Below are 72,089 nucleotides of genomic sequence, written 5' to 3' on the forward strand. Positions count from 1 at the left end.
AGGAGAACATCAGTACATTGCACACAATCAATGGGGGCACCAGCAATGGGACCAGTAGGCAGGAGAACATCAGTACATTGCACACAATCAATGGGGGCACCAGCAGTGGGACCACTAGGCACGAGGAGTTCAGTACAATACACACAATCCAGTGTGGCAATGGGATCGCTGGCGGTGAGTACAGTGGGGCGGAGGGGCGGAGGTTGAGATACAAAGTTGATGCTATTTAAGGGGTAGTGTTTGCTGGGACGGCCCTTGAAGACCTTTCGTGTTGTGGCAGTGGACTGCGGGGCAGCCCTGGGGCCCGAGGCGCATTTGGTGGCAGTGCACCAGAGTATTGGCGGCAGGCTTCTTGTGGCCAGCCTGGCGTTGCGGTAGCCAACGTTAGGGATAAGGCTGATGGGGTTGGTGGGCAGGGTGCAGGACCGTAGTCGCGCATTCCTGCTGTTGTGCAGCGGAGGGCGTGCAGATTCTAGCAGGATAGGCGCACATGAGGGATAGGTTAAGGGGGCATTGAGGCTGTTAGCCTTACCTTGAGTAGGTTTGGTAGAAAGTTGGAGCGCCATCTGCGCCCTCGAGCAGCGGAGAGCTGCAGAAAGTGAGCTTGGCCTTTCCTCCTGGCCTTCGCTCCTCTGCGGCTTTGCCTGGCGGTGAGCCCCCCCTCCATTAGAGACAGGAGGGGAGGGGCAAGCAGGAGCAGGGGACCAATTGCGGGCCTCGGCAGAGGCTTGGTGATTCCTTGTTGCTACGGCAGCCACGGCAGCGGCCATCTTAGCCTCTCCGTGCATCTCGTGGCCTGCAATGGCCGTGTGGGGCATATTTAAGCACTCCGGTGCTACGGCGGCATGATAAACAGCTGATGCTGTTGTTGGACGTTGCTGTATGTCTAGTGGCATTTCTGGGCACTCCTGTGCTATGGTGGCGAACGACACGGGATTCCTCATGGGAGCAGCTGATGGAGGAGGGATCAGCTGATGGTTCACTCGCAGCGGAGCTGCAGAGAGTGAGCTTGGCCTTTCCTCCTGGCCTTCGCTCCTCTGTGGCTTCGCCTGGCGGTGAGCCCCCCCTCCATTAGAGGCAGGAGGGGAGGGGCGAGCAGGAGCAGGGGACCAATTGCGGGCCTCAACAGAGGCTTGGTGATTCCTTGTTGCTACGGCAGCCACGGCGGAGGCCATCTTAGCCTCACCGTGCGTCTCGTGGCCTGCAATGGCCGTGTGGGGCATATTTATGCACTCCGGTGCTACAGCGGCATGATAAACAGCTGATGCTGTTGTTGGACGTTGCTGTATGTCTAGTGGCATTTCTGGGCACTCCTGTGCTACGGCGGCGAGCGACACGGGATTCCTCATGGAAGCAGCTGATGGAGGAGGGATCAGCTGATGGTTCACTCGCAGCGGAGCTGCAGAGAGTGAGCTTGGCCTTTCCTCCTGGCCTTCGCTCCTCTGCGGCTTCACCTGGCGGTGAGCCCCCCCTCCATTAGAGGCAGGAGGGGAGGGGGGAGCATGAGCAGGGGACCAATTGCGGGCCTCGGCAGAGGCTTGGTGATTCCTTGTTGCTACGGCAGCCACGGCGGCCGCCATCTTAGCTTCTGCGTGCATGTCGTGGCCTGCAATGGCCGTGTGGGGCATATTTATGCACTCCGGTGCTACGGTGGCATGATAAACAGCTGATGCTGTTGTTGGACGTTGCTGTATTTCTAGTGGCATTTCTGGGCACTCCTGTGCTACGGCGGCGAGCGACACAGGATTCCTCATGGAAGCAGCTGATGGAGGAGGGATCAGCTGATGGTTCACTCGCAGCGGAGCTGCAGAGAGTGAGCTTGGCCTTTCCTCCTGGCCTTCGCTCCTCTGCGGCTTCGCCTGGCGGTGAGCCCCCGCTCCATTAGAGGCAGGAGGGGAGGGGCGAGCATGAGCAGGGGACCAATTGCGGGCCTCGGCAGAGGCTTGGTGATTCCTTGTTGCTACGGCAGCCACGGCGGTGGCCATCTTAGCCTCTCCGTGCATCTCGTGGCCTGCAATGGCCGTGTGGGGCATATTTATGCACTCCGGTGCTACGGCGGCATGATAAACAGCTGATGCTGTTGTTGGACGTTGCTGTATGTCTAGTGGCATTTCTGGGCACTCCTGTGCTACGGCGGCGAGCGACACGGGATTCCTCATGGAAGCAGCTGATGGAGGAGGGATCAGCTGATGCATAGTAGGGAGACGCAGGAACCTTGTGGGACCCCGCAGGTTATTTTGATAGGGTTGGCAGAGGCTGAAGTAGAAAAGACTCTCATGGCCCGGTTAGCTAAGAAGGATTGGACCCAAGCTATAGCATCTTTGCTGAGGTTGGTGGCAGATTGGAGGTGGTTGCATAACACTGCATGGTCCACCAAATCGAACGCTGCCGACAAGTCCAGTAGGAGTAGCAAAGCTATTTTTCCATTATCCTTTAATTCTTCAGTTTGTGTCTTGAGGTCTAGTAGCGCTGTTCCAGTGCCATGGAGAGGGCGGAAGCCCGATTGTCGTGAGCCAAGTAGGTGGTTGGCTTCCAGATAGTCCTGGATTTGTATGTAAGCATCTCTATCTAAAATACTAAGTAGAAATGGCACAGTGGTAATGGGTCTGTAGTTGGTGGGGATAGTGGGGTCCAGAGTTTGTTTTTTAAGTAATGGTAGGACCCAAGATTCTTTAAGCCTGGCCGGTACTGTATTAGTTTTAAATGAGGAGTTTATCAACTTGGAGATAAAAGGGGCTAGATCTCTAGCTGCATCCTTTATTATCTGTGCTGGGCACGTGTCACCTTTACAGTTAGAAGGTTTGAGGGAAAGTATTATTTTTTGTGTTTCAGTTGTGGAGATAGTCTTGAATCTAAAGGGTGTGGTTGTCCTAGTCACCGAAGGTTGACTAGTTTGTTGGTCAATGAGTGGTAGTAAGGCCTTTTTTTTTAGCAATTTTGCATTGTAAGGACGAGATTTTATTCGATAGAGCATTTTGTATGTTAGTACACCATGCTTTATCCTTTGGGGCATTGTCTACCGGTGGGATTGGGGATTCTAGTTCGCAGAGGATGGAGAATAATTCTTTAGTGTTGGATTTAGCTTTCTCAATCCTGTCATTGAAGGTGTTCTTTTTGGCTTTGGTTATTTCTTTTTTGTACATTTTTGCGAATTCCGTTATTTTTGTTATTTTCAGAGGGGGAGTGACGCCAAGTGGACTGGAGTTTCCTTTTTTTGTGATCTTAGGGATTTAAGTTGGGGGGTGAACCAGGCATTCAGGTGCGCTACTTGCCTAGCTTTGCGCAGTTTGACAGGAGCAATCATGTCCAGTGCCTTAGTCATAGCATTGTTGAAGGTATTTACCAATGCGTCAGGGTTGCTACTTTCCATTCCAGAGATGACAGGGAGGAGAAGAGGGATACGTTTTTCAGCAGTAATATCCTTCTTACTTCTGGTAGGGAGAGGCGGTGCCATGTTATTAGGCTTGGGGCTGACGAGGTCTAATGCGGCAGAGAAATTTATTAAGTGATGATCTGTCCAGCATTGTGGGACAGTATCGGTAATGTTGATGTTACAGTTTAGTTCGGATACCCAGTCAAGGGTCCTTCCTTTGATATGCGTTGGTGAGAGGACTTTTTGCGTAAAACCTTGGTCATTTAGTAAGGCTGCAATAGATTCAGCATGTTTGTTGTCAGTATCATTAAAGCCTAGATTGAAATCTCCCAACAGTAGTGTTTGAGAGTGATCTTTAGTGTTGTCAGCTAGAAGACTGGTTAGGTTGTCTTCGAAGGTGCCTAGAGGCCCAGGGGGTCTATATATCAAATGGATAGTTAGAGTACGGTTGTTGGAGAGGGGCAATTTGGCAGTGAGTACTTCACAGGATGTGAGGGGAGCTGAGGTGGCAAGTCTAATAGGGTGGGTTGTTTTAAAGATGATGGCTAGGCCACCACCTCTGGCATTAGGCCGCTCCACTCTAATGATTTGGTAATTGTCAGGTACTGCTAACATGAGAGTTGGTCCTGCGGCCTCATGTAGCTAAGTCTCAGTCATGGCCAGTAAATCGAGATTGTCATTGTTTAAGATGTCTGCGATTTCAGTAGCATGGGCTACCATTGATCTAGAGTTAATGAGGGACCCTGTTAGCATTAGGGTACTGTCAGGGTTGGCAGTTAGCAAGGTTTTGTGAGAAAGGGTATCTCGGGAAGTGTGATTTTTGGGGGGAGTTTGGTCAGTGGATTTGGTAGTTTGCGTTAGTGTGGAAGATGGGTTCTTAAACCGGGTTATAGTTCGATTATTAGCTTTGTTGAGGAAGTTTCTATAAGGTTCATAGATAGGAGACAATCTAGACCTAAGACTCAGGTTTCTATCCTTAGGAGGGTTTGTTTTAATGGCAGTGGCCATAATGGTTATGATGGCACAGGTAAGTAGTACCATCTGGGCTAGATTAGTCAAGCAGGCAGAGGTCATTGTCAAGCTATGCTGGGGTCATACTAACATCTAGGTGTTGGTTCAGTGTAGATGAAGGGGGGGCAGGACTACTGTGCTATGCCTATCAGATGCTAGTTGTAGTTAGATGCTATGTGCTTAAAGCTAATTACAGTCATGGTATGGGATGCAGCAAATGTTTTTAAGTACTGCCACTGTCTGCACCTGCAAGCTCATTAGGTCTGGCAAACCTTTCTTGTCAAATGATAATTGCCTGATCCTGGCTAGATCTCTAATACTTTCCAGGTTAGATTATTGTAATGCCTTCTACACAGGCGCGAATAAAGCTATTATTCAGAGGATACAAATCCTCCAAAATAACGCATTAAGAGCCCCATTAGGGGTGACTAGGAGATCACATATCTAAGCAACTAGGTGTCAAAACAACTGGCTCTCGACTCAGAAATTGCCAGTTCTCATGGGTCTGGCAGAGATTCTTCTATGGAACCGGTCCATTATGTAGCTAGGGGCTGCACTGTTTAGTGCTGTGTGGGTGAGTGATGCAGTTTTTAGGTAGATTTTGTTCTGAGTCGAGAGCCAGTTGTTTTGATGCCTAGTTGCTGAGATATGTGATCTCCTAGTCACATTTCCTCTTTAGGAGTCGTAGATCCCTTATGTTGGGGGGTAAACCACTTGTTTAGGTGGGAGTTGGGTTTACTAGGTCTAAGTTTGAGTGGGGCAATTTTGTTAAGTGCAGTTAGCATGTTTTTTTTATATTCATTGACCAGAGTGCTTGGATCCAAGTTATCAGCCAATGAGTTGAGGGTCGGGAGACTGGCAGGGATCACTTTGTCCACTGTGATATTTTTTTTTTCCTCGTTAAACAAGGTGGGGCAATGGGTGTGGCTAGCGGGAGTGGTCTGGCAGTAGACAGTTGAGGTGTAATGGAGGTGATATTGGCAGTACAGTTACAGTCAGCTACCCAATCTAGGGTTCTTCCTTTATTATGGGTATGCTTGTTCATTTTATGGGATAAGCCAACATCAGATATGATGTTGGCTATGTTTAAGGCGTGCTTATCTGAGGGGTCATTAAATTCTAGATTAAGGTCGCCAAGTAGTAATAGTTGGGTGGTGGTTTTGAGGTTATTGGACAGTAAGCTGTGGATGTCCTCCTCGAACGTTCCAAGTGGGCCCGGAGGCCTATAAATTAAGTGGATAATGAGGGTATGTGAGTTGATTAGGGGAGTTTAACGGTGAGGACTTCGCAGGATTGCATGGTTTGCGGGGGGACTGGTCTCAGAGCAAGGCTTGTTTTGGATATTATGGCAATGCCTCCTCCTCATGTAATATCTCTATCCTGTCTGAGTATAGTGTAGCCATCTGGGACAGCTAGCGAGAGAAGTGGTCCTGCCGCATCATGTAGCCATGATTCAGATATGGCCAGGAAGTCCAGGTTGTCGACTGTTATAAGGTCAGAAATGTCTGTTGCGTGGGCTACCAAGGACCTGGCATTTAAGTGGGTGAGCCTCTGTGGTAGCAGTCGGCTGAGTGGGTTTAGTTAGTATAGGGTTAGCTAACTTAGATTTGTCCATGTTATGCTGCTTAGTAGTGACGTACGTGTGAGGCTGTGTAGTGCCTAGGTTGGTATTGTTATGCTTCTCGCGGGGTTTGGAAGTTTGTTTTCTTATTTGATGAAGGCAGTGATCTCGTGAGAGGTTCATAAAGTTTAGGTAGTCTTGCGCGAAGTCTGGAGTTCCTGATTTGTAAGGTGCAAGGGTTACTCGCGAGAGTACTTGATGTGATGGGGTAGCTATGTAGGCAGTTCATGGGAGGGCCAATTGCTGTCATTCTAGGCATGTTAGATGGGGCGTGTATATCAAAGGGAGAGAGCCAGTCGCTGTGTATTAGGAAATAAAATGGTGATGTACTGGTTGTCGGTGTTGGTGAACATGTTATAGCTGTGGATTTTAAAGGTGGTACTAGCACTTCAGGCGGTACGCAGTGGATGGTATACTTGTTCAAGGGTATACAATAAACAGTTGCTAACTTAAGGCACAGTGAGCAGTAAGCCAGGCAGGATCAGGTCATACAGTAATCAGTAGGCTAATAGCAGGCAGGTAATACAGTGGGCAGTAGGCCAGGCAGTATCAGGTAATACAATGAGCATTAGGCCAGGCAGTACCAGGTAATACAATGAGCAGTAGGCCAGGCAGTATCAGGTAATACAATGGTCATTAGGCCAGGCAGTATCAGGTAATACAATGAGCAGTAGGCCAGGCAGTATCAGGTAATACAATGAGCAGTAGGCCAGGCAGTATCAAGTCATTCAGTAATTAATCATTAGGCTGATAGCAGGTAATACAGCGAGCATTAGGCCAGGCAGGTAATACAGTGGGCAGTAGGCCAAGCAGTATCAGGTAATACAATGAGCAGCAGGCTAATAGAAGGTAATACAGTAAGCAGTAGGTTTGTACAAGGTCCCCAGGTCAAAGAAGCAATAAATCAGGCAGATGGGGCAGCTCGACATGGGCCTGAAGATGGTACGGTAGTCGGGGCAGTGCTAGTGCTCTATGATGGTGGCGAAATGGCCGGAGTAGGGGCCTAGTAATGGCGAGAAAGTATCATGTATTTTGCCATTAGGCTAATAGTAATAGTCAGTTTGTGATAGACTAGCACAAAGGTACACCCAGCACGGGGTAGTACAAAGGTGCCCAATGTTCTTGCGGCGGAGGATGTGTGTTATCAAAGTGAGCACACGCGGATGTTTACAGCCGAGGACTCTAGTGGACAGAGTGATTGATCGGGTAGCGGTATATGCAGGGAGTAGGCGTACCTTGCATGAGTAGATCGAGGAATGCGGCATCCGGCGGCGAACAGGCGGCAAACAGGAAGCAAGCCTTATTCCTAAAGGCCTTCTTCCGTGAGGCCGGCTTCCGCCTGACGGAGGCGGGGATTACTGGATAAGGCACGCCGTATGTAGCCCCATACTTCTCTGTGAACCCCAGCCACTGCATTTTGATGTCTGCAGCCTTTCCATGCAGTGCTGCTGTGAGCCTCTCCATCAGATACACCTCTGTGGCTTTCCTACCCCACTCGTCACCATTGGAAATTGAGCTCTTTTCTAGGAGGCCGCTAAACAAGCCCAGGCTGCCAACAGCAAAAAAGGGGCCATATGAGGAAGGGACCTCCACTCCCCCCCAACCTCCTCCACTCCGAACAATACCAACATGGGATCCTGATTCCACCCCAGCCCCTCTGCCTCCTTGATCCACCCGAGCACCTCAGACCAATAGACCTGAACTTCCTTACAGGACCATCAAATATGCCGGTACATGGCGTGCTCCCTTCACCCCTGCCAACAAAGCGGGCTCATCCCGGCAAAACATTTTAGACAGCTCATCCGGGTCGTGCTGCCAACAGTGTAGCAGCTTAATTCCGTGCAGCTTATATTGGTATGCCACCGATGTCCGGTGGGCTCTTAACACACATTGCATCCCATAAACAGGGGTCTAACTCCCTCCCCAGATCCCTCTCCTATCTAACCTTTAGGTCTTCAATGGACCCCCTACTCGCCTCCACTAACGCTGCATACAGCAACGAAATAAGACCCTTCGTCCCACTCCGGGAGTCCAAACTCTTCTCAGTTCTCGTGAGCTCCTGCTGCAACATGTCCCTCCACTTGTCAGCTGTCAGTACCTCCTTTAATTGTAAGTATGAAAATACTGAAAGAGGACCAATCTGCAATGCAGCTTCTAGTTCCTGCAGGGAAATAAATGCACCATTCACCCACAGCTGCCCCACTCTGGCTAACCCTGCCTCAAACCAGGCCTGGAACCGTCATAGTCACAGGATATCGTCCCGTATAACCGGGGCCCATAGATGACTAAGCGTAGACAGTCACGTGGTAACACCCCACATTCCCGGGCCCGCCGCCAAATGCTCCACAGAACACCCAATATGGGGTGGTCCCTAATACGTCTCGGCAAACGCTCCAGAGGAACCCACAACCAATTCCCCACCGTTACGGGTCACAGGTAGAAATTCTCCAGGTAAACCCATTGTTTATTTGCCTCTTCCCTCAAATGTGGCACCAGAACCCTGAGCTGCACCACCTTATAGGAGAGGCCAAGATCCAGGAAACCCACTCCCCCCCTTTCATTTGGCAAGAACAGAACTCTTCTAGCTATGTGCTGCCTCCTCCCTTGCAAGAGAAAGCACAACATCCTCCCCCACACCTCAACAAAAAAGACTCCGGCTTCTAAATAGGAAGCCTCTGAAACAGGTAGAGTAGTTGTGGAAGGAGGTTTATCTTGAGAGGGTTAAGCCTCCCCGTCCCTGAAATTGTTTGTGCCCCCCATCCCACCGTTTCCCCATACAATTTCTCTAGCAGCGGCGGTAAATTAACACCATATCCATCCTTGAAATTCCTGGGAATCGTAACCCCCAAGTACCTCATACTATCCTCTTCTAACACCATTCCCAGAACAGCACAGATTTCTGTTTGTTGACTTTGAAGCCTGAGAAAACCCTGTATTCCTCTATTACTTCCAATGCTGCCAGGACTGAGACCTGCGGACAAACCAGGTGGAGCAGGACGTCATCCGCGTACAACCCTAATTTGAACACCCTCTCCCCAACCTTTATCCCCATGACCCGTGGCCCACCCTGCAACCGCTCTACCAATGGATCCAGAGACAGTGCGAACAAGAGAGGCGAAAGAGGACATCCCCGTCATGTCCCCCTCCTCAGGGCCAGCCCTCTCGAAATCTTACCATTTCCGGCACCCGGCTCATCGTACATTGCCCTCACCCTATTGAGAATGGCCTGCTCAAACCCATATTTGTCAAAGCACTTCATACAGAAAGACCCAATCACCTCTATCAAACGCCTTCTCGATATCTAACGATAGAAGCGTCAGATTCTCACCCCTCCCTCGTGCTACGACTATGAGCAGCAGCGTCTTTCTCACTGTGTCTGGCCCTTGCCTCCCCACTATAAAGCCTACGTGGTCCGAGGAAACCAGTCTGGGCATCAGGCCCTCCAGGCGGGTTGCTAACACACTCGCATAAACCTTAGCATCCATGTTGAGAAGGGATATCAGCCTGCACTACCTGCATGACCTCGGGCCTTCCCCTCCTTTGGTATCACCACTATCAGGGCCTGACAAAACAAGCGAGGTGCCTTGCCCGTCCCTGCAATGGAATTAAACAATTTGACCATATGCAGCACTAACACACCTGCAAACTGCTTATAAAACCCCACCGTAAACCCATCCTCCCCCGGTGTCCTGCATCTGCCGAATGGGCGCAATACCTCTTTCGGAGTAAACCGGATGTCCATCGCCTCCGCCTCCTCCCCCATAAGTCTCAAAGAGGGGTCCCTGCCAGGTATCCCTCCAAGTCTGCTTCCGTCGGGACCCGCTACTCCCCATAAAGTTTCTCATAAAACACTGCAAACGTATTGACAATGACCCCGGGGCTGTGAAACCCTTCCCTTCGTCATCCACAATCTCCTCCACAAACCTCTCTGCTCTCTGTGCCCTCAGCCTTGCTGCCAACAAAGCATCAGCCTTATCCCCCTTGCTCATAATATTTCTGACGTAGAAATTGCAGTTTGTACACCACCTTATCCATTGCCAGGGCCCTCAACTCCTCCCGTTTCTCCCTCACCCGGCCTCTCTCCTCACTAGTCCGTGGGCCACCCCTCTGCACCTCTACCTCCAGCGCCACTATCTCAGATCTGAGCTTATGTTCCAGGAGACCCTTTACCCTCTTCTTCTTGGCACCCTCCCTAAGCAGTATCCCCCTCCATGTGGCTTTCGTCGCCATCCAGACTGTACAGATGCCCACCTCGCCTGTGCTATTCACCTCAAAGTACTCAGAGATTGCAGCTGACATCTCCCCCAGGAACCCTACGTCCCTCCATAGGGAATCATTGCACTTCCACAAAGAGTCCTGCACCTGCAGCCCTGCCATGGAAAACCCCATATATACTAAATCATGGTCTGACCAACTGACAGGGACCATGTGACTGACCACATTTCCCTTTGAATGCATAAATAACACATTCTCGTGTAGGTACCATGCAGCTGCGAAAAGAAGGAAAAGCCACTTCACCCGGAGTTGCTGCTACACGTCAGAGACTCCCAGCAAATCTAGATATTCTTGCAACTTCCACCCTCATGATGGCATGTCAAACTGCCCCTCTTCCTCCAATTCCCATCGATCCATGACGGGATCCGCCTAGATATTGAAATCCCCCTTCATCAGCAACACTCCCCTTGCCTCCCACAAAATAAAGGAAAAGCCCTGGTTGGGGCAATATAGCAAGGCAATCGACATCACCACCCCCCTACCTCCCCAGATACCAACAGTGCCCTCCCTCGGGATCCCCTCCAGAAATGTGGGTCTTTCAACCGCAATCTTTTATGGAACAGAATCCCCACTCCTCCCTTCATCACTGTACCAGAAGCCCAGAAGGGAACCTGACGCTGCTCCCCCGGTCTCATCCTCGTCTCTTGAATTAACATCACATCCAGGTTCAACTTCGGTATTTCCGTGCAACAAGCAAACGGTTAATGGGCGCGTTCATTCCATTTACATTTAACATCCCTACCATCAACCACACACCCCCCTACCCCCTGGCCGTGTTGCATTCACCCCAACCGTGGTCCCAAGTCCATCTCGCTCTGCCCGGCCCCAAAACCACCACCTCCTTCCCCATGCCTCTTCCACCATGCCAGTAACCGTACATACCTCCAAACTGTCCCTGTACCACCCCTACCCCCCAACCTACACACACCCTCAACCCTGAGAAGGCCATCTAGCAATGGGCCACCAAAGGAAACTCCCTCTGTCCCCCACTCATTACATTTCCCTCTACATTAGAAACTGTACCCAACCCTACAACCATCTTGAAAAATCCCCCCTCAGTCCAACAAGAATCCACATTTCAAAGCCACTGCTCCTTCAGGACCCCTTCATTTCGCTGGCAACGGCGTATTGAGCCTCCTAAATGTCTTTTCTTTAGAAACTTTCCAGCGCTGCTCCAGGCCATTGTATGATGGCTGGTGTAGGGGAGGATTGCTATTGTCAGACAGAGCGCTCTCGGAATTTGCAGAGTTCTTTGCATGCCCTATTCTGATTGATAAACTCCCATTTACGCTCACCCGCACTTAGTCTTGGCCTTATTCCCATTCTGGGAGAGTGCATCATTGTCTCTCATTGCGGGGAGGATCGTGCTGGTTGGGGACGCATGCCTTCACTGGGAACCCAGACGTTAGTTGCCCAGGGCCTGAGGGACTGCAGCCCTGTCCTTCTCGCTCCTGCTGAGGTGACACAGTACCTGCTGGGCCTCTCACCCCATAGTCACTATATAATCTGCGTTCCCCAGCTCAGACACCAAGCCAAAAGAATATGTCTACCTATATCTGATCTCTCTCTCCGACAACCATGTGGTCAGGGGCTGGCAATACCTCTTCCTGGACAGAGTCAGAAAGGACAAATATTGATACACTTGAACTGAGTCACCCTCAAACTGAATAAACTGCTGCCGTTTTGCTCTCTTCAACACCAACGCCTTATCCACATAACACAGGAATTTCACCATCACAGATCTCAGGCCCTTCCCATGCATTAAACCACCTCTGTGTGCTCTCGCCATCGGTCCTGGAACAACAAGTTAATGAGGGCCTTCACCTTCCTCTGCACCTCACTCAAGGACTCTGCCTTTTCCTCCCTGGGTACAAAAATCCAGAGGTTATTCCTGCGCTCCCTGTTCTCCAGGTCATCCAGTTTCAACTGCACTTCCTCCTCTTTGGAATCCAAATCCGTCATTCGCGCCTCATAATTCATTTCAAACAGATCCGCATTCAGGTAGTTATTCTCTATCCCCTCAACCTTATTTTCCAACACTTCCACACTATACAGCAGATCTGTGATCGACGCCTGTATTTCTGCCCTCAGCACCTTGATTTCCTGCAGGATATCTCTAACATCATTCTTCATTGAGGGTATGTGTTCCCCCTCCCGAGCCTGGGGTATGGGCCCCTCCATCTCCTGCCATTCTGCCATATTGTCAACCCTCCTGTACTGCTGTAGGGATCCTGTCCCCACTGACTGAGTCAACTTCAGGGCATCCAATACTCCACTACCGGCTCCTTGACACCACCAAACTCTCACCTCCACCCCAGCCCACCACTTGCCAAATTCTCTCAGCCCCCTTCACACAGTGCCTAGCTGGGCTGCACCTCCAAGCCGGAGACACCATCTGATTTTCTGAGGGAACACTCCAGTCTCTTCCGCTGCCTGCACACTGCCACCACCAGAGTGGAGTCTTCCCGGCCCCCACCATGCACCCCCTGCAGCAGGGCGCCCCTCGTTGGGAAGGTGAACACCCGGCTGTAGACAAAAGGCCCCAGCAGGTCTCCTGCCTCTCTCTCGCTGGGAAGGGATCCCTCCTCCTCTGTACTGGTACCATCACACTGTCCCAGACCCAAAAAGGTTTCCCTCCTCCTCTGTACTGGTACCTTCACAGTGTCCCAGACCCAGAAGGTGTTGCCGTCCTCAGCTCTCTTCCATCAAGACAGACAACAGGATACCATACTGACAGTCACTTAAGTGCCACATTCCCTCCAGTGATTCCTCCAGTTGGAATTGTACCAACAGCAAGGTTGCAAATGTCCCCACAAAGCCTCAAGGAGTCTCTTTTCCCTTCAGACGTAACAGCAAAGGTCTGCCAACCAAACAAGGGCAGGGGGGACTTCCTGCAAACCATTATACCCTGTATCATAGGGGACTGCCACTGCAGTACCAAGCAAGCTGTCAGGCACCACCCCTCAGCGAGGTACAATCCACCACTGCAGCGTGACCATCAGGGTCCCCAGCCAGGCAGCACGTACTTTCACTTGGCCTGATCTAGGTAGAGGGTAGTGCCCTTGAGAGCCCCCCATCGCATGTGGTACCACCTCATCAGGGGTTTGTCACCTCCACTGCTTCACCGCAGTTGCCTACGGCACCACTAGGCCCGCACGCAGCCACTGTGCCCATCCACCACTGCGCTTGCAGGGGCCCACTCAGCTCTGTCACTGGAGTGTGGCCTGCCCAGTCACCCACCTCTACAAACACCTCTGGGGGATGACCCCACTCAGTGTCCCCACAGGGCTCTATGGCTGCGCGGTACCCCGACTAGGTGGGTTTTGCTCACCCTCCTCCTACCATGTCTGTGCCACCAAAGGGTACTCCGCCTGGTCTTTCGCCAGACACTGGCTATGAAGTGCTCAACGCCACGGGCCGCCGCTCCAGGGCTGGACTCCGTGGGTCACGGCCCACTATGCACATCAACTCGCCGCCAAATTTGGAGAGGGCCCACCCGGATCCCCCATGGCCTTGGATACTGCTCCTCAGGAGGGGGGTGCAAATGCTCCACTGCCACCCTCGAAGTTCTGCAAATTCGGGCCGGGGGACACCTCCACCTCCACCTACCCACCTCCAAGGCACAGCCGGGTCTTTCACCACTAGTCCGTGGCCTACTCCTGAGCAAGCCCCCACACTCCAGCTCCTCTCATGGTCACACACGGGAATCCGCTCTCACCCTGCAGCCCCACTGTATACTAAGGGTCACTGCAGCAGCCAGGGAATGTATTGTAGGTTGGGCACAGTTCCTCTATACCACTTCAGAGCAGGAGAAAACAGAGAACGTTCTTTTTAAAAAAAAATGTATTTTGTGTTATGGTTTACAAGTAAAACCTTTCACAATTCTTGCATCACATTAAAAAAATACAAAATAAAACAATAATATCAATCAAACACTCTCAGTCCACATGGTACAATTATACATTAAAAATTCCATCATTATCATACATATTGATCTTAGATTTTTAGTCAATGATAATCACAATTGGTTTCAAAGCATTTGTTAACGTTATCTATTACGAGTCTAATCCTTATAGTCTAATCTATTGTCATATAGTTAAAATGCTTAATTTCAAATGGATCTCATCATATCGTGCCTTTGCTGATTTCTGCTTTATAACTCAGTATCATAAACCCTGTAATTTGAAGGATATCATTCTGAATCTTTCAGCTGTAATCTCTCCAGGAATTTAATAGTGGCTATGTTTAATGATACAAATTCAGCACTGATAATCATGTTCCACATTTTAGAGTGATCAAAATTAAATTTCGATAATGGCTAAAAAATGTATAGAAATATTCCCTACGAAGACCACTTAACTCCTTACACAATGTTATTATATGCTCTAATGTTTCAACTTGGCTCACATCCTTACAGTATCTACACTCGGCTTTAATTTCCCTATTTTTAGAACAGCTATCAGTCAAGGCTCTGGTAGGCCATAAATTGAACCGCAATCTCATGACTTGGTCTCGGTAGTGCTGATAACGAAAATTCATTAGATATTTCGGGATTTGATTAGCATGAAGTTTGAGCCTTTGCATATTTTGTAGGATCTGCATTTTGGTCATTGTGATGTCCAATCATAGCACTAGAGCTTGCGCTTGGCCCGATCAGAATTTGATATTAGGGTTATGATATCGATGTCTACTTTCTCCATAGTTAGAAGACAGGATTTTTTCCATGAGTTCAATATGTTGGAACTATGATTAGCCATAGTCGTTGCATTTACAGGTATTATTGTCATTTCATAGTTGTCTTTCATTATACATTTTCTATATAAAGATAGCAAATCCCATTTGACTATAGCTTTCAACAAAATTAATCCAAGTTTGAATTGGATTATTGTTATAGGAAACCTTTTCAGCACTGGTAATAGTGGTTTCCAAAAGAGGCCTTCGGCATAATCCCAGTCAAATTGTTTATCTAAGAGCTTGGATTGAGCTCCATATGTAATAGTTGGAATTACCTTTTGCTTATAGTAAATGATTAACGGTTTGCAAGAAAATCTGCTATATTTCTGTAATATGGCTTTAGCTTGGGAGCATAGCGAGTTTATTTTACGTTTCACCTCCAGTTTATATGGTGTTTCCACGCTATTATCATTGATATTAACCCCTAAATATTTGTATTCATGTATGATTTCCAAGATATCCGGGCCAATCGACCATTTGAACTTTCCTGAGATATTCTGATTTTTCTTACATTGAACTCTTAGGATGTTAGTTTTATGGGTGTTAATTGTTAATTTGTTCTCTACTGCATATATTTGTAATGCTAACAGTCTTTGTAACCCAATGGGGGTTTGATCAACCAGTACTAAATCATCAGCATAAAGGAGAGAGCCTATCGAATAGGAGCCTATTTTGGGGGGAAATGTTCTTACACTTTCCAGATGTTTGCTAATGTCGCTAATGTAAAAGCTGAACAGGGTTGAAGCAAGTATGCAACCCTGTTTCAGGCCACGATAGGTCTTTATTGAGCATGATAACAATCCTTCTTGATTCAATTGAACTCTTATAGAAGTGTTAGAATAGAACTGTTGAATAGAATTTAATATGTAATCAGGGCATCCCGCTTTTGTTTATTTCTGCCATAATATTGGTTGAGAAATAGAATCAAACGCTAGTTTGAAGTCAACAAATGCGATAAAAAGTGGCTGTTTAGACATAATGGCTTGTTTATTTAAGTGATTCAATAACCAATAAATTGGTTGCAGTACCGCACCCCGCAATGAAGCCTGATTGATGTGGCTCAGTCAATTTAAATTGCTTTAACCACTGCATCATTTCTTTAAGTAATATTCTAGTGTACATTTTTCCAGGAGCATCAAGTAAAGCTAGGGGTCTATAATTATTTGGGTGGTTTCTGACTCCTTTTTTAAAGATCGGGATGAGCACTGGCTGCTGCCAGGATGAAGGAATTAAGCCAGTTTGTTTAATTGTCTGGAATATAGTATATAAGATATCCGTTCAGGCTTCAGGATTAGCTTTTAAAGTGGCATTTGTAAGCCCAAACGGACCTGGAGCCCGAGAAGTACTCAACTTCTTAACCTGATAAAGAATATCTGTTTGATCTATTTTTAGCTTCCCGAAATTTTATTTGTTCTTGCTTCATTGGGAAAATTGGAGGAATCGGTAAACGGAATAGTACAATGATCAACCCACGCTTTCTCACTGACAGCGTTTAATAGTAGCGGTTGGGTGCCGTTTTTCTCAGCTGATTTCAACAACAGCCATACTTGTACACTAGATTTAGCAGTTAGTGCTCGCAACATGATTTCATTGTCATTTTGTTTTTTGATATGCTTCAGTTGTTTTATGGTCTTTTTATAATTTGTTTTTAATTTAGTAGCCTTTATTTTATAATCTTTTAACGATAATGAAATTATATTCTTTAGGTCTCTCTCCATTTTTGCTTTAAGATTTCTGATATCAGGATTGCATAATTTTATTCCGAAGTCCTGGTATAATTTGCTCTTGGAATATTGTTAGGAAATGGGTATATGAACAAATCTCCTGCTTGCTAGATTCCAAAATCATTACCTCACATAGTTCTAATTTACGGCTAGTCCATTTGATTTTATTCCTTCCATTTGTTAAATAAATACTATTTTTATAGTATTGTTTTTTTGAAGATGGATTGGGGTTCCATGTTATTTCTAATCCATTGTGATCACTATCAATAGTTGGAATTACAGTAAAGCTCATTACATGGTTTAGATATTGGGTTGGTATAAATACATAATCTAAGATGGCAAAGGAGTTATTTCTCTTCCACGTAGGTGGAGGAAGATCTCCCGCTATGGTATCATTGAGCATAGTAAGATTTCTTTCCTTCATCAATGCAAGCTATCTGAAACTTTTTAATGAAGGCTGTTTCTTATTCAAATTTAGACATTTTCTATTCAAGTCTCCCACAATTAGAGTAGTATGGTAAGTCGCTGCACCATCAATTGTGTCCAGTATCTGGACAGTATATTTAAGGAAATCCTTGTCTGAAATAAGAGCAGGATTCCAATATACATCCAGTATAGCTGTTTGGGTAGCCAAAGGGTGAGACTGGTTTGGAAATTCCATTTTTGGTAACTGGATACAATGGTGAGGTGATAGCCAAGGAGAAATGTGCCCACCAGTATCTAATCTAAGAGCAGTTAGTAATCCAACCAAATGTCAATCTATTGTATTCGTAATAGCAGGGATCCGACATGTCTCATAATTGGGGATAGTCAGTTGCAATGTTATCCACGTTTCTTGGAGAGCTATATTGTCGTACTTATCCAATCGATGATTTATATTTCTTTTAATTAGGTGTTTAAAGCCCCTAGTATTCCATACAACCATTTTAATAGAGCTTTGAGGCAATATAGGTTGACTCTATTGCTTTATTCTATGGTTAGTGCTATTTATTGCAGTTTTAAGCCACAACCATTTAGTTGAGCAAGGTGTTGGGTGGTTACCTTCATAGTAAACTTTGCGTCTTAACCTACCTGGCAATCCTTCACAATTAATAACCAATTGTCTTTCTTCATTTCGTCTTTCTTGGTAGTCGTTTTCTGAATTAATTCTATCTCAATGGCTTTTATAAGATCTTGAATAGCTCTTAATGGTCAGGTGTATCCCCTTCTGCAATAGGGATTCTTTAGTTTGCCATATAGTTTCTTTCACTACTTGAGAAGGGACTTTTAAAGTAGCTGTATCCATTTTACGTGTGTCACTGATATGAATTGTGTCAATATCACTCAACTCAATCAGACTTAGTCAAGGGATTGTTTTGAATATAGACAAAATCATAGTTCTATTGGGATAGGGATCTTTTCTAGCTCTATCTAGCATGCTCAGCACAAAAGTATCTGATCGCTCCAGATTCTCTTCTCTCCTCGCTTTCTCCAAGCGATCGTTGTCATACTGTTTATCCTCCAATACATCACTACATGGTTCGTGATCACCATTTAGCATCCAGTTGTCAATCAGGTATTCACATAATTCAGATGTTCTGTCACGGTTATTGTTCATATTTCTTTTTTGATCTAAGGTCAAGAATTCTTCATGATCAGATTCATCTACCAAGCCACTAGTTATAGCATTTGGTGTGGGCAAGCATTTATGTTTTACTTTATCTTTAGATGAATGGTCAGTACAGATATCACCTTCAACATTGTGGTAAGAGCTAACAACTGAGTAGGTTGATACATTCTTAAGTGTGTTATGTATCTGTTCATCATCCTCTAAAGGAATCGCTCCCATCAATAAGTTATGTTTATCTGATTGTTGATTTCTATCTTCAGCAGATGTTAATGTGGCAGCAGTTACGTTTCTAACAGAGGAGCCATTGGGAGGGATAGTCAAGGCATTAATACATTTCTTAGTTTTAGATTTAGTTATATTTTTACCAATCCCTTGTTTTTTGGTTTTCTTCACATGACATGAAGTGGCGCGTTTATTAGGTTTTTTTCTGCGCTTTTGTCGATGGAAAACATCAAACACAGGTACCTCCATTGAAACGGAGTCTATCAAGTCTGTTACCATTACAACATCATTTGAGGCACTCACCAAATTGTCAGCCAACCCAACAGATAAATCCTCTGAGATTAAGCACACTCCCACAGTTGTAGAGCGTTGATTTTGCATTGAAGTGACGGTCTCAGCAATTAAATCAACAAGTTCATTATGGGGGAGCTTTTTATGTTCAATTGCCTTTGTGCGCTCCCTTCCACTATTAGGAGATCAAGTTTAAGCAATATATCAGTTGTTGCTAATGCTTGTACATCTATTTGTTTTCTCCATCATTTTGAATACTTTTGTAAGGCTATAAAGCACAGTTTTCATCACTGCCAGGGTAATTTCATAGGCAGGAATAGGATTTTGTTTTGAACCAAATGACGGTCTTGGAGTGGGCTTTACAAAGGAAGTATTCGAAGAGGCTGACTAGTCTGCACTAGAATTGTGAATATTACTGTATAAATTAGGAGATTGTGATAAATGAGTAGTATTCATGATTAGTGAGCCCAATTGAGATTCAGGTACCAGCAGCTGCCCATTTTGACCGCTCAGCGGCTTTCCATTACTGGCATTAATTATTGGGACAGGTGAAACAAATTTCATAATATTATCCACACTTTGGGTATCAACATTAGTTTGTGTGATGTTAACAGCACTGGATTAATTAGTTAAGCAACATTTGTTGTTGTTCAATGGGACAGCTATTGTTCCAAAAAACGCATTTAGTAGTGGTCTTTTTATAATTTGCGGGTATAGTACTGACCTGTTAGAATTAGAGTCTTCATGCACCATCGCTTTGGTCAGTGGTACGAATTCAAACACTTTTAACACTGATGGGTACAAGGTTTGGAGTAAGTCTGGTTACTTTGATGCTCTAGCTGCATCGGAAGATCCAAAAAATCTTCATCAGAAATATGTTCTCCGGGCACTAGGACCAACATTTGTTCCAAATGGACTTGTTTAGCATTAAGCAACACTGTCGCATCAGCGCAATTACTTACAGGACCACCTGGTGGAGCAGTGGCGGCACTAGTTAATAATTTGGTAGTTGGCTGCCAAAACTGCCTAATATCAGATGACTGTGATTTCGAACATTGCTTTCCCTTACGTTTACTTGAAAGATGTTGGTTAGAGGGATTCATCTCCATCAATACTCGACTGGTGTGCTGGTTTACACATTGTATCGGCATGTCAGATTTCAAATTATATGTTGCCATTCCAACAGCGAGTTCGGCTGTTTTGAGTAAGTGAAGATATTAAGCAATCCGACTCCAAAGCTAAATACAAGAGCGGAAAGGAATGCGAGCAGTTTTGTGAAAATATAGGTATGCATATTGGCCTTAGCAGATTCGCATCACGCTACAAACCTACTGCTAGAATAATGATGGCCACGTTGCCATTTTGTTTTATTCGCCATCTTGAATGCATTGTTCAGTTCAGTTCCCTGCTCATTTTGCCTTTCTCACTCTGAACGTGGTAGAAGACTGTGGCATGAACTTTTTGTTATTTACGAGACAGGAATGCATATTCTGCTGAGCGTGTTGTTTGTCTTACACTGTAGAACCTTGAAGTCCTTGCAGAAGCATAACTAATCTATAAGTTAGATGCCCGCCTTGCTCGACCATGTTTCTCCATTGAACCATTCATTGTAATAATGTGCAGCTGTAATGCTCCGCTGGTGAAAATCCTGTTTTCTAAGCTTTAGAGCAGACTGACCTCAGGCTGCAAGAGCAACATAGATAAACTGTACAGCATATGTTAACTTGTACCAGGGAACACGATATGCCCCTACACACTGCTTTGCCCCCGTCCCAGAAAGTAAATTGTCAATAGGAGGACGGGGAAGAATGCACAAACATTGTGTCATTAATATCACCTATGTGGAAAGGTCATAAACCCTATGACCCTATTACACGAGGGGGGCTGGACAAGTGTATCGTATGTTATTCCTGAATGTATATGTGCAAGACGGGGCTCTCTCTGTACGCATGCATCGTGGGGCGCTGAGACCCCAGTCCGGACTGAAATAAATGCTATTGTTTGACCTTGTGAATGGCTATTTCCATTTCTTTGTAGTAAGCCTCATTTTGTGGTCTTTCAGATGGCGCCCAAACAGGGACCATCCCGTTGATGTTCCATTCTTGTTGGACGAAGGCCAGGCTGTTGGATCGAGATCAGTGAGTAAAAGAGGCCCCTGCGCAAGAGACGTGTTTCCTCGCAGACTGCTACGCCTGATCTCTGGCCGATCGCAGCGTCTAGAGGACATTGCAGCAAGGGTTCCGGAATCGAGGCTTGTTCTGCCTGTTTGGAGGAATTGCCAGCCACGACGATTGTCCGTCGGACTTGATTTGAAATCAGGTGAGCATGTTTCAGGAAGGAAACGCCCTGATAATTTGAATTGTAGTAATATTTACGCGTAAATATTTTGGCCAGGTAAGACTGTGACTTTAGTATGACTGGTAAGTTGTCATCCTGTTTTGCAATGTTTTGTTGCAGAGGAAGACAATCTAAGAATTTGAAACATAGTCAACCCGCACCACCCGAGGGGTCGGCGGTGTATGACATGTATGTCTCGCATGGCCTAGGCGCAATTGTATTTAATGATATTTGGCAAACCAGACATGCTCCAGACCTTCAGTAGCCAGTACTGGGAAGTTTTGAGTTAGCGAGAATAGAATATTTGGAATCTGTACTGTTGCGTAAGAAAGCTAGACCAGCTGCGTTTGACACACTAGAGATTGGAAGAAGGAAGAGAACAAGCGACTTAAAAGTAGAGAGAAGCATGCACGTAGACATATAACAAATGTAGAGAAGGCTTGAGTACATGATCAACAGAAACAGAGCAAGGCTATTAGGAGCATGGATAGGGCCTTTCAATTAGATGTGCAGAAAATATATCCGTCACAAGATTTGCATGTATCAGATGAGCTGTTGAATACTCAATGAGCGGAGATCTGATTCAGGAGCCCATTCAACTGCACCGCTTCCTTATGTACTTCCCCCCGCATCTGCGCCCGGTCCGATTGTAACAGCTGCCGCAACACTGGTTGTTACAACTGCACCAACATTTCCTCCACCGCAGAGCGTGCATGATTTATTTTTGCTTTCTTTGCTGGCTGCCTCCACTTCCACTCCCCTTCCAGTACATGATGTGCTAAACACTGATTTGAGAAGAGTGGCACGTAGTACGAGATCCGCAGAGAGAAAGAAGGAATTGCTTGAATTGGCTGAAACATATATGGAATGGAGTGATGAAATTGCTGCCATGAGTGTAATGTCTGACCACGGGGGTATTCCAGAACAAAAGGTGTTGATAGAACAAATGGGAGTGTATCTTGCTGAAGTATGGAGTGATTTGACTGGTTCAGCTATTTTGCAAGAATTGCAGGATTTGAATTTTCTGTCCTGCTCAAGGGATACTGTAATGAAAATACGCAAACATGTCACACAACTGTTTGTATATAAGAGAGAACTTGATCGCTTGCACAAAGATGAATTAAATAGGGATAAGCAACACACAGCAGTCTATTCCAGACATTAGGAAAAATCCTACCGGGTTCTACAAAGAGATAGAATCAGTTTTGAATTTGTCAGTCTTCACCTTAGGGGATGTTGACTTATTGTTTCCTGTGATCCTACTTGCAGATTTGTGGAAGCAAATTAGAACTGTAGATGATCAAGCAAGTATGGGCGATACTTGGGATGCCTTAACACATGCTGATGGGGGTAGAAAAGCAGCTGAGAAACCGCCTCAGTCTATATTGATGTTGCTGAATAATATAGTGACCAAATTAAAAACGTTAGTGCCCGAGATGAGAATTATATGGGAAAGGTAAGACCGAGGGTGCAACTGAATTTTTTAACAGGTTTGAACAGGTGTTTTCAGACTTTAGTGGGCAAGATTTGAGTATGGAACTGGAAAAGAGATTATTTGTTGACAAATTTGTACAAGGATTGTTGCCTGACATTCAAACTCAGATCATGACATCTGAAAGTGCGTGGCAAGCAAAGTCACAATCCGAAGTGCTGCACATGGCCCAGTATTATGAGAACAGGGTAAATACGGAGAAGTAGAAAGTGGAAAAGCAGAAAGGTGATTTGAAGACTAGAGTACTTTAAAGCAAATCGCACAGGGATCGAGGGGCGCATAGCCAACCAGGGGGTCAGTTTGCGCCACAAATGGCAGCGCCATTGGGTCCGCCGCACATGAATCAATGTGCGTATTGGAGACAGGAAGGCCATTGGAGGGCACAGTGTCAGTCCCTCCAATAGCGAGCTAATAACCCATACAGCACAATTGGCAGGCAATCAAGGCGTCGCTCTTGAATTGTGAGTCCTGGTAGATACAAATTCGCACAGAATTAGCAGAGCCAACCACAAGATATGAACGTGGGTGTGGGTAGTCAGGGAGGGGGAAAGCCACAAAATATGAGTAGTGGGAATGTTTTTGATAATCCTACTCACACATATTTCACTGAAGATTTCACATCTGACGATGTATTGTTTCACTAGGACAGCCCGAAGCAGAGTCTGGAACCGATACCTATTCCTGTTGATCAAAAGGGGCCCTACGTTGAAATGAATATGGGGAATAGGGAGCATATCTTTCTAGTGGACACCGGAGCGTAGAAGTGTTCCCATGACCATATGCGGGTTCCAGATATCCCACTGTCAGGGCAGAGCAATGTTTCTGTAGGGTTCTCTGGTACGTCAGTGGTTAGTCCAGTCTCTCGGCCGGTACCGATTGCATTGGGACCGTTTACTGATTCATGTCCATTTTTGTTGACAACTAATTGCGGCGAAAACTTGTTGAGATTAAATCTGTTGTAGAAATTAAATGCTGTCCTTTATTGTTCTTCAGAGGGAGTGTATTTGATGATTTCTCCCCAACAAAATTCCGCTTCACAATTCTTGTCAATGCCTTTGCCAAGCAAGTTCAGTAAGGTGCCAACACACTTATGGGCAGTGAATGATAATGATGTTGAGATTTTGAACGTTGAGCCAGTACGAATAATTTTGAAATCAGGTATTACGCTGCCTCGTACTCCACAGTACAAAATATCAGTGGAAGGTGAGTGTGCGCTCAAGAGCATTGTTTCAGACTTTATACACCGAGGTGAGATTGAAGAGATTTCTGGGAGTGTGTGTAATAGCCCGATTATTCCTGTATATAAGGGGATAATGTCTTACCCTACAGTTTTATAATTGATTTGCGTAGAATTAATAAGATTGTCGCGCACAGTTTCCGATTGTTCTTGATATTACGACTATTCTAACTATGATTCTGGCTACAGCCACATATTTTAGTGCTATTGATTTGAAGAATGCGTTCTTTAGTATTCCTGTACACGCAGATAGGTATTTGTTTGCATTCACTTTAGGAGGATGCTCTTTCACATTCACACACATTCCTCAGGGTTATACTGAAAGTCCAAGCATATACAGTAGGGCATTGAAAGAACAGCTTGATATGCTTGACCTGCCGTCAACCTGCATGTTGCTGCAATACAATGACAACCTGCTTATTGCAGCAGATTCTGAGGACTCTTGCGAGGAGGGTACTGTTTTATTGCTTATTCATTTGGCTGCACATGGACATAAAGCTTCGCTGAAGATGTTTCAGTATTGTCGGCAGTAGGTCGCCTATTTAGGCTATCTCCTATCAAAGGAGGGAAGACGTCTGACACCTGAACGTATACAAAGCATCTTTGACATGGCTGTTCCAAATACACAGAAGGAAGTCAGAGCCCTGATTGGCATGGCTTCTTACTGTAGACAGTGGATCCCACATTTTTCCCTTTTGATTAAACCTATGTTGGCATTGACAAAGAAGGATGTTCCTTTGCCTTTGCCATGGGACATAGAGTGCCAGAATGGTTTTGATCTACTTAAAGTTGTGTTATGTTCCGCACCAGTTTTGGGCACACCTAATGATGAAAAGAACTTTGTTTGTATGTGCATGAGTGATAGGGTTGCGCTTTGGCTTTATTGACACAGGAACATGGGAAAAGAGCAGACCATGTGGCTATTTTTCCTCCACATTAGACCCTGTTGCATGCGCTTTGCCGAAATGTTTGCAAGCTGCGGCTGCTGCTGCATCAGTTACACAAAGTGAGGGTATGGTTTTAGGTCACTCTTTAACCGTGATGGTACCTCACTCTGTTGATGTTCTACTAAACAGAACACAAACTCAGCATCTCACGTCTGCTCGGTTAATGAGATATGAGTTGATTCTATTTGCACCGCTCATCCAAATTAAGAGATGCTGTACTTTAAATCCGGCTGAACTTCTGCCGTCTCCACTAGAGGGAGACCGGGCTAATGACACGCCCTATGATTGCCTATATGTTACAGAAGAAGAAACAAAACGCAGAATTGATTTGAGTCATACACCTTTGAAATCTCCAGATGGGGAACTGTTTTGTGATGGTTCCTGTTTTAAGCTACCTGATGCTACTTCCACTGCCGCCTATGCAATAACCACACTAGACACTATTGTTGAGAGAAGAAAGAACCCACATAATTCCATTCAGGCTGCAGAGATCATTTCATTGACCAGAGCATGCAAACTTTCATAGAGGATTTATTGAAAACATCTGTACCGATAGCCAGTACGCCTTTGGAAAAGTTCACAATTTTAGGCAATTATGGGCCGAGAGGGGATTTCTGACATCACATGGCACCAAACTTCAACATGGTACTTTGATACTACAATTGTTATCAGCACTAGCGCTTCCTGCACGGTGATCAATAATGAAATACGCCGCACATCAAAAAATGAGAAACTATGTAGGAAAAGGAAACGTTATTGCCGATAGAATTGCCAAACAGACTGCTACCGATCCTCACTCGGGAATGTATGTGTTGGATTCGGGAAAATGGGTTACTAACACTAATTCGATGGAAGAAGGAGTCAATAGTGTAAGAGAAATTCAGGCTGAAGCAACAGCAGAGGAGATTAAACAATTGAGTAATAATATGGCGGGATTGGATGTTGAGGGGTGTTGGGTAGACAATGAGAAGCAAAGATGGATGCTGCCCAATGCATATGTCACTGCTGTAGTCACTATGTTCGTGGTCCAGCACAATTTTTTTTTTAAACAATTTTTATTAATTTTACAACACAACCAAAAACACAAACCAAACAAGCAGTGCACTATACAATAGTTACATTAGCATCAATTAGTCCTTGAGCACCGCCCCCCTAATCCCACGAGCCTGTTTGTCTTTCACACACAGTATCTGTTACTCGTGGCAGGGCATCACCTTCCTCGGATTCCGGCGAGTCCAATACTGTTCCGAACAATCCAGCTATAAGTGATTTCCACGCCATCAGGTTACCCACTTCTTCCTCCCCACTCAAGCTACTTGCCTCCTGCCATACCACCGTTTCAGCCTCTGCCCATTTCTGCAATTCCCTCCACCACACCTCCACCCTTGGCCTGTGACACTTTTTCCATCCCATAGCAAACCTCAGTTTTGCAAGCACATATGCCAGGTCTTTCAGTTTCCCAACATGTTTAAGCTTCCGTGGCCTGGGAAACCCTCCCAGCAGACAGGCCCAGGCCGTGTCTACGATGAGCGTGACCCCCTTCTCTGCCAATTTTTGTGCCACTTCTCTCCAGAAACGCTCAATTACTGGGCATGACCAAAACATATGTGTCATATCTGCATTTTCCTCATCACACTTAGGGCACGCCTGTCGCCCAGCGTTCCTAAACTTAGATATCCTCAAAGGGGTCATGTACGCTCTATGCGTTACATACAGCTGTATTTGCTTCAATCTAGCATTCCTAGATACCTTCTTGTGGTATCCCAGGGCACGCTCCCATACCCGATCCTCCATCTGGGCCCCCACCTCCGCTTCCCAATCCAATCTCAAGTGCGTCAATTCTTTCCCAACCTTAGTCATCACCATCTCATACAGTCTAGAGATCTCGTGCCCCCCCTTCCGTTATGTCATATATTGTCCCTATAACGGCGTCTGGTTCCTCCGCCAATACTGTCTCAGGCCACTTCTTCCGAATTTTCTGCACCAGCCTATGATATGTAACGTATTGGCCCCCATGGAATCCTGCCTCTCCCCCCAGTTCCTAAAAATCCCTGATGGTCCCTTCTTGCCAGATGTCCCCTACTGTTACCAGCCCAACCGACTCCCAGTAGGTTCTGATTATCATCCTCAGTTGTCTGTCTCCATCCGCCAAAGCAACCAGCGGTACCTGCGGGGACCACGGGTGCGGGTCTCCCATCATCCGGCATGCTCGACGCCACATTTTCCACCCCAGCAACAACATCCCCGGCCGCTCTTTCATTTCTGACTCAGGCAGCCAGATAATTTCCTTCAGGTAAAACAGGGTACAGTCTCGCCCAAACAACCTAAATTCAGGGGTCTATTCATCAGAAAGCCATTTGGCAACATATTGTAATTGACCCGCTACATAATAAGCCTCAAAATTAGGTATCTTGATAACCCCTTTCTCGTGAAAATTTTGCAACTTCCATAGCGCCACTCTATTCCGGGTACCATGCCACAGGAAGCTTCTACACATACCATTCAGTTGAACAAAAAACCTCTTGGGAATCATATGTGGGATGTTACTAAAGTAATGCAAGAGCCGAGGCAGAACTACCATCTTAAGCATCGCCCCTCGTCCCATCATAGATAAGGGCAACTCCTCCCAAAACCCCATACACTTGCAGATTTTACCAATGGCTACCTCAGTGTTGTGTTTATGTTCCTCTTCCACTGTGTGATACACATCTATTCCAAGGTAGCGAAAGGAACCGACGGTCCATGGCACTGGCACCACTGGTAATCTTTCTACGGGGATTCCATTATAACTACCCAACGGGAATATGCTGGATTTTTGAGGGTTCACAGCTATACCGGACAGCCTCGCATACCTTTCCATTACCTCCAAAATATACTGAAGATTTTCTTCCGGGTATCTTAAATATAACAACAAATCGTCCGCATATAAGGATATCAGGTGCCTCTCCCCTCCTACTTCGATACCTATCGTGCTGTATTGTTGTCTGAGGTATACAGCCAGGGGCTCCAGAGCCAGAATGTACAACATTGGAGACCAGGGGCACCCCTGTCTAGTGCCCCTACTAAGTTGCCACCTCTCAGATATCATCGCCCCTGTTCGAACCCTCGCTAGCGGCTCACTATACAGCATTGTCGCCCACCTGAGGTACCCCGGCCCCACCCCATACTCTCCCAGGGCCGCCAGCAGCCACGGCCACCTAACCGAGTCGAAAGCCTTTACTGCGTCTAGAGACACAACTGCCATTTCACCTTCATTGTCACCCCCCCCTTCAACTATCCTATGGAGTCGCCTGTGATTGTGGGTTATATTCCTGTTCGGGACATAGCCTGTCTGGTCTGGATGTATTAATTTGCTAATCACTTTCCGCAATCTGTTTGCCAGGACTGTCGTTAGTATCTTGCTGTCCTGGTTCAGCATTGACAGCGGTCTGTATGAGCCACAGCTATGCCCTGGTTTATTAGGTTTTGGGAGCGGTATTATTATCGCTTTCCTAAGCGACTCCGGCAACCGTCCCATTTCAAATGCCTCGTTTAGCATGTCTAGCATTGGGGGGAGTACCTCCTCCCTATATGCCTTATAAAATTCACTAGGGAACCCATCCGCTCCTGGGGTCTTACAAGTAGGCAGCTGCCTAACCACCTCCTCCAACTCCTCTAAAGTAATTGGTTCATCCAGTTCTTCTCTTTCTTCTGCACTGATTTTGGGTAATTCTATATCTTCCAGAGTTTCAAGTATCTCCTCCTGGCTGCCCTCCCCTTTATCCTCGTACAATAGCCTGTAGTAATCCGCAAATTTCCTATTGACTTCCTCCTGGGTGTCCGCTATCTCACCATCTTCACTGGTTACTGTCCTAATCGGGGGCCTAAGGGTTTCACTCTTGTACAGCCACGCTAAGAGGCGGCCAGTTTTATCCCCACCCGCATGCTGTCTCTCAACATATTTTGTATAATTAAGGTTACCGAGCCTTTCCCAGTGTTCCGCACACTGCTGCTGTAGGTTAAGTACCCGTTCTGTGTCTATACTTCCTTTTTTTAATTCAGTTTCTAGTACATCTTCCGCTTTTTGTAGGTCTGCCAGAACGCCGCCCTGCAGGCCTTTCGATTTAGCTATGGCCACACCCCGCATCACCATTTTAAAGGCTTCCCATAGCGTGCCCGCCGAGTCAACACTGCCAGTGTTCACCTCAAAATAGTTGATAATCTCGTCTCTGATAACCTCTTTAAAAACTGGATCTTTAAGCGCCTCTGCGCGGAGGCGCCACGTCGGAATCCGTGCCGTAGGGCGGCAGTACTGCCACCCCAGGACCAGGGGCGAGTGATCCGACAGGACCCTCGCTTTATATTCTACTTGAGTAATCTCTATCATTAAATCCGACGTGACAAACACATAGGGCCTCATTCCGACCCTGGCGTTAACCAAGGCGCTATTAGCGCCTTGGTTGACGCCGTTATTTTTCCGACTCCGCCATGGTGAATGGCGGAATTACCGCCCCATTCCAAGGTTGGCGGGGTCAGTAATTCCCCATTCACCATGGGCCCTTCCCCATTCCCATTTTTGCCCCATAGGGCTCAATGGGAATGGGGAAGGCGCTAATTAATTAGCTCCTAGGTCCCTTTGGGGGTTGGTTTTTTAACGCCTGCAAAAAGCAGGCGTTAAGTACCAACCCGCAAAGGGAACTCGGAATAGGGCGGTAAGGGTTTAACGGCACCGGTCTCGTTACCGGTGACCGTTAACCCTTACCGCCCTTCTCGGAATGACCCCCATAGTCTAGTCTAGTGTGCAATTGCTGAGGGGCTGAGTAATGCGAATATTGCCTTTCATTAGGGTGCTTCGTTCTCCACGCGTCTACTAACCCAAAATCGTCCAGCAACGTCTGCAATGTTCTAGCTGCTGGGGCAGGCCTGTCTATTTTGTTATCAGACCTGTCTACTTTGGGGTTTAGCACACAGTTGAAATCCCCGCCCCAGATAACCGTCCCACCCACACACATACTTAGGTTGGTGCACAGGCTCCTAAAGTATGCCGCCGTATTATGATTGGGGGCGTACGTGTTTGCAATGCACACCTCTCTATTTTCGACCAACCCTCTCACTATGACCATCCTCCCCTCAGTGTCCTTTACTTCCTGGATGAGCTGGAACGGGACGTGCGGTGCCACCCAAACCAATACTCCCCTGGCATAAGCAGAGTAAGAGGAACCCACCACAGTGCCTTTCCACTTCTTCCCAACCAGCTCCATCTTTTCCCGTTTCATATGCGTCTCCTGTAACAGTGCAATATCTATTTTTTGTCTTTTCAAATACAGCATGACCTTGTTCCTCTTTAAATAACTGTTAAGTCCCCTGACATTCCACGTCACTATCTTAAGATCTCCCATTGTTCATTAATATTCATCTCCCTGCCTCCCATCCACGCCCACCCGCCCACGCAATACAGACACAACTTTGTAGCTCTTCCAAATAGGCTTAAATTTAGGCTCAAACACCCCAAAACTATATACACACCCAACTCCCCTCCTCCCTCCTCTCCCGCTACCCACCCCTTCCCAACTCCCAACAACACCCCACTCAACTTTTGCCCAGCTCCATTCCTGGATCTCAGGCTCTCCCACATCTAGCCCCGACTAACACACACCTACGTCCAGGGCTCAGTGGGGCAAAGCCGCCCTAGTGGCCACTTAACTAACAATGTTTGGGGGAGGATTGCTCCAGCTCTGTTACTCCTGTTCCTACAAATGTTATGCTTTGTCTTAATGCTTAGACAACCATAAATACATTTACACTATATTCTAGTCCATAACGAGCCAAGGCCTGCATATTAATCAATGTTCAATCAGTCTCATTTCCCAGTGTAAGCAGGATCGCCCACCCACTTACCCCCCTGTGCAAATGGCTCAAGTCCTTCAAGAATCTCCACCTCGCCGGTCACGGTCCGCCTCTTTCTCAGGGCAACCCTGCAAATCCAACCATGTCGTCGCATCTTCCGGAGTTTCAAAGAAGAGAGCCTTGTTCTTATGCAACACTTTAAGTTTCGCCGGGTACAAGAGCATGTATTTAATGCCTGCATCGCGGAGCCTCCTTTTGACAGTCACATAGTTGTATCTCTGCCTCTGTGCTAGCATTGTATAATCTGGGTATGTAGTGACGGTAGCAGATGCTCTCCCGATTGTTCCGCCTTTATGAAAAAATTCTAGGATCTTCTCCCTGTCCCTATAATTCAAAATCCTAGCAATGATCGGTCTCGGTGGAGCCCCAGGTCGTGGTTTCCTCATCAATGCATGATGCGCCCGTTCCACCGTAAACCCCTGTGATAGTTTGTCTGCTCCAATCTCTTGAATGATCATGTTCGCAACGTAGTTCGTAGGGTCTTGGCCTTCTTCTCCCTCAGGCAGGCCAACCACGCGTATGTTGTTTCTTCTCGCCCTCCCTTCCGCTTCTTCCGCTCTATTTTCAAGGTTGGCAACCTGTTGTTTCAGCACGTGGACCTCTTTGGCATTGCCAGTGCTAACCTCCGTGTTGGTCTTTACTGCGCTTTCCAAGCCACTGGTTCTGTCAGCGAGCGCTCTTACATCTTGCCTTAACAGAGTGAGTTCAGTCCCCACAGCATCAATCTTAGCTTCCAGGGCTACCCGTACGTCTGTCATTGCCAGGCCCCATTTCGTGCTCAGCTCTGTTATAGCCTCAAGGATCTGTTGTTTGTCTCCCTCCGGGGCTTCCTCTGTGCAAGCCGCATCCTTGCTCTGCGCTACCATAGTAGGGGTCTTTTGCGTCTTTGTGAAGACTTCCATTGTAGATTGTTTGATCTTAGATTTAGCAGTTTTCACCGACATGTTGTCACCATCTGTACATGGGTAGTACCAGGTCAGGGTTGTTGTAAGCTTCACAGGTTTTGCCCGATGTTAGGGTCCATATCCACTGATGTTGTCTGCATGCGCATCATGCAACCGCCATGCAAATGGGTTGCGGCCTCCCACCTATTCCCTTACAGTGACCTAGGCCTCCATGGTCGAGTTACCTGGGCCCATGTGCCATGTGAGTTGGGTATCTTCAGTGAATGATGTCGCTTGCATTTAGCTATCAGCACCCAGCTTAATTCGGTGCTCCACTGTGATTTTATTAGTGGTGCGCCCACGTGCACTGCACCGACCTCTTATATCGCACAGGTCTTTCCGTATAAGGTTATTCCGCATACGTGTCCCGCCTTAGCAGCAACTTCTGCAACTAATATTACGCTTTTGATCGTCACCACCTTCGGTGATACGCAAATACGGGCTTATTGGCGCATATCCGGCAGCACTTTGTCACAGTTATCTCATGAACTATGCAGCGGGGCCCGACCTCTGCAGTCTGCAGTGCCTTCTTCGCCACTCGTCTTCCCTCCGTGATCGTTGCAGTGCTTTCCGATTTTGCACGTCTCGGGGTCCGGCCGCACCGTGTGTGCCTCCTAGCCGCCCCGGGGTTGCTTGTTGCAGCAAAAGCCATATAACTTCACCAGAACATAAAATGTCCATGAGGCACACGAACCGAAATGAAATAAAATGAAGCACTCCGTCTCCGGGTGCAGGAGGCCGCCTGCAAACGCTCGATACAATGAAACGAGTCAGTTTCATTTCACCTCAGCATTTCCTTTGTGCGCCGCCATTTTGGCGACAAAGTATCTTCCGGGAGCGATCGAAAAGTTAATTTTTCTCTTGATCCGCAAGCCCGGCTCCCTTCTCCTTCAGGATTCCTGTAGCCCATGCATTCCAAAGCACATTCCTATAAATTCAAAGCAAAATTATTGCCTCTAGGATGTTCAGTGTTTGCAAACAAAAGTACCCTCAATATTGCCACTGTCAAACATTCTGACACAGATTCCAGACCCTATCAATCGATGGTTTCCTTTAAAATGACTCCTGTAGGAAACAAGGAGGTCACTCCTCCATCATACACTATCAACCATGACCCTGATTCTGTCCCATTCTGTTTGCGAAAAGAAGGTTCTAGACCTATGGGCTCGTATGATAAGTGCACGAACACAGCTGTTTTGGTGAAAGAGGACATGCCTCTGTATATCGGGGGTTCCACCTATTTTGTCTGTGGAAGTGAAGCTTATCCTTGGTTACAAAAGATTGGCAGGGTACATGTTATTTGGGAATACTTCTACGTGGGGTATATATCACTTCCACCACTGACATCTTGAAAACTCGTCCTAGAAGTGAAATAGAAGGTGACACTCCCCTGCAAGTATTGGGGGATATTGCTAAATCCATGATTCCATTCTGGGGACAGATAATTAACTCCCAAGATATTAGGAAATTGGCTAGGATTTTGGAGAAAACTATCAATGAAATTATTGATATCATGTACAATATTACACTGGAACAAAAGGCCATTAGACTAGTGGCTCTTCAGAACAGGATGGTGTTAGACATCATCCTGGCTGAGCATGGTGGTCTATGCAAAATGGTCGGGCCCGCGTGTTGCGTTTACGTACCTGACTCCGCCCCCACCGTTTTCCAAGCAATTAAAAGGCTGCACATTCTGGGTTCAGAAGTACATATTCCCTAAGGGGAGGGATCTTAGTACATGGTTTGGGAGGCTACTACGAACTTGGGGTTGGAAGATATTCTCTGTTCTGGCTATAATCCTTAGTATAGTACTATTTTGTTGCTGCTGCAGCCAATGTCTACCTGTCCTGGGTTCCATGATAGGGGATTGTTGTGCACGTTCATTAGTCAAATTGAAACCAAACCCACACTTGCCTGTACACGTCACCAATTCACTGATCATGCAGGATGTTGCTATAAAAGAGTTTATGGCCATCAATGTCTATGATGGTGATGATTCAGGGTGTTCTGATGACGACTCTGCAACCTGGTCCTCTGAGGATGCCATGTTTGGATGATGCAATTAGCTTAGGCCAAGAGGAGGGTTTGTGAACATATATTTATTTTAGTGTCCTACAGGTATGCATATTGGCCTAAGTACATTCGCATCATGCTACAAACCTACTGCTACAATAATGGTGGCCAAGTTGCCATTTTGTTTTATTCGCCATCTTGAATGCATTGTTCAGTTCAGTTCCTTGCTCATTTTGCCTTTCTCACTCTGAACGCGGTAGAAGACTGCGGCATTAACTTTCTGTTATTTACGAGACAGGAATACACATTCTGCTGAGCGTGTTGTTTGTCTTACACTGTAGAACCTTGAAGTCCTTGCAGAAGCATAGCTAATCTATAAGTTAGGTGCCCGCCTGTCTCGACCATGTTTCTCCATGGAACCATTCATTGTAATAAAGTGCAGCTGTAATGTGCTCCTCTGGTGAAAATCCTGTTTTCTAAGCTTTAGAGCAGACTGACCTAGGGCTGCAAGAGCAACATAGATAAACTTTACAGCAAATGTACCAGGGAACACGATATGCCCCCATGCACTGCTTTGCCCCGCTCCCAGACAGTAAATTGTCAATAGGAGGACAGGGAAGAATGCACAAACATTGGGCCTCATTAGGACCCTGGTGGTCCCGTAATGAGCGGTGCCGGTACGGGATCGGCACCGTTCATTACAGGCTGCCCTTTTTTCCCGAGGTCTGCAACTGGACCCGCTAAGGACCTCTGGTCTGACCAGACGTTCTTAGCGGGGCTCGCTAGCAGTAGAGGTGCTAACAACGAGCCTGTTATCAACAAGCCCGTTGTTAGCACCCTCCCCATTCCCATTGAGCCCTATGGGGGCTGAAATGGGAATGGGGAAGTACCGGGTCCGAGTCCCACGAAAGGGATTTACCGGGCCCTCCAAGGTCAGAATGGCCCGTTAAGTCCCCTTTCACGGGACCCAGACCTGGAACCTAGTATGGAGGCAGCCATGCCCTTATTAAGGGCATGCCTTCCTCATACTCATAATGAGGCCCATTGTCTCACAAATATCACCTATGTGGAAAGGTCATGAACCCTATGGACCATATTACATGAGAGGGCTGGACAAGTGTATTGTATGTTATTCCTGAATGTATATATGCAAGACACTCTGGCTGTTCGGGGCTCTCTCCCACCACGGTTCTTGAATGCATGCATCGTGGGACGCTGAGAACCCAGTCCGGACTGAAATAAATGCTATTGTTTGACCTTGTGACTGGCTATTTCCATTTCTTTGTAGTAAGCCTAATTTTGTGGTCTTTCTGACAGCTGAATAGCCGAACAGCACTCGCAATGCACTCACACAATGCGCTTGCGCAATGCGTGCACGCAATGTGCACATGCACGTGTATATATAGTGTTTCTGGGAGTTGTAGACAGAGCTAGTTTTGCTCTAAGTACAGAAACAAAAGGATTGTTTAATAAATATACAGATAGCCGTTAGCATAAATTCCAAGTGTGGTTTAGTGTGGTTGATGAATAAAGAGGGTACCAGCAGTTCACAATCCAGGAAGGCAAATGTCAGAATTCAAATGGTGACAAGATCAGTAGGTTGTAAGCAGCAGGCGCATCGAGGCACAGCCGAACAGCAGGAGCAATGCACTTACACAATGTGTGCCCTGAGCACATTCTTCACAAGGCCAACTTGGGCCGCGCCCCCTGGTGGTCTCCATTGGCAGGTTTTAAAGCTCATACGGTGACATACTCAATAATCGTGAAAAAATTGCGTGACTAGAGTACTTAAAGTAATGTTCCTGAGCATTGCTTGCAAAGACAAAGAAACTGAGGGAAAATGGTGCCAGCGAACCCTATGTATAGATGGAGATGACATACCTCCAGCGACAAGTCAGCATCAAGCAAAATTTAGGAGCCAACCTCAGAGTCACACAGCACTATCAGGTGACTATATAAATAATATTTTGAAAGAGTATGTATTTTCAGAGGAATGTGTCCAGTAGAATAAGTTGGTTATTCTTAAAGAATAGCATCAAGCTATTTTTCCATGTTAAATGATAATGTTAAACGTCAAGTGGTCCGCGGCTTGTGAGGTGGGACTTTTCAAAAGTTTGTGAATCAGTAAAAGAAGAAAGTACTTACAGTAATGTTCTTTCTATGGATTCTTCTCAAGCAGATTCCTCATCTGATAGATAATCCCCCAGCTTTGCTGTTTCAGAAATTGTTTGACAGGGGGTGTATGGGACATCGACCCGGCCGTCGACCATCGATCCGTCTTGCACGGTGTCTGGTCGTCGGCTCCGGACGTGACATCAGGTGTCGTTTAAATACCATGTTACTAAGCGCCAGTCTCAGTTCCCGCCTTTATCCACAGCACCACACACTGCATATGAAAACAGAGAGAAAAAACGGGCCAATGAGCCCTTAAAAAGAAAGTCATTATAGACCTCCCAAGGAGGAACAGTTGAACAAACACTACAAGTAGCGTTAGAAAAAATCTTTCTTTTAGAAATTGTGGCTGGAAGATAGAAAACAGACACAGAGGATCATCACCAAGTCCATGTGAAAGAGATGATGCGCACCAACCCCTGTCTTTCTGAGCGGGGATAGATGGGAGGGGAGATGAGGAATCTGCGGGAGAAGAATCCATAGAAAGAACATTACGGTAAGTAATTTCTCCTTCAATGGAATGGCTTTCCCCCACAGATTCCTCATCTGATAGACTCCCAAAGCAGTAAATAAAGGAGGCGGGCAGAAAGTTATACCAAGAAATTTTGCAGCACTGTCCTGCCAAAATGCGAATCAGAAGTACGAGCCACATCCAGACTGTAGTGTTTTGCAAAGGTATGCAGGGATGACCATCTCACAGTGCGACAAATCTCCCGAACAGGGAATCCCTTCTGCAATGCTGTGGATGCTGAGACTCCTCTTGTGGAATGGGCCTTGATTGTCATGATGCCTACCCCCAGGCATCCGGACCAAGCCCATCAGCCCTGGGAGCAGGCATCTAGACATTTAGTAAAAACTCAGCAGCCCCGGCTAGGGGCTATCTGGGTTCAGTCCTGGCGCCTAAGGCGCCAGGCTCATAGTCATTACTTACCTCAGGCAGACCATGCTGCAAATGACTCCAATCCAACATGAAGCCTGAAAGGGACTATTTTTCTACAGGGACTATTTTTTACTCGGGTGTGGTTCTAGGGACTTCTTACCTGGGACTACTTTTGAGGCTATTTAAACCACACCTGACCAGCAACATACGCTTTGCGTTATTCTGCATCCAGCAGCGTAACGCTCACCGGTCCTGCAGCCTGCATCCAGTCTTCTGCCATGCCCGCCTCGAATCCGGAGCTCCTAAAACAAAGAGGAAAGAAAGGGACAAGGTTAGAAAACAAACTTATTTCTATTCCACACCTGATTCTGGATCCATCTCGTCTCCGGACCTGTAAAGAACATCACTTTGCACGCGCCCCACCTCCAGCTACAGCGCCGTGCCATACTCACCAGACTTCACAGCATCCTTTGGGTCAGCGCTGCCTCCATCATTTCTTCGCCGAACTTCGGCACCTAGGAGACAAAAGAAAACCACAAGGTGAGCCGAGGGAACCAACAAATATAATTCTTACCACCATAGACTTACCTGATTTACCCCCGGAGGCATCCTTTTGTGACTCTCCATATTTCCACGTGCCGCATCTGTAAAGAGAGACAAAACAACACGTTTTCCATGTGCAACATTTACCGGACAGCGCTGGGTAATACAGACTCTTACCTGAGCGCCACCAGCTGCCACAAGAGCATTTTTTCACCTCTTACCTGAGCGCCACCAGCTGCAAGACAAGAAAGGAAGGGGGGAACAAGAGTGAACATCGGACATATTGAACTCTATGAACTTAATACTTACTGGTCCTCACCAGGAACCTCAGAGTCAATACTCTCCGGAACTCTCCCGAGCCTTCAAACCAGTGAAGTAACTGAAATCGACGCACCCCTGCAAATCCACGCAGGATGGAGAGCTCATCTTTCAAGAATATAAGGTGAGATTGCTGTGTGGGCATTTTGGAGGTGATTAGTTGGGGAGGACTGTGGGGGTGCCATCACTTGAATCCACAAGTGGCTAAATCCATCTCTCCACTTGCAGGAGAATATTTCTACGGGTTAAGCAGACAAGATTAGGAGGGCAGATCCAGTCAGTCATCACTGCACTACGCATCACGTGGGTGGAGACCGCAGCTGTCCGGGTCCGACCGACGCCCCTGTGGGATCCAGGTGAGCATAACAGAACGCAAAGCCTATCTACAAATCCCCACCCGGGCGTTATGGAAACCTCAGAAACCGACCAACTCGCCCTATTGTTAGGGGAACATAGGGCAGAGGTGCACTCAGCGCGCCAAGAGACTAATGCCCTCAGGAGAGGGCATTAGGATCTTGCTAGACAATTACTGCAAAACCAAGCTGGGCAAACACCATTAACTGGATTCGGGGGGAATCCAACTCCTGTTTCATTGAGCAATCCTGTGCAAGTGGTTCTACCAGGGAGCATTCCTTTAGCTCCACCCGAACGTTTTGCTGGGGACCCAAAAAAGTTTGCCGTGTTTATGAACCAATGCCGCTTGCACTTTTTATTCAGACCTGGAGCTTTTCCGAACGACCAAACCAAAGTAGCCTTTGTACTATCATATCTTAGTGGCAGCGCAGCGGATTGGTCAATTCCATTAGTTAACCAGGATGACCCTCTTCTTCGGGATTTTCAAGGTTTTCAATTGAGCATGGAAAGACTATTTGCCAGACATTCACAGGGACAGGCCCTGGATAACAAACTTTTATCATTACGACAAGGTAACCAGGATCTACTAACCTATATCACCACTTTCAATAGGTTAGTGGTGGAAACCGGATGGCCAGAGGTAAAACGAATTACATTATTTCATCGTGGACTTCGGGGTGAACTCAAAGACGTTTTGGCCCAAGTTGTGAACCCACCTCAGGATTGTGCAGAATATATAGACTTAGTGGTCCAGTTAGACCACCAACTTCAGAATAGAAAGGCTGATCGAGCTAAGTTCGAGAATCAGGTATTGGTTAAACCAACAGATGTATCAGAACCGATGCAGATCGGGGGGGTCAAGGGACCCTTAACTCAAAAGGAAAGAGAAAGAAGACGGCAGATGCAATTGTGTCTGTACTGTGGGGCCTCAGGACATTTTCTACGGGATTGCCCTATAAAAACATCTAAAAGAGTAGTCGGAGTTGCTGATAAAAATCAAACAGAGCCTGATTCGGGAAACGACCACGCCCGACAAGCGTAGAGGTCCGGTTGCCGAGCTTGAAGAAGGATACTCAGACCTCGCACTTCATCATACCATTGGTCCTTATAGATCCAAGGCAGCCATCACATATGCACGCAGTGAGGGCATACACTGATAGCGGGGCCATAGGAAACTATGTGGACCACGAGTTGGCTTCTAGGATGAATCTATCTCTCTGCAAAAAGACCACTTCGGATGTCATCACCACAGTCGATGGAACTGAAATTGCCTCTGGGCCTGTAACTCATTCCACCGCAGAGACGACACTATTGGGTCAGGATGGGCATCGAGAGACTATTGTGTTTGATTTAATCAAAGTCCCGCAGTTCCAAATAATACTGGGGATACCTTGGTTGGAAACACATAATCCTTGTATTGATTGGCGAGAGAAGAGAATAACCTTCCCGGATTGTGCACATACTTGTTACCCGAAAAAACCCTTGAACCAAGGCCTGGCCACAGTCGCTACTCCAGTCGTGCAGTTACCTCAGGAATATCAAGAATTCCAGGATGTTTTCCAAAAGGAACAGGCAAACACCCTACCACCTCACAGATCATACGATTGTCAAATCAATCTCATACCCGGTGCACAACCTCCATGTAGTAGGATCTACGCCCTTACGGAACCTGAAAACCTTCCCCTCGACAATACTTGGACCAATACCTTGCTAATGGCTTCATTCGTCCATCCAAGTCCCCTGCATCTTCAGCTTTGTTCTTCGTGCCTAAAAAGGAAGGTGACCTCAGAACGTGCATAGACTACCGCGCATTAAATCAGATCATGGTTAAGAACCGATACCCATTGCCTCTGATCCCCTAATTACTAGACCAAGTAAAGGACGCTTGCATCTACACTAAATTAATTAGATCTCTGAGGGGCATATCATCTGGTACGTGTAAAGAAAGGCGACAAATGGAAAATTGCTTTTCGCACTAAGTACGGGTTTTTCGAATACCAGGTGATGCCCTTCAGGTTGTGCAATGCACCAGCAGCCTTCCAGTATTTTATGAACGATGTCCTTCGTGAACTCATTGACGTCTGTGTTGTTGTATACATAGACGATATTCTTGTGTACTCCTCCTCAGAATCAGACCATGTGAAGCACGTTCGTGCAGTCCTTGAGAAACTACGCCAGCACAAGTTATATGCAAAATTGGAAAAATGCTACGGAAGTTGAATTCCTTGGATTTATCCTGACTCCAAAAGGAGTCCGAATGGACTCTCGAAAAGGTGGATGCAATCCTCAAGTGGCCATCACCCAGTTCAGTTAAAGGGGTACAAAGCATGCTCGGATTTGCTAATTTCTACCGCAGATTCATTCCGGATTTCTCACATGTTGTACACCCTATCACAGCACTTTTGCGAAAAAACAAACGCTTCTTGTGGACCGAAGAAGCTGAAAAGGCCTTCCAAGAGCTGAAAGCGAAATTCACGTCTGCACCTGTCTTAAAGCATCCACGCCCCGAACTTCCATACATAGTTGAAACTGATGCATCCATTTTAGCCATGGGAGCTGTCCTGTCCCAGAAGGATCCTGAAACCGGTCAACTTCACCCAGTAGCATTTTGGTCCAGAAAGTTCTCGGCACCCGAGTTAAACTATGCGGTTACCGATAAAGAATTATTAGCCATCAAATCCACCTTCAAGGCTTGGCGGCATTCTCTTCTCGGTGCCAGGCATACCATTACGGTAATCACCGATCACCAGAACTTGCAGTATTTAAAAACAGCCAAGGCCCAATCGTCGCGTCAACTTCGATGGGCATTGTTCTTTGCCGAGTTCGATTTCGTGATCACTTATCGACCAGGTTGTAAAAATGGCAAGGCAGATGCCTTATACCGAATAGGGATGGGAGAAGCATATGCGAACCCGGAACCGGTGCCTATAATTTCAGAACAAAGAATTCTTGGTATAACCACTCTACAGACACTAGAGGATATTCAAGTAAAGATCCAACAACTCTTCGATCCAACAGCCCTGCAGGACTGGGTGAAGAAAGGCTTGGACTACTCAGTCATCAATGACCTACCTTATTATCAAGGGTGACTATTTCTACCACACAAGGAACTACAAGAACTAGTCATCTCCAATTATCATGACACCCTGATGGAAGGACACCCAGGTATCGCAAAAACTGAAGCTAAAATTAAGAGACAATTCTGGTGGCCCACCTGGCGAAAAGACGTAAAGTCATTTGTAATGTCTTGTGGCATTTACGCCCAAAACAAAAGTCAGAAGAAAAAACCAGCTGGCCTCTTACAACCTTTGGATATTCCACCTACACCATGGCACACCTTATCGTTAGACTTTATTACAGATCTACCTCCATGTAATGGATTTAACACCATTCTAGTTATTGTGGATCTTTTTTCCAAGATGGCCCACTTTATTCATCTAAAGGGATTACCTTCTGCTTCAATTCTGTCCAAGGAGTTCCTCGAAAACATTGTTTGAATGCACAGATTTCCTTCCGTATTGGTCTCTGACCGAGGTAGTCAATTCATTTCACATTTTTGGAAGAAATGTTGTCAACTGGCGCAAATCGACGTGAGGTTATCAACCAGCACCATCCCCAGACCGATGGTCAGACGGAGAGGACCAACTAGACCCTTGAACAGTACCTACGTTGCATGCTACACCAGACCGAAAGTAATTGGAAAGATATTTTATGGATTTCCGAGTATGCATACAATAACTGTACATTCAGGAACTGGACAAAGCCCCTTTTATACAATATATGGACATCACCCTCGAACCTCAGAACTAGATTCGCCTCAGCATTTAGAAATGCCTGCAGTTAGTCATTCGCATTCAACTATTATACAAGCCTTTAAAGAGGCAACAGAACATTTGAAACAAGCAAAAGAGAAATATAAGAAAAATGCTGATCAACATAGAAGTGAAACTCCACAATACCAGATTGGGGATCAAGTTTGGCTGGCTACAAAACACATACCTCTGAAGGGAACTCGGACTTTTAACCCTAGATATTTGGGACCTTACACTATTAAGGCCATTATCAACCCGGTAGCCGTCAAATTGGAATTACCCTCTAATATGCGCATTCATCCTGTCTTTCATGTTTCACTTTTAAAACCAGTTCAACCAGGAATAAGATTAACCAAACCACCCGACCCCATCTTGATAGATGGAGAACCTGAATTCGAGGTAAAAAATATCCAGGACTCCAAGATGGTTAAATCAAAACTTTTTTATTTAATCGATTGGAAGGGCTACGGACCACAAGAAGGGTCATGGGAACCTAGTGACCACGTCCATGCACCTCGGTTGGTGAAAAGATTCCATCGGAAATTCCCAGACAAACCAGGGCCCAGGGGAAGAACAACTTTAGGAGGGGCCTTGGGGGGGGAGTGCTGTCATGATGCCTACCCCCAGGCATCCAGACCAAGCCCATCAGCCCCGGGAGCAGGCATCTAGACATTTAGTAAAACCTCAGCAGCCCCGGCTAGGGGCTATCTGGGTTCAGTCCTGGCACCTTAGGTGCCAGGCTCATAGTAGAAATCAGTCCTGGCGCCTAAGGCGCCAGGCTCATAGTCATTACTTACCTCAGGCAGAACATGCTGCAAATGACTCCAATCCAACATGAAGCCTGAAAGGGACTATTTTTTACTCGGGTGTGGTTCTAGGGACTTCTTACCTGGGACTACTTTTGAGGCTATTTAAACCACGCCCGACCAGCAACACACGCTTCGCGTTATTCTGCATCCAGCAGCGTAACGCTCACCGTGCCTGCAGCCCGCATCCAGTCTTCTGCCACGCCCGCCTCGAATCCGGAGCTCCTAAAACAAAGAGGAAAGAAAGGGACAAGGTTAGAAAACAAACTTATTTCTATTCTACACCTGATTCTGGATCCATCTCGTCTCCGGACCTGTAAAGAACATCATTTCTGCACGCGCCGCAGCTGCAGCGCCACGCCATACTCACCAGTCTTCACAGCATCCTTTGGGTCGGCACTGCCTCCATCATTTCTTCACCGAACTTCGGCACCTAGGAGACAAAAGAAAACCACAAGGTGAGCCGAGGGAACCAACAAATATAATTCTTACCACCATAGACTTACCTGATTTACCACCGGAGGCATCCTTTTGTGACTCTCCATATTTTCACATGCCGCATCTGTAAAGAGAGACAAAACAACACGTTTTCCACGTGCAACATTTACCGGACAGCGCCGGGTAATACAGACTCTTACCTGAGCGCCACCAGCTGCCACAAGAGCATCTTTTCACGAACCAGCTGCAAGACAAGAAAGGAAGGGGGGAACAAGAGTGAACATCGGGCATATTGAACTCTATGAACTTAATACTTACTGGTCCTCACCAGGAACCTCAGAGTCAATACTCTCCGGAACTCTCCCGAGCCTTCAAACCACTGAAGTAACTGGAATCGACGCGCCCCTGCAAATCCACGCAGGATGGAGAGCTCATCTTTCAACAATATAAGGTGAGATTGCTGTGAGGGCATTTCAGAGGTGATTTGTTGGGGAGGACTGTGGGGGTGCCATCACTTGAATCCGCAAGTGGCCAAATCCATCTCTCCACTTGCAGGAGAATATTTCTACGGGCTAAGCAGACAAGATTAGGAGGGCAGATCCAGTCAATCATCGCTGCACTGCGCATCACGTGGGTGGAGACAGCAGCTGTCCGGGTCCGACCGACGCCCCTGTGGGAGCCAGGTGAGCGTAACATTGATGCCTGCTGGTAATTCCTTCCCAGCGGCTTGGTAGCATTCATCTATGTAAAAAATTATCCAACGGGATAAAGTCTGCTTGGTTATGGACAGGCCCTTTCGGGCTAAAGAAATCAGCTGTCCTGGCGATATAATAACTCAACTCCCTCTTCGGGTCTAGGTGATGTAACCGTTCCTCCTGCTTAGAAGGGTGCAGAGGAGGATAGAAGACCAGAAGGTCGATGAACTGCAACAGATGAAATTCTTAGACAACCTTGGGGAGGAGGCCAGGCCTTACCCTGAGTGAAACTTTCTCCCAGGGAAAAACGCAGGAAGGGTGGCTTACAGCATAAGGCCTGCAGTTCACTCACTCGCCTACCGGATGTAATAGCCACCAAGAAGGCTGTTTTCAAAGAGAGTGAAAGGGGCCCCTAGGGGTCCCTCGCGATATGGAAACAAGTCAATAACCATACACGAAAGGATGCGCCAGACAAGAGGTTCAAATTCCCAATGCTAAGGTTTATTGCAAGCAAAATAGTCCCAATTGGCCAACTGTGGTCTCACGCCCCGCGACGTGTATTTTCTAGACCTTGAGGGACGCAAGAGAGCGAATTACGTACATCAGTTACATATATTCAAAATGCATATCATACAATCAGCTATGTCATGTTTAACACCCCCCTTTATTAAATTTCTTTGAACTCGGGATGACGATGGACATTTTCGACGAGCATGACAATTATGACACTTTCGATGTCTATTCTAGTAACAATGTGCAATTTAGAAAGTGCAGAGGCATCTTCTAGTTGTTGAACAGAACACAGTGGTTCTGTTCTTGGAAGCAAGCTGCACACGGGGGAAGAGTCACATTCCAAACTTTGCTATCTATGAGGTACTATTTGTGTCCTGGGAGCCAACACGCTCTAAAGGGTTTTGCGAAGGGGGCCGTAAGAAGAGCATAATTCAAGCCTTTAGCTGCTTTATTCTAACATATTCTACCACAGTACGAGACTGGCTGGCAGCTGTGAAATGATTAAATGCCCTGCAGCTCTCCCTCAAGGCTACAGAGAGGGAGCGTGGGCATTCCTTTCTGGGCTGCTCATGAGGAGTTTCAACAAACTCCTCAGTCCCGCGGCCTTGCCCTTTTCATATTCAGACAACAATGTTAACAGTTGAGCAGAGTAAGCAGAATTCGCAAGAATAGCAAGCTGCAAAGCAGTTTTAGACAGAAAGCAATGAGCAATGGTTAACAAGCAAAATGGCGATTCTTGCTACGTTTAAAATGGCCGCTTGTTGGTCAAGCATAGCAGTCGGTATTTCTATAATTCTGTGCATAAGACGGTTGGCCTTCGGCCATCAAGTTACATCTGTCATTCAAATGAAGGGTATTCACTTTTCCAGATTGACAATCTGTGTCAAGCTGACTACTCTCTAGGACAGCTCCGATGAACTGGAGCTGTTAGACTGGTGTCATGTGGGACTTCTTTAAGTTTAGGGAGAAGCCCAGCTTGTACAGCAGCAAGCAGGTGTCCTGTAAATGGGACAAGACCTGCATTACAGACTTCCCTCGGATCAGCCAGTCGTCTAGATATGGAAATACGTGGAACCTGGATCTCCTGAGGTGAGCCGCAAATACTGCCATGATCTTGGTGAAGACCCTTGGGGCGGATGTTAGACCAAGGGGAAGCACCTTGAACTGATAGTGCATATCTTCTATGGTGAACCTTAGTAATTTCCTGTGCTTTTAATGGATTTGCACATAGAAATAGGCGTCCTGTAGTTATATGGACACAAGCCAGTCCTGTAGTTCGAGAGCGTGGAGAATCTCTCTCAATGTCACCATCCTGAATTTGTCTTTCTTCAAGAACTTATTCAAAGCCCTGAGGTCCAGAATGGGACGGAGACCTCCTCCTTTCTTGGGCACCATGAATTACCGGGAATACCAACCGATCCTCTCTGCTCGGGGGGTACCTCTTCCACTGCACCCTTTAGCAACAGCGCTCTCAGTTCTTCCTGGAGCTCCTGTCCTGGTTGGATTGGAGGTGGGGGCGGTTTGTCCAGTGTTTTTTTTTAATAAACCTTCTTTATCGGCATTTTGCTTAAAAGTACAATCAACAAACCCCCTCCTACCCCACCCTCCCCGGTATACTTATGAAGGTATTAAGCCGTTCCATGACAGGGCGATCAACAAAAAAAATGACAAGTATAATATAGCAAACATCAATATGGGTCATGTGCAATGTGGGCGACAAGTCCAAGATCCCGTAGACAACACACCCTGAGTAATCGAGTCTGGATATAGCATCCGCATAGTCCCAGTTTCCTACGTCGGTGAGACCCCATGGCCCTGTTTGCCGTAATCCTTGGGTGGGACACCAGATAGTAGGTGGGCGCCCTTCTACGAGGCAGGCTGATGTGGAGATTCCTGCTGTGAAAGGGGCTCAGAACCCCCTCCACTTGGTTGCTTGAGGAGATATAGCATATATGCGTCCCAATCTGTCTGTCTCCCCAGCAGTTCCCCCTCATTGCGCCCCATCTAGTCTCCATATCGTTGCAATACAAAATGTCCTCGAACCATTGGGCGATTGTCGGGCTTCGTTTCCATAGACACTGCGTTTTGCCAGGATCCAAAGGAGGTTTATCAGCTTCCTCGTCCCTTTAGGTATACCCCAGTAGGGCCATTACAGGATCTGGTGTGAGCTGTTGCCCCACAATTTCTCCAAACACCACAAACACCTGCCCCCAGAAATGTCTCAACTCCTCGCATTCCCAAGTCACATGGAGAAATCCTGCCACCTCTCGCCCACATCTGATACAGGCGCCCGACCTTTGAGGGAAGTAATGCTTTAGCTGAGGCGGGGAGTAGTAACATTGAGGCAAGAACTTAAAGTGAATCAGCTTGAAATTTGTGTTGATCGCCCCCCTCCTTGTCATCTTGCAGCAATAATCCCTTATAGCCGCCGGTATTTCCCTACCCAGTGTCTTCTCCCACACCTCACATGATGACGTTGCAGCACCCAGCCTATTTTTCAGAGGCATCGCGTACAACTCAGAGGTAACCCGCCGCCCCAAGCCCCCACCAATCACTTTATCAAGCATCTCAGCCACTTGAGGTGGTTCGAGAAAGTCCGGGAACAGCCGCTGCAGTGTCACCCGCAGCCTATAATACAAAAACACATCTAACGCTGAGAAGGCTCCCCTCTCCCTCAGTTGGTCGATGGAAATGAATCTTTCACTCGGGAACAGGTCTCCAAATCTAGTGACGTCTAACCTCTTCATCAAAGCCACGTAACGTGCCTCACTAGTCAGGGGAACACCAGGGACAAATATAGTCGGGAGCTCTGGCGAGTAAAGTGTGCCACCTGTAGGTGTACGTTCCAGAAGGGACCAGGCTCTGCATGTCAGTTCTACCAAATTTTGAGGTACCCGCGAGCGGCTCGGGGCAGTTAGGATGACCGACCGCAGCAACGCTGGTGATGAAATTGACCTCTCTAACTCCACATGTCTATGCTCAGGTGCCATCCCGTACCAATACCGGAGGAAACTGGCCTGAGCCCCCGTATAGTATAATTCAAAGTCTGGCAGGGCCAGACCCCCCTCCCGAACCAGCGCAATGAATTTATCTCAGGAGACCCGAGCCTTCTTACCAGCCCAGATGAATTTCGTTACCAGCGAGCTGAGGTCCCGGAAATATTTCTTAGGCACTTTTATAGGTGTATTAAGAAACACATATAGAAATCTGGGAAGAATAGAATACTTGACCACAGAGTTCCTGCCATATAAGTTGAGCGGAAGCAAGTCCCATCTCAGCATCGCCAGTTTGGCTGACTCAAGTGCCTCCCCCTAGTTACTACGGTATACCACCCCTCCTCCCTAGCTACAGTGATCCCCTGGTAGCGGGTGCTGAGCAGGTTCCATTGAAATCCCCAAGTGTCCTGGAACCGACCCGAACCGCCCGTCAACGGGAATATAACTGACTTAGTGGTATTTACCTTAAGCCCCGAAAGTTCCCCGAATTGTTGAACATCCAGCATGATCCAGATTAACCTCTGGGTGGCGAATGAACAGGACCATATCATCCGCATATTTTTTATTTTATTTTACATTTATAAAGCGCTCACACAGCCCGCAGGCATCGAGGCGCTGTTTGTTTTTCTTAGTTGCGTAATTGTGTTTTTTTTGTCTTAGTTACGTATTTATAACGTGCTTAAACACCCAGAGGTTTCTAAGCGCGGACCCGGGGATCGAACCTGTGTTGCTTCGTGTCGTCTTGCTTCCAAGACGCACACTCTGCCACTGAGCTATCCTCCCGGCATATAATGAGATCACTACCCTGTGAGTATGCAACTGGACTCCCCAGTGTATATGTAGCTCCCTAACCCTCTCAGCCCAGGGCTCTATCGCCAGGGCAAATAGCTGGGGAGACAGTGGACAGCCCTGGCGTGTCCCCTGCTCAAGTGGTATTAACTCGGTGGTCTGCCCATTCACCCTCACCCTAGCCACTGGGTTTTTATATAATAATGACACCAAGGCGATGAAGAACCCTCCCATGCCCAACCTACGCAGGACCGTAAATAAAATCAGCCACTCGACTCGATCAAATGCCTTGGTGGCATCTAATAGAACTGCCACCACTGGGTCGTCCCTCGGCAATGCCACCATTAGGCCAAACATCCTCCACAGTCAAAACTATGTTGACCGACCAGGGATGAATCCCGCTTGGTCCGCCCTTACCATAGTTGGCATCAACGGTGCTAGCCTTGCCGCTAGAATTTTAGCCAAGATCTTATTGTCAAGGTTAATAAGCAATATCGGGCGGTACGAGGAGCAATCTCCCCTGGGCTTCCCTGGTTTTAAGAATACAACCACCACTGCCTCTCTGAGAGAATCTGACAGCCGACCTTCGGACACTGCCTCCTGGTAAACTTGCAGTAGATATGGTGCCAGCTTGTCAGCATAACATTTATAAAATTTGGCTGTAAAGCCATCTGGGCCTGGGGACGACCCACCTGGCAACGATTTAATGGCCCCTACCACTTCCTCCAATGACACCAGCCTATTCAACCACTCCCTTTGCTCCTCTGAACACCAGTACAGCCCCACCTTGTCAAGAAAAGCATCTTTGTCAGCCTGCGCAGCCTACAATTGGGAAGAGTACAAGTGACTATAAAATTCCTGGAACTCATGAACTATCATCTCATCTTCAAAGTGATCTACCCCCCTCCCATCTGTGATTAAAGTAACCCTGTTCTCCTGGCTGCACATCCGAGTGGCTCTGACAAGCGACCGTCCTGGGGCCTGACCCTCTCCGTACTTTCGAGGGGCCGCCCTGTCCCGCACATATTTCACCTCCCGCTGGGCCAGAGCATGAACCTCCTGTAGTTTCCGCATGATGTTCCCCTGCTGTATTTTAGACGGGGTAGAGGCCTCCTCCTGCAAGCCGCGTATCTCCTCCTCTACGTCGGCCAGGTTTCTCCGTATCCTCTTTAAGATCCCCAACTCCTTGGCTATGCACTCCCCCCTTATCACGCATTTGAATCCTTCCCATAGGGTACCCGCAAAGGCCACCGACCCTTCATAAACCTCAAAATGCGCATCTATGGCACTCAACAGCTCCTCCCTGAAGAGCACCCCCTGTAAGCTCATCACTCTTAAATCTCCACGGAGATCTTGCCCCCGCTCGACCTCCCAATCGGATAGACAACAGAACGGGGGCATGATCCGAAAGAGTGCGGGCTAGAATATCCTCCCCCGTGGATCAACCCATGAGCATGTAGGACACCAGATAATAGTCCAGCCGTGCGGCCCAGCCGTGTGGCACAAAGTGGTGTGTGAACTGAGTTACCGCCGGATTTCTCACCCTCCATATGCCCTCAATTTGATCCCGGGCCGGGTCCAGTACAGAATAAAAATCCCCTGCGCATAAGATTTTCCCTTCAGGAAGTTCCCCCAGCTGCCTCTCCACCCAATCCAGAGATTCTGTCGTGTCTTGGTTGGGACCATAATAACAGATCAGTGTGTAGAGCTTCCCTTGAATAATCCCCTGCACTACCAGAGCCCTGCCATCCTGATCCCTCAGGACTTTGGTCAGTCAGAATCCCACCGAACTATGCACTAAAATACGCACACCCCTGGAATAGGAAGAATAGGAGGAGAAGTACCTATGACACCCCCAGCTCTTGCCGAATGTAGACTCAATGGGCCTCATTACGAGTTTGCAGTTAGCCATGGCGCTATTAGCGCCATGGCTGCCCCGAAACTCGTGTCCGGGTCCAGGTTCTCGGTATGGGGACTTACCGGGTCATTCCAACCTTGGAGGACCCGGTAAGTCCCCACTCTGAAAACCATTCCCCATTCCCATTCGAGCCCCCATAGGGCTCATTGGGAATGGGGAAGGAGCTAATAACGGGCCCGCAAATAGCGGGCCCGTTATTAGCTCCATGGTCTGTTAGCGGCTCCCGCTAAGGGACCTCGGAATACGGCGGTAAGGGGTTAACGGCACCGGCATCCTTACCGGTGCCATTAACCCCTTACCCCTGCACTCGTAACGAGGCCCAGTATCCGCTGTCAAGTGGGTCTCCCGGAGGAAAGCCACCCTCACCTGGTGTCGTCTCAGGTATTGTAAAACTTGCATTTAGGTGGGCTCCGAAGACCGAACCAGAGCGAGTTTTGCAGCTCGATCGCAAAGAGATTTAGGTTGCATTTTGGCACATGACGGACACCCATCAATCTCGTGACCCGTGCAGAGGCACCAGAGACACAACGTGTGAGTAACGCTCACCTGGCTCCCACGGAGGCGGTGGTCTGGTCTGGGTTGCTGTGGCCTCTTCAAGCGTGATGCGCAGAATTCGGACCACCGATTGAACAGGACCCCCAAATCTTGCTTGTCGGGCCCGTAGGAATATCCTTCTGCAGATGAGAAAGGGAATTAACTGTCTGCTGAATAGTGTGCTTGCTCCCCCCTTCCCCCCTTTGTTCTTCTCTGATTCCTCCAAAACCCACGGTTTAAGCTCACCTTATGGTTTGGAAGGATGAACTCTCCATCCTGCTTCTGGTGCAGGGGCGCGCGTTCGTCCAGTTACTTCACTGGTTTTCAGAATGGCGCTGGCACATCCACTTGACTTTTCTGAGCGATACGCCGTAAGTATGAAGATGCAAAAGTTCAAGTGTGAGCCTCCTTTTATGTTGTCTTTTCTGTCCTTTATTTCAGGTGCAGAACAAAGGCGATGCGTTGAGGGGTTAAATTGCCGGTGGTAAAATCAGGTGAGTTAGTGATGAGGGCGACCCCTCTAAATGTCTTTATAATTCCCCAGTAATGTCTTTTGTCCTTTTCCCATAGGGGCCGGGGTGCGGTACCTGCCAAAGATGCGGCGCCGACCCGAGATGTGGAATGGTTCACCAAGAAAAGCCGGTAAGTAATATGGCTGAAAATGTCCTTTCCCCATAGGGGCGGGGGTGCGGTACCTGCCAAAGATGCGGCGCCGACCCGAGATGTAGAATGGTTCACCAAGAAAAGCCGGTAAGTAATATGGCTGAAAATTCGGCTTTCTTCTTGTGTTCCCTTGCTCACCTTTTGTCTCTTCTTCCCTCCCCTAGGTGCAGAGATGTGGCGACCGGTGCTGAGAGCCGTGATGGAGCCGGGCGGCGTCTCAGGAACAGGTGAGTGAAGCGCGGCGCTGCAGCGAGCAACGCGGTGCTTTTAAATGGAAGTATTCCTTCAGGAATGCTGGCGTGAAGATTCCGGATGCTGGTAAGAAGGTTGAATAAGTTCTTGGTTTTCACCTTTCTCTTCTCTTATTCCCTTACAGGTGTTCCAGGTTCGAGGCGGGCGTGGCTGGAGTCCAGGTGCAGTAGCAGACACGGTGAGCGTTCAGCTGCTGGGATGCAGAACAACGCGAAGCACGTGTGGCTGTCCGGGCGTGGCTTAAATAGCTTTGGAAGAAGTTCCAGGTGAGTATTCTTCCACAGCCCCACCCAAGTAACAAAATAGTTCCTTCAGAAAAATAGTCCTTCTTAAGCCTCATTTGGCTTGGTTCTTCATGCAGCATGGTCTGCATCAGGTGAGTGTGCAGCATGGTCTGCTTCAGGTAAGTGCACCAAACACTACCCCTTATGAGCCTGGCGCCTATGGCGCCAGGACTGATGTCCAACATGAGCCTGGCGCCAACGGCGCCAGGACAGAGTCCAAAGAGCCCCTATAAAGGGCCCATGGCTTTTACCCGGGGGCATGATGCTTGCTCCCGGGGGTGCTGGGCCTGGCCTGGTGCTCCGGGGGTAGGCATCATGACAGCGTGTCAGTGATGGACATCTTGGTGCCACAATCGGAACACCGTTTGAAATCTGATACCTGAGCGATCGACATCTCGTGTTGAGGATTGAGTGAAAAGAACAAGTTACTTCTTACCTTGTAACGTTTTTTCGACGGGATGTTCCTCCGACGTATTCCTCATCTTAGATATCTCCTTCCAGCTCTGCTGGCCTCGGAAAATTTTTTCTCTCTCTAGAGGGCGCTGCGCGTCGACGTCCTTCGAGTCGATGTCCCTCGACAGCCGCCGTATCGACGCCGACGTCATCCTGGCTATAAAGGCCGCGCGCAGCGCCCGTTGCTCAGTTCCGTTTTGTAGCCCACAAATATGCTTTCTGGACTAAACTAATCACCCTGAAGGAGCGTAAGCTGCAACAACAAGGGAAGTAGAACTGCGGGGATGGATGGGAGGGTCGATGAGGAATACGTCGGAGGAACATCCCGTCGAAAGAACGATACAAGGTAAGAAGTAACTTGTTCTTCGAAGGGATTGTGTCCTCCGACGTATTCCTCATCTTAGATATGCTCCCATAGCAGTATTGTATTATTGGAGGAGGGAGTACTGACTTCATGCTATCTTCTATTGATGAATAGAATGCAGTACAGCCCTTCCAAACCTAGTCTCTTGACTGGAGGAGGAATCCAAATTGTAAAATCGTGTAAAGGTATGGACAGACGACCATGTAGCGGCCGCACAGATGTCTTTAACCGGCACACCTCTTTTGAGGGCCGATGAAGCTGCAATACCTCTGGTCGAATGAGCCCTAAGGTTTTGAGGGGGCTCTTTCCCTGCCAATTTATAACATTCCAGATTGGCTAGGATGATCCATCTGGAAATGGTCTGCTTAGATATTGGTTACCCCAGCTTGTGACCTGTGTAACCTACAAACAGCTGGTCTGCCTGTCTTATCCTGGCTAGTCTACTGATGTAAAAACTTAAATCCCTTCTAGGGTCTAGCCTGTGTAACCTCTCTTCCTCTTCCCCCGGGTGAGGAGGAGGATAGAAAGATGGTAGGGTAATCTTCTGAGTGATATGGAATTCAGAAACCACCTTTGGGAGGAAATTAGGCTTCACTTGCAGGACAACTTTGTCTTTGTGAAAGATAGTGTGAGGGGGTTTACAAGAAAGAGCTTGTAATTCGCTCACCCTTCTAGCAGATGTAATTGCTATTAATAAAACAGTTTTAAGGGTAAGGAATCTTAACAAACAAGAATGGAGTGGTTCGAAAGGTGTGCCCATCAGGAAAGTTAGGACTAAGTTTAAATCCCATAGGGGAACTTGGAATGGTCTTGGGGGATAAACATTGGTTAACCCCTTAAGAAATTGTATTACCAAGGGTATCTTGAAATAGGATGGTTCTTCCGCAGTGCGCTTAAACATGGATAGCGCTGCGAGATAGCCCTTAATGGTGCCAACTTGAAGGCCTGAATTTGCCAAATATAGTAGGAAGGACAAAACCATTGGTGTACCACATGAAAAAGGGTCGATATTCTGTTCTCTACACCAGCTGCAAAATCTGTTCCAACGGCAGCGGTATAAAGACTTTGTTGCTGGCCTCCTTGCCGAAAGCAACACCTCCATAACATCATCAGGGAGGTCCCAATCCTTGTACCTCAGCCTTTCAGAAGCCAAGCGTGAAGGTTGAGGGTTTTGATGTCTGGATAGAGAACATGACCTCCCTTCTGTGAGAGTAGGTTCTCTCTGAGTGGAAGTCGAATTGGAGGGCAGATGGACAAGTCTAGAAGGTCTGGGTACCACGTTCTCCTGGCCCAATCCGGGGCAATTAGGATCATGGTTCTCCGGAATCTTCTCAACCTCCTGATCATTTGAGGAATGACAGGGACCGGTGGGAACGCGTACAGAAGCGGAAACTCCCAGTCCACTATGAACGCGTCTCCCAGAGCTCCTCTCGGGGGAAATTCCCTTGAGCAGAACAGGTCGCATTTCCTGTTGAGACTGGTGGCGAACAGATCTACCTGAGGGGTTCCCCAAAGGGCGAAGATCTCTTGAAGGACTTCCTGAGCTAGCTCTCACTCGTGGGAGACTGTGCTCTGCCTGCTCAGAGCGTCCACTGTCAAGTTCTTCTCTCCGGCTAGGTGAACTGCCGATAGAGAGATTCCTTCTTGGATTGCCCAAAACCAGAGCTGCATCGCCTCTCTGCACAGGGGTAGTGATCCTACGCCTCCTCTTTTGTTGAGGTAATGCATGGCCACCGTGTTGTCCGTCATTATCAGGATGTTCTTCCCTTGTACAGCTGGTAGGAACGCCTTCAGCGCAAGTCTGATGGCTCTCAGCTCTAACAGGTTGATATGTAGTCTGGACTCCGATGGAGACCAACGGCCGCTGATGGTCAAGTCGTTGGCGTGGGCTCCCCACCCCGTGAGTGAGGCATCCGTGACTACTGTTATCTCCGGCCAGGGTTGCCAAAACTGTTCTCCTTTCAGAATGTTCTCCTGACAGGCCCACCACTGAAGGTCTCGAACTACTCTGTCTGGAACCTGAAGAAGATCTGTCATTCTCCCTGAGAATTGTGACCACTGAGTCCTCAGTGCCCACTGGAGGGATCTCATTCTCAGGCGAGCCTCTGGCACTAGGAAAATGCAGGATGCCATGAGGCCTAGCAACCTCAAAAAGTCGAAGGCTGGGAGACGTTGGGCATGTTGGAACTTGGTAACCATCTGTAGAATATCTTGAGCCCTCACCTCTGGTGGCGAGGCTTTTCCCAGGGAAGTGTCCAGGATCGCTCCTATGAACTGGAGTCTCTGCGATGGTATCATTTGTGACTTCTTTAAATTGAGGGAGAAGCCCAGTCTGTGAAGGGAGTGGCACACGTGATTTAGCTGGATCTGAGCTTGTTCCGAAGAAGCAGCCCTGATCAACCAATCGTCCAGGTAGGGGTAGACGTGAATCCCTTCCCTCCTTAGACTTGCCGCCACTACCGACATTAACTTGGTGAAGACCCTCGGGGCGGAGGTCAGCCCAAATGGCAGCACTCGAAATTTATAGTGAGAGTTGCCAATTGCGAACCTCAGGTATTTCCTGTGCTTGAGATGGATAGGCACATGGAAATAAGCGTCCTGAAGGTCCAGAGATACCAACCAGTCCTGGAACTGAAGGGCCTGGAGGATCTGAGAAAGAGTGACCATCTTGAATTTGTCTTTCCTGAGGAATTTGTTCAATTCTCGCAAGTCCAAGATGGGTCTCAGTCCTCCGTCTTTCTTCGGAATGAGAAAGTAAGGGGAGTACCAGCCCTTGTTCCTCTCTGCTACAGGTACCGGTTCTATGGCACCTTTCTCTAGCAGGTCTAAAATTTCCTGCAAGAGGAGCGGATCTGGAGCTTTCTGAGAGCTGATCCCCAGTGGATGACTCTGAGGTATGCGTAGGAAAGGTAGGCAGTAACCTTGGGCAACTGTTTCCAATGCTCAAGCATCTGACGTGATAGCCTGCCAAACCGCCAGATGTTGAGTCAACCTGCCTCCTACAGGTGTCCTGTGAGGGAAGTCCTCATGGTGGTTTTGGGGCGGCTGATGCAGATGCCGATGGTAAAGAGGCACCTGCAGTTGCTGCGGCTTTTGAATATCTACCTCGTCCACCTCGGGTAGTTCTTCTTTGTCCCCTTTGAGCCGGTCGTCCTCTACCTCTTCCGAATGCGGAGTAGAAGCGAAAGGACTTGCCCCTCGCAGAGGTTCCTGTGGGACGAAAAGGTGTCTGACGGATTGCAGCTCCTAGGGATTTTGCTGCTGCTTTTGAAGTTTGCAGTTTCACTAAACTGTCATCCGCCTTTTTCTCGAACAAAGAAGAGCCATCGAATGGCATGTTCAAGAGCCTGGCTTGCACATCTGGGGCAAAACCAGACTTTCTCAACCAAGCGAATCTCCTGGTTGTTGTACTTGCCGCCATTGCTCTGCTGATACTGTCAGCCGAATCAATGGCCGTCTGGAGGGATTCGCACATAGCGTCTTTACCGTCCTGTATAATATTCAGGAACGCCTCCCTTTCTTCTCCCTCCGGGATGCAGTCAGCCGCTGTAGAAGCACACTCCCAAAGTGTATGACTGAATCTAGCAAGGGTGCAAGTAGCATTAACAGATTTTAACGCCATGCTACATGCTGAAAAGACTTTCTTTGCCATAGCATCATATTTTTTATCGTCCCTGTCCTGTGGGACGGTAGGATAAGCCGTCTTGACATCGGTAGAGGATGCTGCCTGTACCACCAGACTTTCTGGGGATGGGTGTTTAGACAAAAACTCCGGGTCTGTAGAGGATACCCTGTACTTTGTAGACAGTTTTTTATTTACTGCTGGTACGACATCTGGGGTTTCCCAGTTTGTCATGATCTTCCTCTGAAGAGCTTTATGAAAAGGCACCACAGGATCCTCCTGTGGGCCTTTGTCAAGAATATCTGTGAGGTCATCTTGTTGGAAAGATTGTGAAGGTGCAGACCACCCCATAAACTCTGTGATCCTGGCCATTAAGGCTCTATAGGGGGTTTCAGCATATTCCCCCGGGTCTGGCCTAGCAAACTCCACCTCAGGGGAGGTGTCTAACCCACTTGCCTCATGTAAGGAATCATGAAGATCCTTTAACCTGCGTTCTTCAGAGGAAAATTCCTCTCTAATTGGGGTTACAGGTCCCTTCAACTCAAATGTGTCTTCCTGTTCAGAAAATTCACCCTCTTCCAATATTGAGGACATAGTTCTCAATTGTTCTGAACTCATAAAGGGTGTAAACCCCATTTCCAAGGCCGAGGATGCCGAACTTGTCATAATCGGCCTCGAAAACGTTGATGTCGTCGACGCCGACGTCGAAGGCTTCGTGCGTGGCGTCGAAAACAAAGGCGGACGCCTAGAAGACTTCGACAGAATTGGAATTCTATTCGACAATCTCGAAGCCATCGACGTCGAGGGCCTGTGGATAGACACTGGGTGTGTCATAACCGTGACTTTTCTTGGCGTCGACGCCGGTGTCGAAGCTGGCGTTGAGTCGACAGACTCGTGTGTCGAAGGTCCCTTCGACAATGGCGTCGAAGACATCGACCTCGACGGAACTTTCGTCGACGGCGTCGACGGAACCTTCGAGGAAGGTTTGGAGGTCATAGTCCTGCTCGAGGGTTTGTGACGCGCTCGAGAGGTTTCCTTCGCCGGGTACTGCGACTCGCTGCGTTTTTGACCTTCGGGTCTTTCGACCAGAGCATCGCTCTCGGCAGTCTTCGAGGGGGTCGAGGCCGCTTTCTCAAAGACGCTCATCATATTTTTGCGGAATTCCTCCCATTCAGCCCGGGAACTATGTTTCGTGGGGCACGGGATTCTCTTTGGCGAAACAGAGGAAGAGGAAGACGGAGAAGGGGATCTTCGACGTCTCCTCTTCGAGTGCTTTGATCTCGAGGAGTGATGAGACCCACTCCGAGATCTGGATCGCGAATGGTGACGAGGAGACGAATGTCTCGACTTCGTCGACGAAGAAGAAGCTTTAAAAGTCTTACCTTTCTCCAGCTTCCCCCTACGCTCCTTCAGGGCCTTAGCTGTCATGGACAAACAGTCCTCGCACTCCGAACAATGGTGTTCACTTCCCAACACCACAGACAAACTCTGTGAGGGTCAGTCAGCGACATCTTTTTCCCACAATCTCGACATTTTTTGAAGCCGGATCGAGGAGTTGTCGGTTCCGACGAAGAAGCCATCGAGTACGGATCGAATAAATCGAGGTAAATAGGTTTAACCTGACAAAAACTGAGCAATGGTATTCCGAGGCACTGAGTACGCGCGGAAAAACGGAACTGAGCAACGGGCGCTGCGCGCAGCCTTTATAGCCAGGATGACGTCGGCGTCGATACGGCGGCTGTCGAGGGACATCGACTCGAAGGACGTCGACGCGCAGCGCCCTCTAGAGAGAGAAACATTTTTCCGAGGCCAGCAGAGCTGGAAGGAGATATCTAAGATGAGGAATACGTCGGAGGACACAATCCCTTCGAAGAACAAGTTACTTACCAACTGGTAACGTTCTTTCGATTGGATGTTCCTCCAACGTATTCCTCATCTTAGATGCATTCCATCCAGCTTTGCTGCTCTTTGGAAATTTTTTCGGCAGAGGGCGCCGTGCGTCGATGTCGTTGAGTCGATGGTCCCTCGAAGGCCTCTGTCGAGGGTGACGTCATCGGGTGTATAAGTAGCACGCGCGGCGCCCGTTGGCCTCAGTTCTGTTTTTCCCCCTTTTTTTCCCTGTGATCTTGTACTGTGTAGATTGTGCCGGCAGACAGGTATCAGCCTTGCGAGATTTGAGATGGCAATAACCCGGAAAAATCTACAGAGGGGTAGGTTGGGAGGGCGATGAAGAATACGTTGGAGGGACATCCAATCGAAAGAACGTTACCAGTTGTTAAGTAACTTGTTCTTCGAGTGGATTGTGTCCTCCAACGTATTCCTCATCTTAGATAGACTCCCAAAGCAGTATTTTGCATACTTTCTCTGGAGGAGGGGTCAGATTTGTCCCCCCCAATGTCTTTAGATGGCGGAATAAAGCACTGCTTTTCCAAAAGTCAGCTCCCTAGACTGGGAAGCATCCAGGTTATAGAATTTTGAGAAGGTGTGTAGTGAAGACCAAGTTGCTGCTTCGTAAATGGACCTTATTGGAACACCTCTTTGAAGGGCCGTGGAAGAGGCGATGCCTCTGGTGGAATGAGCCCTTAACCCTTCTGGTGGGTCTTTTTGTGCTAGTCTGTAGCATTCTGAAATGCAAAGTACGATCCAGCGTGAAATTGTCTGTTTTGTTACCGATTGACCCAGTTTCCTTCCTGTGTAGCCTATAAACAACTGGTTGTCCACTCTAAGGGCCTCATTACGAGTAGCACGGTAAAAGCGGGTTCATTACCGGCATGCCGGAATGAGCGGGTCCGTGCTCGTAGGAACCCGCTAATAGTGGGTGATTACGAGTGCGCGAACACGTGCGTTCCCCCATGCCGGTAGTGGCAATACCGCCATGCCGCTAAAGGGCCTCCAACTCCCCTATACCGGCATCGTGGGACCCACCCCCTAGCGGTACCGCCTCATAACAACCCCTAAATACCGGCACGGTAATACCGGCACGGTAATACTGTGTTCGCAAAAAACGGACCCGGAAATTACATCATCGTGCAGGAACGGGAAATAGGCCAGCGGCCATCTTTAAAAACACAATCCATTGCCATCCTCCCCAACCACCAGTCCTTTTGTGTTGTGCAGTGGCAGAAAAGAACCAGGATGTCCAAGGCTACCAGGAAGGCGACCTCCAGGAAGCGCAAACAGCGTTTTTCAGACGCTGAGCTAAGTATGCTCGCTGACACCCTGGCCCAGCATGCGGACACCATCAGGAGCACTGACATGAAGCATGCGGCTCAGACCAAAAAGAATGAAGTTTGGCAGGAGGTCGCACAGAGGGTGTCGGCAGTGGGACCCACCCCAAGGAGTGTGGCGACTGTCCCAAGCGGTGGGATGACCTCCGCCTCAGGGTGAGGAAGATCCTGGCAGAGAACAGGAGGGCCTCCATGGCTACAGGCCGGGGCCCACACTCCCCAGTGAAGTTGACGCCATGGGAGGAGACAGCCAGTACCTTTATAGATCCTGAGTCCATAGAAGGAATTGGAGACCAGGAGGTGGGCGCTGCATCATCCACAGAAGAAGGTGAGTGACCCATCACATCCCTGTAGGCTAAACCATGATGTGGCACAAGTGACGTGGAAGTGAGACTAGGCAAGGCAATGCATGTCCCAGGCCCACATCAACATATCCAGTCAAGAATGTGTGCCACACCCTGCTACACACAAATGCATGCTGAGTGCCAATCCCAATCCTAACACAAGTGCAACATGACTCAACCGTGCCCATGTAACTCACCACACAGACACCATACCAATGCCATGCCACCAGCCATGCATTGATTGCCCACATGCCCCCTCAGAACACCAAATGCCACACCCCTGTAATAATTTGATGCATGAATGTATGAACATAACACAGCACAATAGATTATCGCTGCCATGTGACACCATCACTGATGACCTGTATCTCTTCTATCCCCCAGGCACCGATGAGGAAGATGGCAGGCAGGACTGGGGTGCAAGTGCATCCACTTCACGGCAAGGGACCAGGGCCACCGCCACCCCCCAACCACAGAAACTGCCCAGAGCAACGGGCAGTGTGCCACACCAGGCAGTAACCCAGCAGGAAACACCTGCAGGCACAGTCCAGCAGCAGCCACCCACAACAGTGGGAGGCGTTTCCATTCCCGCTCCGCCAACCACCGCGGACATTGTGGATGCTGAGGTGGAGAATGAGGGTGACACAGTCATGTCCGCCACACCCATCCCACGCCCCATTACCAGCCCCTCCCCCCCTACAGAGGCCGAGAGCATTGACGATCCCTGCCTCCACGACTCAGACCTTGGAGAGTCAGACATATGCCTCTTTGAGGAGGACTGTGCCCTGGACGTGGGCCCCACGCAAGTGCCATCCACCACCCTGCCTACCACCACCCTGCCTACCACCACCCCGGCCACCAACACTTCTGTATCCAATGACTCCTTCGAGGCTCGCCTGTCAAGGGTTGAGGCACGAAATAAAGTACAGAGAATTTAGGCTTCCCCACCTGTCTATCACTGGCCTGGTTGTGGACCCAGCACACTTCTTACAGATCACTGCAGATTGTCTGTACATACGAGAGGCACCCAGTGTTTTTTGAATTACAAATACACTTTTTTTTATTTACGTGGTAAAAAATAGCATCACATCGCTATTAACAAAGAAGAGAAAAACAACAAAAACTTTTTGCTTGCCCGTGATGACTGGGGTTGTTAGGTATTGAAGGCATATTAGTTAACCTCATACGTTAATTCTTTACAATCACTGATTTCTGGTGAGGGTTAGTAAACAATAGTGAATTAGAATGTGGGTCGGTTGACCTCACATCTGTCTAGTCGACACTACAATGGTGTTTCTGGCACTCATTGGCTAGTGGGATACTGGTGCCGTCTTCAGGACGAGTATAATGGACTTGAGACTGTCACTTGATGTACCGCTGTATGGGGCATCTAAAGGCAAGTAAAAGACAATGTAAAATCAAAGGCTGGGTGTGTCTCTACAGGGGAAAGGTCCTGTGATTAGAGTGCTGGATGATGTCCTACCTGAGCCGTAGCTTTTCTGTGTGACAGGTAAGCGCGGAATCTGGTATGGGTTCCTTGCTTAGAGCACCTTCCCTGCGCTAGGTATGGTAGAATCCTGATTATTTAGGATGTCGTAATCAGCTCGGTGGCTGTAAAACAAAATACCGAATATTCAGTGAGAGAGGCGCGTGGTGGCGCTTCTCTGTCATATACATCTAGAGCATGTGGGGCTGTGATGGTGACTAATGGAAGAAAGCATGCCATTTCTTGTTGCATGCTTGTGATCGGTGTTTACACTAAGTACGTAGCACCAAAGGTGAAGGGTGAGTCCCTCAGTTTACATCTCACCGTGGTGGATCCATGTCGGGCTGGGACAGGTGCTCCCTGTGGCTAAGACTAGCTCATGCTAAGTGTGAGCGGCGAACCGCTTCGTGAAAGCATTTTTCCTTACCTGCGTCTGCCGTGTTTACAGCTCGCTGAACAAGTCGGCTGTGTCTGTGGTGACGCGCATGCGCAAGATCTATTTGAACTCGCGTCACTCGTACATGCGCGCCCGGCAGTCAGGCGCGCATGCGCTAGTGATTAGTGTGGTGACTGTACAGTGCCCAGCTATTTTGAATGGGCTAGTTTTTTAGGCTGTATGTGAGTGCGTGCCTGCTATGGGTGCTATCAGAATGTATGGCATACGAATATACATGAGTTTCAACGTTTGATGCTGTATGGCATTTGACGTGTTTTAAACATTTGTAACACACATGTTTTCAAATATCTACAAGAAAACGTGACAATTGCTGCTCCCGTCATAATTACAGTTCTGGTCATTCTGTGACGCCAGGTGCGTCTTGTCCTTTTGCTTCCACTGTACATCATTTTGTAAATGTTCTATCGATCATATTTTAAAACATTTGTTGCACACATGTTTTTGAATATCTACAGAATTGTGGGTCAAAAGCTGCACCACTAATTGTTGTAGTTCTGATCCATCTGTGATGCCAGGTAGATCTGCTATTTTTCCCCTTGGATTGTGCATCGTTATGCAACTATGTATGGGAACCTCATAAGGTGACATCACACATTTCCGCAAGTTGTCAGCATACATACACAGTGATTTAAACCACAAATTAGTGCACAAATATTTTAGAAGAAAAGTTTTAGAAGAAAAGGTTCCACTCTATGGACACAATTAACCCATTTTTTACCGTATCTATTTCTGATCGAGTTTTCTTAGCTCTAAATCTCTGTCACCCCCTCTTGCTTTTGCCTCTACGGTTTGGATTACACACCATCTTAGATCTGTGTGTTTGTGTTGGTGTTTCACAAAATGGGCCACCATGGGTTTATCATCTATTTTGTTTTTCAGGCAGGACCTGTGCCCACAAATTCTTTGCCGTATTTCGCGCTTGCTTTTACCTATGTAATATAGGTTGCACGGGCATATGATTAAATACACGCTCCATTTGGTCAGGCAATTGGAGAAAGGTTTGTGTTTCCAAATGGTGCTGTTGAGGGTTATCTCTTTCTGGTCTTTTGTGAGGTGGCATACCGAGCATTTGCCGCAGCGGTAGTGTCCAACTACAGGTGGAAGCTGCCAGAGAGTGGTTTGGGCTCTGGGTGTGGATTTTTCTGTGGGGTACGTGTGTACCAGGTGGTCTTTGATGTTTTTGCTTCTTTTGAAGGCAAAACGTGGCGTTATCGGTGTGAAACTTTCCGTTTGTAGCAGATGCCAGTTGGTGAGGATGGTCTTTCTTAGTGCATTGCTCACTGGTGAGAAAGTTGTTACACATGTCATCTTGTCCTTGTGTTCTGTTCTTATCTGTTTGGTCAAGCACTTTGTCCTGTTTCTGTTTCTTGCCATTTTCCGTGCTTTCCTGATGATGGCCGCTGGGTATTCTCTTGTTTTTAATCGGTTTTCTAGATCCTTTCCATGGAGGTCGCACTCGGAGAGTGAGGAACAGTTCCTTCTTTTCCTCAGGAACTGTCCAAACGGGAGATTTTCATTGAGGGCCTGTGGATGGTAACTTTCAAAATTGAGTAATGTGTTCTTGTCTGTAGGGTTTATGGTACAGAGTTGTTGAAATAGTTCAGTCCATTGCTCTCATGATGTCTAAGTCTAGGAACGGCAGGTGGTCGGTGTCTTAGTGCATTGGAAACTTAACGCAGGAGTCTACATTGTTCAGCCATGTGTGGAACGCTTGTAATTCCAAAATACTGCCTTTCCAAATGGTGAAGATATCATCTATGTATCTTACCCAACCCACTAGTTTGTTGTTGTGTGGGTTGTTGTCACTGTATATGAATAGATTCTCTAAATTGTCCATGTAAAGATTAGCAATGTCCGGCGCAAAAGTAGATCCCATGCTCGTGCCTCTGATTTGTTGGTAATACTGTACTTGATGTAAGAAAAAGTTTCCTGTGAGGGCAAGGCGTATACATTCTTGGATAAAGGAGGTAGGTGTAGAGACATCAGTACGTTTATCTAGATATTCTTTGAGGACGTTTATGCATTCTGTTTGCGGTATGCTGGTATGTAAAGCTTCTACATCAAATGTGACCAGTATGTCTTGTGATGAGGTCGAGATGTTACTCAGATGGTGAATCATGGCTGTGGTATCTTGTATAAAAGATTTAATTTTTCTGACACTGGGTCTGAGGAATATGTCCGTATAAATGGACAACGGCTCCAAAATTGATCATATTGCTGAAACTATGGGTCTCCCTGGTGGTTTGGTGGTATTTTTATGTATTTTAGGGATGCAGTAGAAAGCCGGTGTAACAGGGTGTTCTTTTGTGAGGAATGCTTTCTCATCTTCATCGATCCATCCTTGGGTATTTTCATACAGCATGAGGCTTTTAATTTCCTCCGCTAGACGTGCTGTGGGGTTATTGTCCAGTTTTTTGTAGAACCGTGTGTCACTGAGTTGTCTGGTGGTTTCTTCCTGGTATAGTTCTTTTCCCCAAAGGACTATGCCACCTCCCTTGTCTGCGGGTTTCACTAGGAAAAGGTTGTTTGTTTCGAGGTTTCTCAAAGCTTGTCTTTCTGTCTTTTTCAGGTTATCTCTGTAATGGTTTTTGGTTTTAAAGATATTGTCCATTTTCGAAGGCTAATATCTCTGGGCATATCATTTCTGTGAGAGGCGTGAAAGAAGATTTGGGGTTTAACCCTGTTGTGGTGGGGTCCTTGTCTTGTTCCCTAGTTGATTCTCTGAAGAAATATCGAAGTCGGATCAGCCGAAAGAACTTTCGTATTTCCACTTCTGTAGTGAAACGGTCCGCTTTATTCTTTGGTTACGAAACTGAGTCCTTTACTTAGAACTTCTGTATCTTCTGGAGTTAAGCAGTATGTGCTTAAATTAAAGATTGGTATCACCAGTTTTGTTGGGGTTGGGGGGTCCACTGTCGTGTCCACATCCCGTGGTAAACTTGTTGTCTTGGTCGGCCCTGTTTGCCTCGCCCTTGAAAAAATTGTTATTGTCCTCTTGATTTGGGTGTTGTTGGGCCTCTCGGTGGAGACCCTGAACCGCTACTGTTGGATGAATTTGAGAAAGATACAAATTTCCTTTGGGGTCTTCCGCTTGATCCCTTGATATTCGCACTGTTCTGTTGCTGGTAGAAACCCGGGACTAAGTAGGCGTATATGCGTTCCTCTTTGTAGTTTTGTATGTCCTTTTTGAGTTTCCAGATGTTTTTGTCTAGTGTGAATTCCTTGAATTTCTTAATTTCTTCTTCTGTTTGTTCAAGTTGTTTCTTGATGTCCGGGATGATGGAATCAGTCTTGATCTTTTCTTCCTGCTGTTTCAATTCCTCTGTTTGCTTCTTGCCTTCTTCTTCTGCTGTTTCTATTATTAGCAGAACCCAGTCTCTGGAGCATTTGTTGCCCACTCCGCTGAATTTGGCTTGAAATTTTGGAATCACGATGAATACCCTGGGGATGTTTTTTACCTGAAGGCCTTCCGGGATCACTCCTGCCTTTAAGTACTCGAGCATGAGGAGTCCATGAGACTCTGTGGTACTAGCTTCTTCTTTTTTTGCAAAAGTAAGTCCAGTTCTGTTGTAGAGGTGTTTGTTGCCTCTGCCGCTGTAGGCGGTGTTTGTCCTAGTAGTGATGGTTTATCTAGGTATAGACGATATTGATCGTCGGAGAAAGACCCTACGTTGGCATTCTCCATTGAGTTGTTTGTATACGTTAGTGGTACCCAGCAACCGTACGGTTGTCCTAAGACATTTGTGATATCTGGGGGTAATGTGTCCCTCTTTTTGATAAGGGGGAACTAAATCAAGAGGGGTTGTGGCGAAATAAAGAACAGAGAACTTAGGCTTCCCTACCTGTCTATCACTGGCCTGGTTGTGGACCCAGCACACTTCTTACAGATCACTGCAGATTGTCTGTTGAGGGTTGAGGCACGACAGGAGTCGATGCTTGAACTAATGCGGCAACAAATAGCTGATGGTAATGACTCCATGAGGGCCATTGCCACAGCCATCGCTGCCAACACTGCTGCTGTTGAGGCATCCACAAGTGCCATGAGGGAGTGTCTGGGGGCACTTACGCAAGCCCTGCTTGCAAACCTGCCTCAAATTGCAGCGCCCACACCTTGGGGCAGGCATGGGACCGGCCACTGACACCTCCACTGCCACAACCCCTTCGGCCTCAGCCCAATCGAGCCCCGTGCGGATGACGCGGAGGAGTGCACAGCGCTTGGACATGGCACCCCCGGATCCCAAAATACCAAAGAAGTAGAGTGGGCAGACAATGCCATTGGACAAATGGACGTTGGTCAAGGGAACAGTGTTTGTTGTACATATGGGGACATTTGGGGTTTGTAGGGTGGGTGAGGGAGTTCACTGGGATATTTTTAGGGTTTGTTGGGTGGGTGAGGGAGTTCACTGGGGTATTTTTGGGGTTTGTAGGGTGGGTGAGGGAGTTCACTGGGGGTTGTGAGGGGAATATGTTTACATTATCACGTGTCTGGAAAATACACCCGTTGTGTGCAAGAAAATCATTGGTTGGACATACTTCTTTTTGTGCATGTACATTTAATGTGTGATGGTGTACAGTGGGGAACTTCTAAAAAAACAAGTGTGCATGTCCACATGCAGCCAGTGTGTCACTGGCACATTTCTTTCATGGTCCCTGCGTTTCAAAAGTATTCGTCAATTAGTGCTTGGCGTACAGCATGGCCATTCCGTGCATCATGTACTGGCAGGGGGGCTCCTTCGCCTCCGTCTCCATCCCCTTCATCCTCACCCGGCCCATGCATGTCAATGTCAGCTGACAGTCGTACATTCCTCCGGACGCACATGTTGTGCAGCATGACACAGGCCATGGTGATCTTTGCCACCTTCTCAGGCCTATAAAGGAATGCCCCAACAGACCTGATTAGGCAGCGGAACCGCGCCTTCAACAGGCCAAAGGTCTGCTCAATCACAACATGTGCACACGATTGTACTTCTCTTCATGGCTGTTCTGCAAGTTCCGCACAGGGGTAAGTAGCCACGGCCTCAAGGGATATCCTCCATCACCTGTAAGCAGATACAAATAGGTGTATGTCACTCTGAACTGCCACCTTCAGGGAGCACAGTCATGGCAGCAGCTATTTGGTGTGGGCATGCACATGTCCCTGTACGTGTACAAAATAATCACCTAGATGCAATGTATACTGTCATGAGGTGTGGTACACTGGATGGGGTTTAATAGGCGATGCAGGGTGTAATCATGCATGCTGAGGCAGATGTGCTGTGGTAGTGCGACAATGTTTAGCCTCCAATTAATGCTGTATGTTCTTTACTATGCATGGTCACACTAGCCGCATTGCCACAGTTGCCATCCTATTCAGTCATGCATTGCTTGCCATCACCATGGTGGCCTGGTTGTGCCTCTTACTTGTTGTCATCCATATGCATTATTTGTGAAATGTGGCCCAGTGATGTGTCATGTTCCGTTTGGCTGGTTCAGGTGAGGAGTGTTTAGCTCTGCATGCATTCTCCGCTCACTGGCTATTGCCACCCAGGTGCACTACCCCCCCCTTTCTCACCCTGGTGAACTACCCCCCCACCCACTTTCCCACTCAGGTGCAGTAGGCCCCCCCCATTCTGCATCCGCACACATCAGTACCCCACAGCACGGCCATGGGACAGTTGTGCAACTCACCAAGCAGCTAGGCACGTAGTCCAGCATGTCGCTCCATGTGACGGGGTAGCGTGGAGTTGCGCAGTACCATGGCATCATGTGTGGATCCAGGAAATTGGGCGCAGCAATGGGTGATGATCTTGCTGGAGTCACATACCATTTGCACATTGATGGAGTGGTATTGCTTGCGATTGCGGTACACAGCCTCAATGGCATGGGGGACTACCAATTCCACATGGGTGCAGTCGATGGCACCAACACAATTGGGCATGCCTGCCAGTGCATGGAAGACTACTTTGGTTTCGGCTATCTCCTGGGCAGTCCGTGGTAGGGATATGTGGGTGCTTGCGTGCTTCAGGAGGGCATCCAGCACTTGGTTCAGCATGCGTGAAAAATAGTGGTTGTGAAATGCCATGCAGAAGGCCCACTGTGTGTTTGTAGGTGCCTGTGGCCAGGAAGTGTAGCACAGACACCACCTTTAGTAGTGGGGGGATGGCAGTGTGTATTTCTATGTGGCTGGCAATGTCGTTCTGTATCATGTCCACTATGGTGGTGATGGTGTCAAGGTCCAACCGGTACAAGGTGTTGATCTGCTCAGGGGTTAGGTTGAATGGGCTGGGTCTGGTGCAAGGGATTGGTGGCTGCCTACGAGGCACTGGTGGCTGCACTGGTGGTAATTGCTGGGCCTGTCTCACCCTCCTTCTCCTCCTGTGTCTCCTCTGTTCTGCCTGTTGTTGCTGCTGTAGTTGTTGTTGTTGCTGTTGTTGCTGTAGTTGTAGCAGTATAGGCATGTCCTCCAGCGCCATGATTGCAACTGCTAGTGGTAGCATTTTGGTGTAGGAAGGGGTTTGGTGTGTAGGTGTGCTCCTTTTGTACTGGGCAAGTCTACATTGCCTGCACCTGTGGGGGGGGAGGGGGTTGTGTGGGTGTGCTCAGTTTATACTCGCACAGCCTCCATTGACTCCACATGTGGGGATTGTGTGCACCTGTGGCAGCTGCCTTGTATCCTGATTGCTGTTTGTGGGTGGTCCGCGATGCCTGTATGGCTGGCATCGTGCAGCCCGTGATTACCGGCTTTGCGATGCCGGTATTTGCATGTCTGCGTAGGTTGGGATTTCCCCCTATTACCGGCATGCCGGTATTTGCTCCCTGAAGGGGCGCGTGTATGCGCCTATGCCGCTATTAGCGGCACTGTTATTTAGGGTGCCGCTAATACCGGGTTTGTGGGTCGGAATGCAACGGGACGATAAACAATGCCGGTATTACCATACCGGCATCGTTTTTGCCTTACCGGCAAACCTCGTAAAGAGGCCCTAATTCTAGAAAGTCTAGAGATGTAAAAGCTTAAAGCTCTTTTTGGAACCAGTCTGTGTAATCTTTCTTCCTCCTTAGAAGGATGAGGTGGAGGATAGAATGTGGGTAAAACAATTTTCTGACTTAAATGAAAATCAGATATTACTTTTGGTAAAAAACTATGGTTTAACCCTCAACACAGTATAGGGTGGCCCAGAAGACAGTGCCTGCAATTTGCTCACTCTTTTTGCTGATGTTAGAGCAACTAAGAAGGCCGTTTTCCACGTTAGTAATCTTAATGGACACGTGTCCATAGGCTCAAAAGGAGCACACATTAAGAATTTTAGGACTAAATTGATATCCCAAATCGGTACTTGAAATGGCTGAGGAGGAAACACATTAGTGAGACCTTTTAAGAATTGTGTTATCAAAGGAATTTTAGGAAGTAGGAGCATTCTTCCGATGAGCGCTTGAAAATGGAAAGCGTCGCAAGGTAACCTTTTATTGTTCCGATATTTAGACCTCTATGTGCTAGGGTCAAAAGGAAAGATAGTACTTCCGGAATAGAACATAGAAAAGGATCGACATTGTTTTCTCTGCACCAGTTGCAAAACTTTTTCCAACGGCAACGGTATGCAGACTTTGTTGCTGGCCTTCTTGCTGAAAGCAACACCTCCATAACATCATCTGGAAGGTTCCAATCCCTGTATCTCAGCCTTTCAGATACCAAGCATGAAGGTTGAGTGTTTTGACCTCTGGATGGAGAACCTGACCTTCCATTTGAGAGAGAAGGTTCTCTCTCTGAGGAAGACGTACTGGAGGACAGATGGACATATCTAGAAGGTCCGGGTACCACGTTCTCCTGGCCCAATCCGGGGCAATTAGGATCATGCTGTTCCTGAAGCGTCTCAGCCTCCTGATGACCTGAGGAATGACGGGAATCGGAGGGAAGGCGTACAATAGTGGTAAATTCCACTCCACCACGAATGCGTCCCCCAGGGCTCCTCTCGGGGGAAATTCCCTTGAGCAATACCTTTCGCATTTTCGGTTGGTACTGGTTGCGAATAAGTCTACCTGAGGGGTTCCCCAAAGGGCGAAGATCTCTTGAATGACTTCCTGAGCCAGTTCCCATTCGTGGGACACCGTGCTCTGCCTCCTCAGAGCATCTGCCGTGATATTCTCTTCCCCGGCTAGATGAATTGCCGTTAAAGAGATTCCCTCCTGAATCGCCCAATACCAGAGCTGCATTGGCTCTCTGCACAGAGGTAGTGACCCCACGCCTCCTCTTTTGTTTAGGTAGTGCATGGTCACTGTGTAGTTTGTCATTATCAGGACATTCTTTCCCCTGACAGATGGCAAGAAGGCCTTCAGCGCTAGTCTGATTGCCCTCAGCTCTAAAAGGTTGATGTGCAGTTTGGACTCCGATGGAGACCAACAACCGTTGATTGTCAAATTGTTGGCATGAGCTCCCCACCCCAGGAGTGAGGCGTCCGTCACTACTGTGATCTCCGGCCATGGTTGCCAAAAAGGTTCTCCTTTTAGGATGTTCTATGTACAGGTCCACCATAGAAGGTCTTGTCTGACCTTGTTCGGAATCTGAAGAAGATCCGTCATTTGACCCGAGAACTGGGACCACTGAGTCTTTAGAGCCCATTGAAGGGATCTCATCCTCAAGCGTGCCTCTGGCACCAGGAAGATGCAGGATGCCATGAGGCCGAGCAACCTTAAAAAGTCGTAAACCTGGAGATTTTGGGCATTTTGATATTTGGAAACCATCTGAAGAATGTCTTGAGCCCTCGCCTTGGGAGGCGAGCTCTTTCCCAAGGATGTGTCTAGTACAGCTCCTATATACTGAAGCTGTTGGGAAGGTGTCATCTGTGACTTCTTAAAATTGAGGGAGAAGCCCAGTTTGTGGAGGAAGTGGCAGGTGACTTTCAGATGATCCAGTGCTTGCTCGGCAGAACGCGCTCTGATCAACCAATCGTCCAGGTAGGGGTAGACATGAATCCCCCCTCTCCTGAGGTGCGCTGCCACCACTACCATTAACTTGGTGAAGACCCTCGGGGCGGAGGTCAACCCGAATGGCAGGACTCGAAACTGATAATGTGAGTCGCCAACTACGAACCTCAGGTATTTTCTGTGTTTGAGATGAATCGGCACATGAAAATAAGCATCCTGGAGGTCCAATGACACCAACCAGTCCTGAAGTTGAAGGGCCTGAAGGATCTGAGAAAGGGTAACCATTTTGAACTTGTCCTTCCTGAGGAACTTGTTCAAGTTTCTTAAGTCGAAGATGGGTCTCAGTCCTCTGTCCTTTTTGGGGATCAAAAAATACGGGGAGTACCATCCCTTGCTCCTCTCCGCTGCAGGTGCTGGTTCTCTAGCACCTTTCTCCAGCAGGGTTAAAACTTCCCGCTGTAGGAGCGGGTTTAAAGACTTCAACGGGTGTCTCCCTGGTGGATTGCTTTGAGGTTGCTTTAGAAAAGGAAGGCAGTAGCCTTGGGCTATTATCTCTAGAGCCCAAACATCTGAAGTAATGGCTCGCCATTCTTGCAGATGCTGTGACAGCCTGCCTCCTACAGGTGTTTTGTGATGCAAGTCCTCAAAGTGGTTTTGTGGCGGATGTTGCAGCCGCTGATGGCAGAGAGGCTGCAGCTCGAGCTGGCTTAGCACGTTTTCCTCGTCCACCGCGAGTGGCCTTTTTCTGGCCCCTTTGACTGGCCATTCCTCTCGCCTTTCCATATGAGGTGTAATAACGATAGGATCGTCCCCTCCATGACTGCCCTTGCGCACAAAAAGGCTGAGGTTGCCTAATAGCAGCTCCTAAAGATTTGGCAGCTGCTTTTGAGGTCTGCAACCTCTCAAGGCTCTCGTCAGCCTTGTTGCCAAAAAGGTGAGACCCATCAAAAGGCATGTTCAGAAGGCGGTTCTGTGCGTCCGGTGCAAAACCCGACTTCCGTAACCACGCAAATCTGCGCATTACTGTGCTAGTGCCCATGGACCTGCTTACACTATCCGCAGTGTCCAATCCAGATTGAAGGGATTTCTGCATGGCTTCCTTTCCATCTCTAACGATGGCTAGGAACCCTTCCCTTTCTTCGCCTTCTGGTATGTGCTCCGCCACCACTGCGATGCACTCCCACAGAGTGTACGAAAATGTTGCCAAGGCACATGTGGAGTTGGCAGATTTTAATGCCATGCTCCCGGCTGGAAATACCTTCTGTGCCCAACCATCCACACCCTTATCGTCCCTGTCTGGAGGGATAGACGAGTACGCAAGTTTGTTGGAAGCTGTGGCTGCCTGCATGACCAGACTCTCGGGAGTTGGATGTTTTGACAGATAGCCGGGGTCTCTACTGGCTGGGCGGTATTTTGATGCGAGGGACTTATTTACCGGAGGAATAGAATCTGGAGTTTCCCAATTCTTGGCCACCCTGTTTTGCAAGGCTACATGAAAAGGTAGTACTGGGTCTTCAGTGGGACCATGGTCCAATATGTCTGTTAAATCATCTTG

The sequence above is a fragment of the Ambystoma mexicanum genome, chromosome 7p (genome assembly GCF_040938575.1).
Source record: "Ambystoma mexicanum isolate Mex_15411 chromosome 7p, UKY_AmexF1_1, whole genome shotgun sequence".
Taxonomy (NCBI): domain Eukaryota; kingdom Metazoa; phylum Chordata; class Amphibia; order Caudata; family Ambystomatidae; genus Ambystoma; species Ambystoma mexicanum.